The sequence below is a fragment of the Micromys minutus genome (genome assembly GCF_963924665.1).
Source record: "Micromys minutus genome assembly, contig: SUPER_22_unloc_1, whole genome shotgun sequence".
In the NCBI taxonomy this organism is placed as follows: Eukaryota; Metazoa; Chordata; class Mammalia; order Rodentia; family Muridae; genus Micromys; species Micromys minutus.
The window spans coordinates 1,807,050-1,879,138 of NW_027667990.1; the positions used below are offsets into that span (position 1 = coordinate 1,807,050).

General features: G+C 42.1%; 1 protein-coding gene and 1 pseudogene across 2 annotated transcripts; one reads left to right on the top strand and one right to left on the bottom strand.

The window, feature by feature from the left end:
* Window positions 1-3,123: 3,123 nt before the first annotated feature.
* LOC308435380 (putative sperm motility kinase W) lies at window positions 3,124-26,352 on the top strand (the record flags this gene model as incomplete). The annotated part of the gene is made up of 2 exons (XM_080942638.1): window positions 3,124-3,276; window positions 25,009-26,352. The coding sequence occupies 2 exons, from the start codon at window positions 3,124-3,126 to the stop codon at window positions 26,350-26,352; spliced, it is 1,497 nt and encodes a 498-aa protein (XP_080798764.1).
* Window positions 26,353-28,626: 2,274 nt separating this feature from the next.
* Window positions 28,627-32,246, bottom strand: LOC308435382 (cyclin-dependent kinase 4-like; annotated as a pseudogene). Its single transcript has 2 exons — window positions 32,153-32,246; window positions 28,627-29,540 (listed from the first exon to the last, which is right to left on the bottom strand). The product of its transcript is annotated as a cyclin-dependent kinase 4-like (transcript).
* Window positions 32,247-72,089: the final 39,843 nt, after the last annotated feature.

Genomic DNA, 72,089 nt, shown 5'->3' on the forward strand with positions numbered 1-72,089 from the left:
GGGAAAGGGGATAACATTTGAAATGTAAATACAGAGAATATCTAATAAAAAATTTAAAAAATAAAATAGACACAGTAAATTTAAAAAGAGATCAAAGGAAGACCCTTTTATCCGTTGTTTTTTTTTTTTTTTTTTTTTTTTTTTTTTTTTTTTTTGCCTAAAGCCAGGGCACCACTGTGCCATTCATTCCATTCTTCAGATTATATGCTCTGAGACAGGGGCATAGCTTGCGGCAGGTTCTGTGGTAGCATGGATGGATCTCTGAGATCAGTCTCCATACCAACCTTTCACACATACACACATCAGATGAAGAAGGATGTGCTTAACACTGCAAGGCTCCAAGGACAAAGCAGCCTTTGATGGTCTGGAGCTTGTGGTGTAGTGAGGAAGATAAACAAAGGAAAGAGAATAAAATTTAAAAGTGCTGTAAATGAAGAAGCAAAGGGAAGGGAGGTGTCCACTTCCCACAGCATAGTCTTTCCAAGGAGGCTGCACTGAACTGCAAGACACAAAGAATCACTGGGGAAAAACTCTTTTCCTCTCTATGTGCCATACAAAGCCACAGACCATTCTTCAGTGTCTTGTTTTACAGTACTCAATGCTCACCCAACTTCCTCCCTTAGCAGTATCTTCCTGCCTGGAACAACCTTCCAAACAGACTGACTGTTCTCATAACTGGATGAACTAATGAGTGACTCATCAATAACAGCATCTCCTGAAGTGTACCAAGGGACAAGGTGAAACGTATGAGGTCAGTCTAATTTTAGTAGGAACTCAGTTATGTTTGAGAAACACTGACATCACTACAAATTGAGAATAAAAGGCTTTTATTGAATGAAAATTGAGAACAACTTTGCATGTGGTAGGACAAATAGGAGAGGGTGCACATGCCCAGCAAGCAGTCAATTAGAGTCTCCAGTCATCTGGGGTATCAGTAAAGGTGTCTCACAATAATAAACACTCAAGCCAAACCTCTACTAACAGAGGGAGTGAAAGAATTAAAATGCCAAAGATACTTTCTAAGACAGAAGTCCAAGCATCCTCATTTTGTTCCCATAGTCATCCAGTGGTACAGAGAATCAAAGCTGTGGAAAAGCATTCATCATTGTCCAGAGCACACGACCCTCAAGCATGGTATATGCTAATGCCCAGCAGCCAGGAGTATTGACTGCTTGTAGCTCATGTTTGTGTCCTTATTTTAAAACTGTTTGATTGAAGGGTTACTCAATTGAACAGTAAAGCTACTTCTCAAGGATACTCCTAACAGAAATCTCAGAAACAGTTCTGTGTTCATCCCAGCACTCTAATAAACTATCACATAGCAATGTAGGTAACAAAGGGTTTCTTTTAGTTCACAGGTTCAGGCTACAGCCCTTATTTTGGGGTGTATCCAGGTGCCATGTGTTTGTGGGAGCTAGTCACAGCCACAAGTAAGACAGAGAAAGAATATTCCCATGCCTACTGCTCAGCTCACTTCTTCATACATATACACCATCCAGGACTCAATGTCAGAGAAGAGCACTGCTCACTGTGAGCTAGGTTTTCCCATGCATCTACTTGTAAATAAATGCAATGTCTGTCAGATATATTTCCAATCGATTCCTCACTGAGATGTTACTCCTTGGTAATTCTGGGTTGATGAAAATTAACAATTTTAAAGTAACTACATCTCTGAATTTTTAACTGAGGAATCTTGCTTGTAACAGGCAGAATAATTTCCTAATACATACATACATATACACACACACACACACACACACACACACACACACACACACAGAGAGAGAGAGAGAGAGAGAGAGAGAGAGAGAGAGATGACAAGGCTGATAAAGTCTTTATGGCAAACAGATTAAATGACTTTCTGGTCTCACTTCCCATGAGTCTTTGTTATTGCTGCTATACCTGGCTCTATACAGCAACCCCCACCATACTCACTGGGTCCTGGGAGATAGAAAGATAAGACCAGGTAAGGGAGAAGTTCTCACAAGGGAATCAGGCATCAGAAAGCAAGCACAGGTGCTCTATGCCACTCCCCTCGGGCTATCCCTGATAAGATAGAGGTCACAGCTACCAATACAATGACACAAAGTTCAGAAGCAAGCATCACATGGTAGCATCTCCCTGCATGAATTCATGTCCAGAAGCCAGGTTTACAGGGCCCTGACCAGATAGTTTGCCTTAAGTGGCCAGAGTCATTGAAGCTATGTTGCCTGAAAACCAGCTTTTCACAGCTTACCAACTTGTAGTTCCCAACTAGTAGGGTGGCCATGGGACCAACCGGAATTCTTTCCTAGCCCTCTTCATTCTAGAATAAACTCGTGAGGCTGCATGGATCTCTAGACCTGTGCACATTTTGGCTAGCCCCTCCACCTTGCAGTTTATGTCCTACTGAAAGTCCTGGTCATACTTCCTAGTCTGCTGTTTAATTATCAACTGAGATTCTGGCTTCTTTACTTCTTTCATCTGCACTTAAAAAAATCTACCTAAAATTCTTCTGTCACCGATGGCCCTGCCTGCCCAGTTTTCAGGCTGGCAAACTCTCCAGTTTCTGCTGTCTGCATTGAATAGAGACCACCCAGGCTTCCAGGCTGCATCATGAACCACCCACTGCAGTTTGCTCTACACCACACTGCAACCCCTCCTATCCTGTCATCCTTGTTGGGCCCCAGGAACTCCTGAGCTCCTCTTTAAGCCACTAGAGCTGAGCAGTGTCTGGCATCCAGCCCAGGAAGTAAAGAATAAATAACCAGGGCGCTCCATCTGTGTTAGTCCCTGTTCCTTGTCTGGTCCGGGAAACAAACCCTTCAAGGTTTCTTTCTTCACCACTGGATAGCTGGAAATAGAAGACTACACAAGAGATCTGAGCCACAGACCAAGGGCAACAACAGGTCCGGAGGGTCCTGCATGAAGCAGGTGCTAGGATTCAGTGCAGAGCACCAGCACCTGCTGTGGTCTCAGCTTCCCAGAGGATGCTCTTCCCTGGACACTTCTGGATGTTGCATTAAATGACTCAGAAGTCAAAGCTTTGAAAGCCTAGGCGCTCCGGAGCTCTGCAGAAACTAACAGCAGCCTGGGACCAGAGGGTGGCAATCCAGGCCCACAGAGCACCTGCATCCCACAGCCATGCAGCATCAACATTCTGCTAACAAAAGAGAAGGAGCTTATGAGGATGTATCACCGTGGGAGGACGAACCAGCAGCTCGGATTCGGGGTGAGTGCTACCTATGGCCAGAAAACCCACCTAGTTCACTTTGCTGTGGCTTACCGACCATCCAGGTATGGTGGCCCATGTGTAGCTCAGACTGGCACCTCCAATTATGGGATCTGAGGAAGTGCTGCAACCTCAGAGCCCTGTTGCTGCTATGCACAGTGACAGAGCACCTCCTCTGGGCAGCCTGGTTCCCCACGCGGGAAAGCCCATTGGCTGGGGCAAAAAGGGCCCCGCACCTAGACCCGCCCCTCCAGCCCCTCCTACCTCACTGGGTTGGCTTTCCCTCTCCAGCCAGGGAAAGTTGCTATAGCAGGCATGCTTTGCTCTTGCTGCCCTCAAGTGGCCAAAAGAGTGATCTTTCTCCATTCCAGGAGGGTGAGATGTCCCTCAGGGAGTGTCAATAATCAAGCTCAGTATCCTAGAAAGAAATAATCCGAAGAAACTCACCTGACTTCCCTGGTCCTTAGTAGGAGATTCTGAGAGACCAGTGAGCCTGCTGTCAGCAAATGTCACAGGACTACAAGCACAAGAAGCAACAAGGAGCTAAGCTCTTACCCTGGCGTGGGGATGGTGCAGGACTTGATTACATACAAGTACACATACAAAGATAATGTCAGCCTGCTGTAAGCTGAGAGGGCTGTGGAGTAAGACGACAAAAGGGATGCCACGACTATGCCAGGACTCTCTACAGAAGAGATTTGTGAGATGTGAATTAAGACAGCAAGGTTAAAGGACATCCAGATTGGAGAACAAGGCAACCTAGAAGCTTAACCAGAACAGACAGGGGGTACACTTGGCAGGTCCTTGTCTCTTGTTATATTCTATGCCTCAGGGACATTCAGAAGGTCAAAGCAGATCTCCATCAAAGCTCTTCTGTCTTCTACGGTTGTTTGTTTGTTTTTTATGAGAGTGGGTTTCTCTATGTAGCTCTGCCTGGCCTAAATTTTTTATGTAGACCAGGCTGGACTCAAATTCATAGAGATCCTCCTGCTTCTGTCTTTTGAATGCTGATTTAAAAGGCATGTGCCACCATTCCACCTCTAACTTCAACATCTAAACCTATAAATATAGTTACTTTAAAAAACACTACTGGTGTTCAAAATAAATAAAAATGCTCGGGATAAAAGGAAGCAGAATTCTTGCCAGGACAGACAATTCTAAAGAACCTTAAATTAAAAAAAATTATTAGATAGTCTCTGTATTTACTTTTGAAATGTTATCCCCTTTGCCCACCCTGCTCCCCTCCCCCCTCTACATGTCCTCACAAAGGCACACTAGCTCCCAAGCACCCTCTCCTCCTCAGTGCCTTGGCTTTCTTCTACATTTGGAAAATGTGCCCTTCATATGCAACTGGAGCCTTGGGCCTCTCAGCGCATGCTCAGTGGTTGGTGTTCTAGTCTATTTGGAGCTGTGAAGAATTTGGTTGGTCAACAATCTTGTTCTTCCCTTGAGGGCACAGCCCTCTCATTTATCCCCCCCCCAACAACCTCACTGGGGTCCCCGTGCTCAGTTTGATGGTTAGCTGTAAGCATACTCAGCTGCATGACTCTGGCAGAGACCCTGAGAATGCACCCCTATCTGGTTTCTGTCAGCAAGCATTGCCCAACATGAGCTACAGTGATTGGGCCTGGAGGCTGCACATGGGGTGCATCCCCAATTGAGGCAGCCCCTGAAAGATCCTTTTTGCTCTTCCATTTGATCCTGTATCTCTTCCTGTGAGTGTTTTGTTCTCCTTTCTAAGAAGGACTGGGGCTTCCACATTTTGGCCTTCCTTCTTTTTGAGCTTCATAAGGTCTGTAAATTGTTTCTTGGGTACTCAGAGCTTTCTGGGGCTAGTATCCAATTATCAGTCTGCATTTCATGTGTGTACTTTTGTGACTGGGTTAGCTCACTCACATGATAAATCACATTTGCCTAGGAATTTCGTGAAGTAATACCAAATGGCTGAGAAGCATCCAAAGAAATGCTCAACATCCCTAGTTATCAGGGAAACGCAAATTAAAACAATCCCGAGACTCTACCTCACACCAGTAAGAATGGCTAAGATAAAAAATACAGATGAGAGCAGATGCTGGCGAGGATGTACAGAAAGAGGAACACTCCTCCACTGTTGGGGGGTTGTAACCTGGTACAACCACTCTGGAAATCAGTTCGGTGGTTCCTCAGAAACCTGGACATAGTAATTTTTGATGACTCAGCTATACCACCCCTTGGCATATACCCAAAAGTAGCTCTAATATTTAACAAGGACACATGCTGCCCCATGTTTATAGCAGTGATATTTATAAAAGCCAGAACGTGGAAAGAACCCAGATGTCCTTCAACAGAGGAATGGACACAGAAAGTGTGGTACATTTACACAATGGATTACTACTCAGCTATTAAAGACAATGACTTTATGAACCTTACATTTATGACGAAAGAAGGAGTGGGACAGAGGTTTAGATGATAAGCCAAGAAATTACGGCCCAAGTATTCATGTTTTATTGCACGATAAATAAGAAAAGGTAGAGGTTAGATGCAGGAGCTGTAGTGGTTTCCATGGAAACATCAGTGTATGGTGGCCAGTGTTCAGTATACATCATCAAAAAGTTTGCATTCATGATATTCATCTGCCATGCACGGAGCTCAGTGCCACCTAGCACTTTAATTCATCTACTAAATCTGAATAATAAAAGGGTCTGCAACAGTCATCACACCAAGAAAAACCAATCCTTTTTCTCCTACTGTTCTCACCTCAAATGGTGTTTAAATATGGAGAAAATGTGGAAGACTTCATAAATCACCGGCTTTGGTCCTGTAAGTTGTACAAGATCTTGTGAGGTGAACCATGCCAATTTATTGATTCTGAAACTTTGTCAGCAGTCAAATGAGGACCACGTAAAAGATAGCTTTCTAGAAATGTCAATTACTTTTCCTTCCACATATTTTTAAAAAGAGATTTCCTTATTTTTAGTTATGTGTGTGTAGGCTTGTGAACATGAGTTCCTGCAGAGACCAGAGGAAGAGAATTCCCTGGAGTTGGTTTACAGGCTGTTGTGAACCTGCATATTGGGTGCATGGAACTGAACTCAGGCCTCTGTTATAGAAGGACAACACACTCAAGCCCTGGACCATATCTCCAGTCCCTGTACCTCAGCATCTTCATGGGGGTAAAATTTCAAGGAGTAACGTCTTGGCAACTCCACAGGTCAGAACTCTCCATAGTTTCCCCATCTACCATTTACCTCTAGTCTCAGGACAAAATGTTAGCCTAAGTAGCACAAGAAGGATAATTTGGACAGGAGGTTGCTCTGTGTGACAGTGACAGGTGTGGCATTATACAGAGACTGGACTGTGTACTTCCGACTCTTGGTGGTCAGACCCATGGCTCCCACGGTTTTTGCCCTTTTCTCAAGGTTCATCCTTCTGGCTACCCCTGTACCACCCTATCATTTTCCATTGTGAATCCCCATCTCTGCTTGTATCCACTGTCTTGTATTTGTCACCCAACCATTTCTATTACTTTGTACCAAGACCTTGAAAGATTCAGGAGGAAAGATTGCCACATACAACAGCAAGTGAACAGTGCAGAACACGGATCTGTTACACATGATAACAGATATGTGTACACTCCTTCATCACTCCAAAAATATCATAACCAAAGATGGTGGTAGTATTAGCATTTGAAAATTATATTTATATTTGAAAAGAACCCAGATATACTGTTCTTAGCAGGACTAAACAAAAAAAAGTGAGCTAGCTCTTTGTATAACGAACTATTCTAGAGAAAAACCTCTTTACTGTAAAGTTTAGATATTGCAAGTATTTCACATTCGTTATGTATAGTTTGCTACTGATCAAGCTGTGGATGAAGCCTGGTTTCTATCTCCCAACAGGTCAGGAATTCCTGGGATATATCTCAGCTTTGCTTGTCAGCAAGGGTAGAACTGTTATGTTTTCTATACATAGCAAGATTTTTTTAGATGATTGGAAGGCTTAATTTTTCGAAATTTCTTTAATAGCTCTACATGATTGAAGATGCACTATAACATGGCAAAATGGATTAATGGTACCAGGACGAGGTATTATATCTGCATCCTCAGAATTTATGTAAAAGTTCAGGTTTGGTATCACACCTGTAACTCTCGGGCTTGAGAGGCAGGATAAAAGGTAAATTCTGAAGAATATCCAGAAACTAGCCTTTGTGCACCAGAAGAAAACAAAGACCTGGGTCAAACAATGTAGAAGGAGAAGATGAACCAGCATCCGAGTTATCCTGTGAACTCCACATGTCATCTATAACATGCTCATAATAATGTGTGCTCACACAGTTACACATAATTAAAAACAGTCAAATTGCTAAGCATGGAATACAATGCTGTTGAGAACACACATCATCCCCATTCTGAGGGATTAGTACTACTTTAGCAGTTGGAGAGATAAAGAAACAAAGAGCTTTGGAGACTATTCAAAGATGGTCAGCGGGGAAATAATTTTCAGTCCATCTACTCCCATGCCTGTTCCACTTGGACAGGTGGTTGCAATCTATTTCCCCTCTGAACCCTAGTAAGGTGAGTGATAGCAAAGAATCTCATAGTGTATGTTTTGTTTCTTGAATAACAGAGTAAAGGCTCTGCAATACTGTGCTTCAGTCTAGGGCTGAGGGGGATTCTGAGCTAGAGACTTGGGGGAGCTTTTTGCTAGCTTTGTGTATTGTGGAGCATTTCTGCTGACACTGCAAAAAATTCCCATGGCAACCAGTAAAATAAGTTTATGAGTTCTTGCATTCTTCCTCAGAGGAGGCAGATGACAGAGGGCGTTGCTCATCATTATGGTGCATGGAAGCTTCAGATGATCGTGTCACACTCAAGGCCTAATAAATTTTTCTCCAGGTCTCAGCCAGAATCAGCTCCAGCAAGGTAAATAGGGGAAGGCCCCATCCTGTGGGTCAGGAGATGAAAACACTTTGACAGGAACACAATCCCATGCTTGGCTGTACATTCTAAGCACCTTCCCGATTAAAATTCAAGATGCATGGATTCCCCAATTCCTTTCAACCAACTAAATAAGCAGACAGGGGAGTAGCCAGGATGTCAGCAGCTAGATACTGCATCATAGTTAGTCACATTTCTGTTGCTGTGGAGACATCACAACCGATGAAACTTACAGAAGGAAGAGTTATTTGGGATCCAGTGCCATAGGATTATAGTCCAGGGCCCTCATGGTGGGAAGCATGAGATCAGGAAATCAGACAGTGATGGTGCTGGAGCAGGAGCTGAGGGCTTAAACTATTGGGAGGCAGCCAGTGGTCACTGGGAATGGCATGGTCTTTCTGAACCTAAAAAGACAATCCCCGGGAGTAATCCTGTCTCAATCGAGGCCACACCTCCTAATCCTTCCTATATAGTACCACTGACAGTTAATTAAGAATTCAAACATGTGAGGTAACAGAAGCCACTCTCATTCCATCTACCACAACCAGTATTATGGAAACAATGTTGATAATCCCTGAGCAAGAGGGTTTATAGTCATAGCATGAGGGCTCCCTGTGCAGTCTTGGCCTAAAACCCATTATTTCTCCAGGCTTTGTATCTTTCACCTACAAAATAATGTCATCATGGTGAGTAATTAGCCTTGTCAATTGGACACAACCCAGAATCACCTAAAAAGAGCATCATATCAGTAAGGGACTGACTACATTGGTTGTGCCTGTAAGCATGACTAAAGGGGATTATTTTAATTAAATTAATTCTGTAGGAAGATTCATCTCACTGATGGTAGCAACTTTCTATATACACAGGGTAATGAACTGTAAGTGGAGAAGTTGAACTGAGCACAAACAATCAGAGAAGCCATTGAGCCTACATACATTCATTTATCTGTTCATGGTTGTGGATGAGGCCTCACCAAATGTCTCAAGCCTTTGCTACCGAAATTTTGCCACAATGATAGACTTCAAGCTAGAATTGTTAGTTAAAACAAACCCTTTGTCTCCCATGTGTCTTTTGCCAAGAGATCTTACCACAGCAATGGAGAAGTCAGTAGGACAGACATCCAACTTACTGTGAAGTGCCTGTCAGATTCAGGTTCTTTGTATTAGGTGTGTTTTAATTAGAACTAATCTTTAGTCAGGTCCCTAGATGTAATATTTTCTATTGAATCTATTTTAACTTTTCTCTTACACATTTTAGCTTCCCAGGTTCTTTGGCAGAAAGACCCATCAAACAGGTTATCTTGCTCTTATGTCTGCCTTCCATCCTAAAACAAACATATAATTGAGTCTGTGTAGGATGCTCTCCATAGGGTTATCTATTATTTCAACCTAGCTCAGTTGTCAGAGGAACATCTGTCATGAGTGAAAATGGGCATTTCTTCCTCATCTGCACTGAGCCCCAGAGGTGCAATGTTATTGCAGCACTGAAACCATCCCATCTTCATGGCATCTCTGTTCTGCTATTTGACATTTAGGCAACTTGAGCAGCTTAGGCACACCATGGACAACAATAAAATCAAGAAGGGACCTTGTGTTTCCCTGATGATAACTTTCCCTAGCAGCATCTCACACTAGCAACACGGAACCATTGTTCAAATCACATCAAAATTTCTACACACAAGGCACATGTTAACCATCTCTATAGCCATGTGACCTTCACATTGAACTTTGTGGATCCCTGTAAGGATGTTGTCCTGCAGTTCACCTTGTGTGTTCCCTTGGATGTTTCAGTCCTGCATTGAGAGTAATAGGATTATCACAGGAGGTGAAGGGAGAGGAGGACCTTGGAAAGAGAGGAGGCAAAGGAAATGAGGGGTTAGAATGAGGTCCTGGAGGAGATGGGAGAAAGGTGTAGAACATCAGAACATCAAATAATATGTAGCTAGGGAGGGGGAGTGTTGAGGAATTGGAAATAGCCACTGGAGGGCCTCAGACAACAGGAAAATGAGAGGCTCCTAGGACTCAGTGGGAAGGATTTTAGCCGAAATGTGCAGAGATGATGGAGATAGGACCTTTAGAGAACTCCTGCAGTAGATAGGCATGGCCCCCAATCAAGGGATGGGCCACCCATCTCAAATATTTTAACCCAGAAATATTCCTATCCAAAGAAAGAGTAAGGAAAAAAATGGAGCAGAAACTATATAGGAAGGGCCATCCAGGGTCTTTCATACCTGTGAATCCATCCTGTCTGCAGACATTAACGTGATGCTGTTGCCTTTAACTAGAGGTGTTTTCTGAAAGTGACTGGTTGGGCTGTTCATTTGAAGGTCTGGAAAGCAATTTAGATGTAGATGCTTGAAGCTAACCTTCAGACTGAAATCAGGGACACCGGTGGGGGAGCTATCAGTAGGACTAGAGCAGGAAAGGGGATTGCAATGGAAGGAAGAACAACATCAGCTGACCAGATGATCCAGTGCTCCCAGAGACTAATTATACTTAAAAGTATCATGGGAAATGAAGTCCCAAGCTAGCAGAGAAAATGGCCGACATATATTCAATATCTCTAAGCATCTGGTGGCCTTTTTATTCTCCCTGTTCTGTCCTCCAAGATTAAAAAATTGATTTCCTGGACATCAGCTTCAAGTGTATCCCCTCTTATCTTTCCATGCCTCAGTAAACTAGGAAATCTGCCAGTATAAACCTGGCCTGACTTGACTCTGCCTTATAGGGAAACTTTCACAAAAGCAGACAAAATGGCTCCAGACAAGGCAGGTGGGTCTAATCTCAGAAAAGGCACAAAGCTGCCTTTTGGTACAGCCTTTTGAAGCCACACAGAAATTGGAACCCAAGCCGGCATGATTGTGAGAATCATGGGTATGAGTCATCCTCTTACTTCTTGAAAATACATTCCTACCCACTAAACCGTGTTACATCCATCTAGAGGTTTTATGGCACTCTGGATATTGATATTGATGTACTACTTGGTAGAGTTGTTTGAGCTCCGAGATCCAACCATGCTCAAGATCAGGAGAGTAAGCAATAATTTCCTATTTCTCTCTATACAGAGACATATAAAGAGAGATTTTAAATAATCCACCCAAACATTCCATATGGTTACTGACCTTATACCACGCATTAGATGCCAAACCCAGTTTCCCCAGGCCCAGCAGACAAGAGGATAGAAAACCTATAGTCCAGTTCATCATCAGAGAATGTGATCCTTTCACTCATTTTCTGTTCAAACACAGATTAGAGCCAAGACCCCTCTCAGATGTTTTTCTGAACAAGTGAAGCATTATTTGGGATAAACCACATAAAAAGTTCTGAGCCAAAACAGTGAGTCATACAACTGTTCACAAACTGACAGACACAGGTAATCTCAGGTTCTAGCCTCACATCCATTTCATACTTGAAATATCTTATCAGTACCTACTCTACGTGACTTCCTGTCTTGGGAGTTAGAATATCTGTGGTAAAAGTCTGGTATCCCAGTAAAAGAATTCTAATAGCTAGGTTTTAAACCTCAGACGTTTTTGGCAAAGCCTTAATATTAAGCATTATTTGGGAAGCTATAGAGAATCCCCTGGTCAGTGAGCGACATTTGGTAGATAGAGGACCTGTGAGAATTCTTTCCATGCCAAGTCAACAAGGGGAGAAACCATAGCAAAAGCTACCAGGTGCACTGTCCACGTCAATAGTCAGAGGCCCACAGACCTTCTCCTTGACAAACATGTCAGCCTGCCAGTCTTGTGCACATATACCTAGGAGAAGAAGCACTCCATCCTTCCAGGTCTCATGTTGCATGATGTTCAAATAATGGGGCTTGTCTTTTCCACCTGCAGCAGCTAAAGAGATATTCACTAAGAGGTACCATGGCTCCAATACAAGCTGAAAACAAACTGCTATTCCCATCTGGATGAGCTGAGCTACAAGGTCGAGCAGCTAGAACTTAAGTGACATGCCCTGGGGAAGAAGGTAGAATGTATCTTTCCCCCAGAATGCTTCATGGCTAGACAACTTGTCTGCACCCAGTGCAGCATCACAAAGACACTGCCTTATGTCTCCCCATCTAGGTTGAGGGAATTTGATGGCCACAGTTCCTCTGTCCTCTCAAAGAGGCTCTGTCAAGTTAATGTCTGGCAGCAGGCTGGCTAGGCCAAAGTTAACAGTACTGGATATGCTGCTATTCCAAAAAAAGTGCCTGATTATTTGAGCATTATAAATCCATCGCTGTTGCTACAGAGAAAGGCCCACTCAACAAGCAATTACACCCTCTGTAGTGTCAGTGTCATAGGACCAGTCATCCATCTGTCCTATTTCTTGCCTGGTATCTATGGCTTCTCAATCTGAGGTCTATTTTATTATTTCTTTGCTTTTCTCTTTCACACTCATGGTTGTTTTAAACCTTTTGAACAATCTCCAGTTTTCAGGACCTACTTAGATGCTCAAACAGTTTAAACCTTTGAAGATTCATTCCCAAGAGCTGAGGCCAACCTCACAATAAAAGCAACATTTTGAGCCCCCCAAAAATTCTATTTTGATTTGGACAAACATTTTCCGGGGCCTCATAATCCTGGTAAGTATTGGGCATAAAGCCAGGTTAAAGACAAGCCTGGGGAATGGTGAAAATACACTCTTTTTTTGCGGCTTCACTCTCTGGTTTAAAACAAGACAAATACTAAAAAGTCATAGTTGGGAAGCAGAACTCACCATGCAGGAGGGAGGAATGTCAGTGTTACCAAGTGGGGCTAAAACCAGGTACAAGTTTTGTTTTTTCCTGAGCGATATGACTATCCAAAGTTAGTAAGACCCCTGAGAAAAAGGGCAAGTTTTAGTTAGCTGTGTTCTGGGCAAGTATGAGTGGTCTTGCACAAGAAAGCCACACTTCAAAAGAGAAAAACTGGTCAGTATAGCTGGTTTAGCCTAGTCATAAGGTTCAAAATCATCAGTGGGGTATCTGACTGCAAAACAAGGACAATCTGTTTCAAACAAGGTCTGGAGATTTTCCTGCTAAAAAAAATCATCATATGCATGCTGTCCAGGAAAACTCCCCATGGGGTATGTCAGGTACTGCACAAGAGTGCCTCGTGGCATTCTTTATAGCCATCTGCAAGAGCTCCAATGATAAACCATATTCACAGTTGGGGAGAGTGTGTGCCCTCAGTCAGAGAAAGTGTGGGAGAGGTGGCGCTGCCACCTGTTGCCAATCTAGCGCTGTGGAAAAGAAATAGACACCCTGCTCAGTCCTTGTACCTCACCACCTATGGCAAGGACAAGACTTGATTCTGGTGTGACTAGAGCAAGAGAGCTGCCCCTGCCACTCACTTACTACAACACTGGGGAGTTCAGGCCCCGGATCGTGCTCGGGAAGTTCATCAGAGCTAGCCCTGTACATAAAGATTGTGTATGAGCAGCCCCCAAGGGTCTTGCTTCTTGTATACTATGCAATAGTAAAGATGAGGGAGAGACCCCTCTCTGCTCATTCATCCACTGACATCTATGGCAGGCAGGAGAGATGGCCCTGTGGTCACTGTCAAGGAACATCCATGACCTCCTTAACTGCAATACTTGGAACACTGGGACTGGCACCTCACCTAGGCAGTAGGGTAGAGCTCTCCCTCTTTGCAAGGAATACTGCATAGGCACTGCCATTGAAGGGGGCTAGAGCTCACAACATGACAAACTCAGATAATTATCATGCACAGATCCAGGCATTTGGATTGTCCCACACCAATATCTAGATCATTGGTGAACTACTGTAGTACATGAAGTGGCCAGTTCTACACGTCCAGAACTCCAGGATTTATATAATATAGATAATCTCCATGATAACAAGATACCAGAGAAGAGTCCCATTGAAATTCCAGTGTTGATAGAGTAGCTGAAATAGCATGCAATGCCAAACAGGCATCATAATGAAAATGTACAGGCAAAAATGTGTGGAGCAAATGGTGACATACTACAGCTTCCACAGAAAAATACTGAACCTGAGATTGGGGAACGTGGGCGAGGGTGAAGAATGGAATAGGGAGGAATGGAAGATAGGAGGATTGTGGCATATGCAGGGACATTCACTCACTCACACACTCACACACATGCAAACACACACACAAACACACACACACACACACACATAGAGAGAGACATACACAAAAATATTATAATGTCAACCAGGATAAAGCTCAGAGATCTTTGGGATGAGAGCTAAAAAGACTGTAAATGCCACAGTTGTAGTTTACATTAAGGACACCACCAATTTGTTGGAAGTAGAAACACACAGTGATGGTTACAGCATGCATGAGAGCTAAGCAAGCTCACCAGGAAGAATCTCATGAATAGGGAACTGAGGACTTGGACAAGAAATCCAATTACAAGCTGAGAAATGGCTGGCACTTGACAGGGGATAGGGAAGGGAAAGTCTTTTCTTTGATGCAATCCCTGAGAGGGCAATGATCCCCAACCCTGACTTCATGACTTAGGTTCATTGGGTAATAAAATATGGACCTGAGAGAAAGACAAGAAGAAACATGATGAGGAGGTAAGGAATGAGGAAAGGAGCATGAGGAGGAACTAACAGGAAGGTGAGGGAGAGGAAGAATATGAATATGAAGAGGAGAAGTATAGGAAAATGTGCTGAAGAGGAAGACCAAACAACTTGTCAGAGTTGAGTGGTATCAGGTATGTGTCTTCTGTATACTTTGCCTGAGAGATTGAAACATTTTTTTCTGCAGTGAATTAACCTGGAAGGGAAACAGTGCCAAATAGCTTTAGGAAGTTCCTGAAACTGACCAGATTCTTTAGATCTCTCCTTTTCAGATTGTAATCAACCCAAAGCCCTCAGAGTCTCTCTCACACAAAACAAGGAACAAAGACAACTGAAACCAGACCACCTCTTGCCATGCTGCCTGGAAAAAGTTTAAACAAACTGCTACTTGTAACAGGTACTCATCTACCTATTAAGCTACTCTCAGACTGTGAAGTGTGCTCCAAGTTCCCAGCTTTAGTAAGCTTGTAACCCATTCAGGGACTAGCTTTGATGATGATTCTGTCTTTGATTCTCTCTTCCATTGAGTCACCTTCCACTCCATATCCCTGGGAATAATTGTCATTGCATCACAAAGCTAGACTTTGTGGTATCTATACTATGTTCTTTGTTTCCTATATGCAGTGGGTAGATTTATGTTTTGCATATTCACAGGGAATGTTTTGAAGGGAACAACACACAGGAGGAATAGAGAATGCTCACTACAGGAAGAGGATTAAACTGAGACCACAAATGCACACTTAAACACACATGTTTTTCACTGTTGATTTAAAGTGGCTAATTTCTGACTCACTCAGGCACAACAGCAAATAATCAATATCTCAGATTTTCAACAGGAAAAGGTTACAATGGGTAGAATACACTGGATTGTTGTTACTGGGCATGGCAAATAGGTGAGTTAAAAGCGGATTCTGATTGCTGAAGTTCAATTCTATGATAACTGGACCTGGGTAGGAGCCTCAGAAAGAAGACAGAGTGAAATAAGCTAATGGAATTGGTTGCTAAACTAAAGAATGGAATGTAAGGATTTAACAAGAGAGGAGAAATTAGTAAAGGCACAGCCCACCAGAAACATATTTGTCATGCTGGGACTGGAATTCAATAACCCCCTCTGGTTATGTCACAAAACAGAGGATGTTGGGTAGGAATGCCAATGCATTTTTGGTAACACTTGGAAGAAGGGGAGATGAATATGTTTGAGACATGCCCTTTGAACTTTTAAATATTAACCAAATTATTGTTTACTAAGAAAACAGAACAATGAATGCTGGTAATGTGGTAGACAACAGGGCCTTAGACACTGGTAATGCTAATGTGAGCTGGTCAAGTGACTGTGTGAATCAGGATGCAGGTTTCTCAGAACACACAGATTGTCAATATGACCTAGCTGTACTACTCTATGGTATATAATGGATGCCAACATAGCACAGAGGTAGGTATTGCATATCATTGCTCACTACACTACGAAGTATGACACCAAACAATTGAAACCAGACACCCATCTCCAGAGCTGTGGACAAATGAAATATAGTACACATACAAGATGGGATTAGCAGAAGTCATTATCTGGACAATGGAAGCAGTCATGGAAAATCACATTAAGTATATCAAACTAGCCACAGTCCTGAATTCTATATGAACATATTAAGTCATCATACATACATAAAGGTGACGTAATCTTGTGTAATATGGAGACAATGGAACCAATGTGATGGGAAGTGGGTGACAAAGGGAGGTGAGTGAGGTAAAAAAGAAATATACTCCACAATATTCATGTGCAAAACCTTTTCTGAACATTTGTGGGCAAAAAAAATGGTTAAGTTTTTAAGAGCTATCATTGTTCTAATAAAATACCTGAGTTTAGCTCCTAACCAAATGTTGACTAAAGATCCAAGTCATGCATCAGGCCATCCATGAACCCTACATTGTAAGAATTTGAGAGACACCTCAAGAGTGAAAAATACTGTCTGCTCATGCCAACGACCTGGGTTGCAGTATCAGCACACAAGTAGTGACTCACAATCATCAGTGACTCCCGTGTAAAAGAGGAAACTTCCTCAGAACAAGTAAAATGGGACTGCTGGTTGATCCATCAATATGAAGCAGGGATACTCAGTCATACAGGCTCATTGCTGCACTGTTTACTATAGCTCAGAAAAGAAATAAGCTAGGAAGAGCTCCAACACATGAGTGGGAAGAGGAAATCAGAAACTTGCCCTGTACATTTGTCCCTATTAGTATAAAGTACTTTGTTGTGGCTCTAACCAAGCAAGGAAAGATCTGTATGACAAGAACTTCAAGTGTCTGAAGAAAGAAATTGACGAAGATCTCAGAAGATGAAAAGATCTTCCATGCTCATGGACTGAAAGGATCCACATAATAAAAAGTGCATGGTCTTGATACACAAACAGGCAGGAAGACCGTGGAATAGTGTTGAAGGTCCAGAAATGAATCCACATACATATAGTCAGTGGATTTTAGACAAAGGAGTTAAAATCATCCAAAGGAAAGCATTTTCAATAAATGGTGCTGTTTAACTGAAGGTCAGCATGTAGAAGAATGCAACTATCCTCATCCAAATTTCAAGTTCAAGTGGGTAGAAGACTTCCACATAAAGAAGATACACTAAAACTGATAAAAAGAAATTGGGCAAGACCCTGAAACACATGAACATGGGGGAGGATTCCATTAACTGAATACCAATGGCTTATCCTATAAAATCAAGAATTAAGAAATTGGACCTCATAAAATTGCATCACTTCTGTAAGGCAAAGAATGTCAATAAAACAAAACAGCAATCAACAGATTGGGAAAGGGTCTTCACCAATCCTTCACCCAATTGAGGCTAATATCTAATATATACAAAGAACTCAAGAAATTAGATTTCAGGGAACAAAATAATCCTAGTAGAAATGGGATGCAGAGGTAAACAAAAAATTTTCAACTGAGGAATAAAAAATGGCTGAGAAGCACCTAAGGATGATTCAACATTCCTAGTCATCAGGGAAATGCAAATGAAAACAACACTGAGATTCCACTTCACTCCAGTCAGAATAATTAAGATGAAAAAAAAATCAGGTGACAGCAGATGCTAGCAATGATGTGGAGAAAGATGAATACTCCATAATTGCTGGTTAAATTTGAAGCTGCTACAAGCACTCTGGAAATCCCTCTGGTGGTTCCTCAGAAATTTGGCCATAGTACTACATGAGGATCCAACTATACCACTCCTAGAAATATACCCAAAAGATGCAGAAACGTTTAACAAGATTATGATCTCCACTACAATCACAGAAGCCTTATTTATAATAACCAGAAGGTGGAAAGAACCCAGATGTTATTCAACAGGAATAAAGACAGAAAATATGGTACATTTGCACAATGGAATACTACTCAGCTCTTAAAAACTATGACTACATGAAATTCTTAGGAAAATGGATGGAGCTAGAAAGCATCATCCTGAGTGAGGTACCCCATTCACAAATGAACATCCATGGTATGTACTCACCAATTAATAAATATTAGTTCAAAAGCTTGGGATACCCAAGAAACAATTCCCATACCATATGAAGCTCAAGAAGAAGAAAGACCAAAATGTGGATCCATCAGTCCCTTTCAGAAGAGAGAAGAAATACTCACAGGAGGAATGACATTGACCAAAAGGGGAGCAGGGCCTGAAGGAAAGGTCACACTGAGACTGCTACATCTCGAGATCTATCCCATATGCAGCCACCAAAATCAGTCACTATTGTTGAAGTCAAGACATGCTTGATGATAGAAGCCTGATAGGTATGTCTCCAGGGATAAGGATGATTGCAGTTAATCATTGAATTGTACAAGGAGACCCAATGGAGGAATTAGAGAAAGGTTAGAGAAAGGACTGAAGTAGCTGAAGCGATTTACAGCCCCATAAAAAAAAAAAAAAAAAAAAAAAAAAAAAAAAAAAAAACAGTATCAACTAACTAGACCCACCCCCAGAGCTCCCATGTACCAAACAACAAACCAATGAGTACACATGGAGGGATCCATGGATCAAGTGACATATTTAGCATAAGATGGCATTGACTGGCACCAATAGAAGAAGAAGCCCATGGTCCGGTCTGTGAAGGCACCTTTTCGCCAGTGTGGTTGAGGTGGGATTGTGTGATTGGGAGTGGGAGCACTTTTACAGAAGCATGTGAGGGGGTTACAATGAGCCTTCAGGGGACAGGATAAGAGAACAGGGAAAGGGGATAACATTTGTACTGTAAAGACATAAAATATCCAATAAAATTGTCTATGAAGAAAATCGGGACCAATGGTTTGAAAATGTGAAATTCTTATGAAAATGGATGCATCTAGAGAACATCATCCTGAATGAGGTAACCCAGTCACAAAAGAAGTAACATAATATGCAGTCACTGATAATTAGATACTAGCCCCAGAAAGCTCTGAACACCCCAGAAATAACCCACAGACTATATGAAATTAAAGGAAAAAAAGAAGAGGAAAAACCTTTATGCTTATTCTTTACACACCGGAAAAACTTTGACTATTTCCAGGTTACATCTGGTTTTACAGGTACTTTATGCTCATTGTAATTACTAAGATTGTAGTGCATCCTATCAAATCTTTAAAAAAAATCAAGTACAGACAAAAATGTATTCTCATACTTTTATGCATAAATGCTTAAAATCTGTACATTTGTCTTTGATTTGTAAAATAAAGTTGTAAAAGAACAGAAAATATGTTCATAATAAAGAAGAGAGTAAGATACAGAAGGAATAAACTCACCATATATACATGTGCATATATTTTCAAAGAAAAAAAAGAAAGAAAACAGGGTTGGGGAAATGACTATGTGGTTAAGAGCTCTCATTGCTCTTGTGGAAGACCTATGATTGGCTCCTTTGAACATATTGTCTTAGTCAGGGTTTATCACCTGCACAAACATCATGATCAAGGAGCAAGTTGGGGAGGAAGGGGGTTTATTCAGCTTACACTTCCATATCACTGTTCATCACCAAAGGAAGTCAGGACTGGCACTAAAGCAGGTCTTGAGATCAAGAGTTCTACAAGCACTAATTGATCTTTGTTAGATTTTTCTGTAGGTGAGAGGTAATATGGACAAGAAGGGGAGTACCCAGGAAAAAGCCATAGGACTGACATGTCCTCCTCTTAACCTGTTTGCTTTCTAGTAGTCAATGTTTCTTTTATTCCTGCCCATTAAGGCAGGAACTTATGTTTTTTCTTTACTTTTTAATTTTTTTTTTTAAATTTTCACTTGGCATCAATGAGTGTTTTCCTTGCCTACATGACGGCAGGCCATTCCAGCCCTTGGTATGTGAGGACAGTAGAGGAATGTGTTCATCCACTGGACCTGGAGATTAAAGATGTTGTTAGCCACAATGTAGGGCCTGGAACCACCATGTGAGTCCTGTGAAAGAGCATCCTGTCTTTCAACTGCATTGTCTTGCTAGCACACCCATATCATCTTATAGGAATAAATTGAAATTCAAGATTAACTTATCGGTTATCTTTGTCCATTTTGATTAAATATATTCTTCCTGCATGGACAAATGCTTGTTCAGTGGATGAAATGTAGCCCCTATGAAAGACCCCTGCTTAGCAACAATAACGCCATTTCTTCAAGGCTGTGCACACAGGGCGGGCCAGGTCATGGCCCAGGTGGCCAAACAAGATACTGATGGGCAGCCAGCTTGCAACAGACAGAGAACAGAAAGCCCCCAAATAAGCCCTATAAGGCAACTGCTCTCAGAGAAGCCCAAAGCAGCTATTCTCAGAAAAACTGCAGCCCCAGCTGACACCAGGATCAGTGTCTTTGGAACCGTGTCCTTAGACTCACTCCTTGACCACATTTAAACTAACCAATTAGAACCCTGTAACTATGCTTCTGCTTCTGTCCCTCACATCTGCCCCACAAGCACTATGAAAAGAAAACTGTCCCTTTGTCCGGCGTGCCTGTCCTCCAAATAGGCTGTCACCCACGGACACCTGTATGGGAGCAATAAACCCTCTTGTGACTTGCATCCAGTGGTCTCAGCTGGTTCTTGGGTCCTGGGGCCTCCTCAGGTAAAGGTCCTCTAGATGAGGGTCTTTTACCTAGTTTGCTCCATAGAATCTCATGGGACAGTGTGATTTCTCACCATGCCACACAGATTGGCATAAAATTAAAAATATATAAAGTGCTTATTTACAGAACTTTACACTAAATGTCTATTCCTTTGTTTCCAAAACATTATATTTAGTTCTCCCTCTCGTTCACTTTCTGACTCTCTCTGGCTGTGTCTATGACTCTTTTTTAAGCTATTCATGAAAGTGCAGGCAAGAATGACAACCAGTGGAGGGCAGTAGGTCATCCTAAAGCTGGAATGACCAGTGATGATTAATCCTGGGACAGGAGATCTGGAAACCAAAATAAGATCATCTCCACTAACAGAAATGATCTTTCCAGGAGCCCTTTCTCTAGATGGTCCTACCCTGCTTCAAGAGAATCTATTGATGAACAGCACTATACTGTGGAGAGAGTTGTGTCAGGAACTTCTTCACAAAAATAACTATTTAGGCTCTGACTACATACTTCGTACATCTTTAGCATGGGAGGCTGGAGAGAGACATTAACAAAAAAAGAGAAAAAAAGAAAGAAAAAAACACTCCCTGAACATTGATGCCCCAAACCAAAGTATTCCACACTCATAAAAGAAACTTTACTGAAGGTCAAAACACACATTGAATCTCACACAATAATACTGGGAGACTTAAATACCTCACTCTCATTAATGTCCAGGACTTTGATACAGAAATTAAACAGAGATACCATGAAACTAAGAGAGGTCATGAACCGAATAGATTTAACAAGTGTCTACAGAACATTTCAACCTAAAACCAAAAGAAATATCTCCCTCTTATCTGGCCATGGTTTCTGTTTAAAAATTGACCATATGATTGGTCACAAAACAAGCCTCAAACAATACAAGTTTATTGAAACAGTCCAGTGCATCCTATGAGATCACCACTGACAAATACTAGATATCAAGAATAATGAAAATACCAGAAAAACCCACATATCTATGGAAACGGAACAACTCTCTACTCTGTGGTAAATTGGCCAGAGAAAAAATAATGAAAGAAATTATAGACTTACTGAAATTTAATGAAACTGATGACCCAGCATACCTACACTTATGGGACATAATGAAAACAGGGCTAAGAGGAAAATTAATAGAAATATGTACCTTGGTAAAGAAATCAGAGAGATCTTAAGCTAGCAATTTAACAGCACATCTGAAAACTCTTGAACAAAAGGAAGCTAACACACACAAGAGTAGTAGATGCCAGGAAATAGTCAAACACAGGGCCAGAACCAACCAAATAGCAACAAAGAGAATGAAACAAAGAATCAACAAAACCAAAATCTGTTTCTTTGAGAACAACAAGAGAGATAAATCCCTAGCCTAACTTAAGGACCCAAAGAAGGTATCCAAATTAACAAAATCAGAAATGAAAAGAGTAACATGAGAAACCCAGAAAATTCAAATACATCATCAGATCCTACAACAAAAGTCTGTACTAAACAAAATTGGAAAATCTAGATGAAATATATTATTTTCACGACTGCAAGTTCCAAAGTTAAATCAAGAGCAGATAAGCTATATAAACAGTCCCATATCCCCTAAGGAATAGAAGAAGGTATTAAAAACATCCCAACTCAAAAAGCCCAACAGAGATGGCTTTAGAGCAGAATTCTACCAGTCCTACAAGAAAGACCTAACATCAACACTCCATGTGTTCCATAAAAAAGAATTCCAGAAAATAGAATCATTCCTTAAAGTAGAATTAGAAGGAACAATACCTAATTCATTCTATGAAAGCATGATTACTCTGATACCTAAACCACACAAAGACCCAACAAAGGAAGAAAACTTCAGACCAATTCTGATTATGAATGTTGTTCCAATAATACACATTACTATTCTTACAAACTCAATCCAAGAAAACATCTCAAGCACCATTTACCATAATCGATCAATTAGCCCTAATCCTAGGGATGTAAGAGTCATTCAATATATGAAAATATATTAAATTATCCCACTACATACATGAACCAAAGGAAAAAAATTACATGGTTCTCTCCCTAGATGCTGAAAATGCATTTGACAAAATACTGCAGGCATTCATGTTAAAAGTACTAGAAAGACCGAGAATTGAAAGCACAAACTGAAACATAATAAAAGCAACATAGAGCAAAGCAACAGGCAAGATCAAATAACATGGAGAGATACATGAAGCAATCCCAATAAGATGAATGAGAAGTCAACAAGACCCACTCTCCTGTATCTATCCAAAAAGGCCTCAATCTTCTACCTAGAGCAATAAGACAACAAAATGGAATCAAGGGGATACAACTTGTCAGATAAGTAGTCAGGGTATCACTATTTGCCAATGATATGATAGTATAGAAAAGCAACTTACAAAAAAAAAAAAAACTTCTATTCCTGGACCTAGAAGAGAACTAGCAAATCAAATGACCAGAGACTACAGTGACATCAGCAAAAAGCTATCAGTAATTTGTTCTTCGGTTGGAACTACCTAAGGTGGTCATTTTGAAGGAGTGCATAGTGGGGGTGATTTCTGTTCGGAACCCCAGGTTGTGGTAATACTATTTGGATATGGGTTTTGCTAATCAAGTGGACGAAATTTTATGTGTGGCAAATAAGAAAGCTTTTGAAGACAACCCCCAAACACTGCCTTTTCTCTGAAACTTGACCTCATGGGATTTTAATGTTTTGAAGAAATACACAAAATGTGCACACAAACAGCTGGACCTGATAGGGATGAAGACTCAGGAAGCAGCCATAACTGTGGACACCTGGAGATTAAGTGTCACAGGACAGAGAGGGCAGTGGGGATTGGGGATGTGATCTGAGTGCACAGTGGTCATCTATGGCACACACCCATCTTCTCTGATAAAAAGGAGGAGGTCAAGGAGCTGTTGCCTAACACATTCATAAAGCACGATGTCCAGTCTGTACATGGCTACATTACAAAGAAGCCAAAGGAAATCACACTGAAGGGTGTTTCAATGGCAATTTTCGAGTCTTGGTGGCAACCACTGGTACTGCCTAAGGTAGACATGGTGGTTCAGAGCTGTTCATCAGAGAATGAGGAGTCTTGACGAGGACCAGCAGAGACCCAGAGATACAAGCCTGAGGAGAAGGGGTTCCGACTAGCCAGGGGGCAGAGAAATCTCTGCAGAGAGCACACAGAAAGTGCGCCCCTGCCCTGCCTGATCCAAGGACCAGGAACCCATCATTGGAAAGGAACTCTGGAAGAATATCTAGATGGCAGAGGTAAGCAGGATGGCAGCCATGGTGCTTTCAGGGGACAGCATTTTGGATGCAGGAACTATCAGAAACACAGGCAGGAACAGTGAAGAGGAGGAGGAACTTCAGACAAAGTTCAGAGGAAGAATGGGAGGTTGCAACAAAAGAAACAGATCCCAGAACAAAGGCAAGAAGAAGAGTTTTAGTAAAGTAGTAGAGGCAAGAAGAAACTGTTCCCACTGGGGAGCCCAGGGCCCTTCCTGCTCTGAGTCCCAGTGCTTCCTTCCTGTTTGATCATTGCACTTTGATTGGGCCTCCTTATTTGCAGAGGGAGGCTTCTGAACTGTCCAAGCACTCATCATAAACTGTCTTTATTTTGGAAAGTGATAGGAATAAATAAATTAATCAATAAATATCCTGAAGAGGACTAAACAAGGGCTCTCTTATTGGACCTTCAGTGCACCTCCCAGGTGCTGCTCCTCTAACTGGAGGCTCATGAGCCTAAAAAGCTGGAGGGTGCAGAGCTGACCAAAGCTCTCTCTCTGGCTGCAGCTTTAAAACACTTCCCTGGTGCAGCAGATGCCCTCTGCAGCCTGTAACTTCTAAACAAGTAAATATCTGTCTTTTGATCTGCTGAAGAAGATGATAGAGGATAGTCTCATTTTCATGAAAGTGGAAATAACCCTGTGGCTCAGAATGGAAACAGCCACACTGCAGGATAACCCTATCTCCATGGTGAAGTTCATGCTCTGACCTCACAAAGAACCACTGTGATAGAAGAATGAATGTCCTCAGTATAAGACTGTGGACTAGCCTGTGAGTTTTGTCCAGATAGAGCAGGAAGCTGATTTGGGTGACCTGTGGGACTCGTTCAGAGTTGACTAGATTGTTAATTTTCAGGTTGTATTATCTCACAACCTCTGTGCACCAGAGCACAGGGAACAGCCTCATGGACAGCAATTTAAAAACAGAGACTTTGAGAAGTCAGTATAATGTGGGTTTCTTACTTGGCCAGGGTTCATTTGGCACTGTGAAATTGGCCTGGCACCTGAAAACCAAGGCTCTGGTTGCCATCAAAACGGTACAGATTAGCGAGAAGAACATCAGGTGGATCCAGACAGAAAGAGCAATATTGGAGACACTACAACATCCTTACATCATTCGCCTTTTCCAAGTCTTAGAAACAGCAAGTAACATACATTTTATATTGGAATATGTCCCAGGAGGAAACTTATTTGAAATAGTAAGAGACCAAGGCCAACTGTCGGAGGAGGAGGCAAAAAAAACATTTGGACAGATAGTTTCGGGAATAAAATTCTGCCACCAACGAGATATTGTACACGGAGATATCAAGCCGGATAACATAGTAAGAGATGCCAAAGGTAATATCAAAATAATAGACTTTGGCCTAGCCAGGAGATGCAGACCTGGGAAATTAATGAAAGTGCCACGTGGAGCCAGAATATATTTTGCCCCAGAGCTTATATTAAGGGAGCCCTACGAGGGAAAGAAGGCGGATGTGTGGAGTTTGGGCGTGCTGCTCTTTTTTATTACAGCAGGGTTCTTCCCGTTTAGAGGAGAGACCATCAAAGAGATCAGTAAAAATATTTTAACAGGGACCTATGCTGTTCCACGTTTACTCTCTAGACAACTGGAGAACCTGATCCACCAAGTCCTCACGGTTCCCCCAGAGATGAGGCCTTCCATCGAAGAAATTGAAAACCATCCATGGGTGAGGAAGTGCGAAATAACCATCTCGACCAAGATAGACCCAGACTTCAAAATCATTGATATGCTGTGTGACATGGGATACAATGCCATCCAGATTTTGAATTCCCTGCACAAAAAGAAATACGATGCACCAATGGGTGCATATCTAACATTAAAAGCACATGTAGACCTAGGGCATAAGCATGGATCTCCCTCTTCAGCCAAGGCTGTGGATCCCTGTCCTACACCATCCGCATCCCCAACACATACTCTTCCCCTAAAGAGAAGGGCCAGTGAGCCAAACTTTGGCCTCCTCCACATCAGGCCCTCAGGAGAGCAGGGGCCTGTTCCACTGAAACCATCGGGACACAAGTTGGCCAGGAGTGTGTCCCTGCCTCCCATTGCTCTGCATTACCCCTGTAAGCAGAGCAGAGCTTCTAGCAGTGTCCCACATTCAAGAGCAGTGGCTGGCCCATGTGTGTGTAACAACGTATTAGAAATCGAAACACTCCCGACTACTTCACAAGACTCTGAAATTGAAATAAAATCTCCCTGTCAGAAGATTGGGCGACTGAAGAAATTTCGTAGGTGGATACGGAATTGCTTCTCCAACATCTGCTGCTTTCCCTGTGCACGAAGGAAAAAATGACAACATCCATTCTCCAAAAAAATGGCTCCCCTGGAAGAGATAGTGAGAAAAACCCGATGAGAAGGTAAGCAAGTTTGCCAGGTGGGGATGCATCTCAGCTCTGAATTTTATTGTCTCTGTTTTATTCATGTCTTCTTATTAGAAAAAAATCAAAAAGATGTATTTTTTGGAGTCTGTCGGGATGACAAGATTTCTTTCTTTCTCTTTTTTATTTGCAATTGATTTTCAGGTCTTTTAAAAAATAAACAAACTTATTTTAAAAAAAAACAGATAAATATACAGATTTTCAAAGCATTTGTGCATAAAACTATATGAAAATATTTTTTCAGTACTTAATTGATTTTTATAGGTTTGATAGTACTCTAAATTTACTAGTTATGATAAGCATAAAATACATATAAAATAAATGTAATATGGAAATGTCGAAGTTTTCTTGATATGTAAAGATTAAACATAATGATTTTTAAATAACAAGGATTGCCACAAGGCTGCATTCTTAGCTCTTGAATTATTAATGCTTTAGGGTCTAGAGGTTTACCACACTCTTAGGGGGTGCTATAAGCTTATTTTCAGAAATTATTTCTATCCCAGCTGGATTAAACCCTGATACTTAACATCTGAGGAAAAAACCTTTTTGGAGAATGCCTAGGTGGGATCTAAGGCAACTGAACTAGCAGTAACCAAGTGTCTGTGGGTACAGCCAGAGTGAAAGGGGGCATGTATACCTGTCGTCTGTGGGGAAAATATCCAGGTAGAGATTATGCTTGGAGACCTAGTGCTTGAAATAGTGACAATGGTTGAGGTACAAGGTGGCCATATCAATGTCTTTCTATAATTCAATTGGAAGGCACAGTGTACTAAGCCCTGTGAATTCTCACACTGCTGCTATGTTTCTTACATTGGGTATCAGATGTGGGTTCCCAGTTTTTAGGTGTCTTACATTGCTCAGAGATGAAATGGTTTCAATGTCACCATATTCTCCACTGTGGCATTCAGAGCCTAGGCAGACAGCAGCATTCTAATCTTTCAAACCATCTTGAAACCAGGGCTGAGGAGCTGCCAGAGGATCTTCACAGTCAACAGACTCAAGGCAACAGAACTTCAAACTGACTCTCCCAGCACACTCACCTCTCACATTCTACACTGTCCTTTCCTCCCATCATTTGCCCTGATACCAACAAGAAGAAATGTGCTCCCCATGAGCACAACAAATGCCTGCTCCAGAACACAGAAATGTGAAGCCTCCTGACACAGCAGCATTGTTGCTGGCTTACCTAAGCATTCAGTAAATGTGCTGTCTCAGGCAGCTACTGTGCAGGCCACAGGACACTCAAAGTGTCTCTATTCAGATTCCTACACATGTGCTCACCTAGGATGCACCTTCATGGTTTCTCACAATAACCAGTTGCCTTAGGTATCACTCTAAACCTGCAGCAACATTTGAACTAGCCATCCTCCTGAGAGTCAGCCCCAGAAGGATTGGGACATTGTATGTAGCTGACAGCAGTGCCATTGGCGGACATAGAAAGTGGGCTTCAGGTGTGAGAGAAAGTCCAGGCTTCTGTCTGCCTGACAGTGTTAGGAAACTCGTTGCTGGGCTCAAGAACCGTGCACTGAGGTTTAGAGAACACAGAAAGACAGAGTGCTTCCATCATGGAGACCACTCAGCCTGTGTGACCTGCTTTCCTGTGGGTTTGATGGGAGTAGTTACACAGCACATCTTTTGCACTTTGCCCAGAAAAGCTGTAAATCTTTTGAATGATCCAAAAAGGCTTTTATTCCTAAGAATCTTGAAGATTTGCATCCTAACCACTGCTATCTTTCTAACACTAAGTCTTCTTCCAGCAGCAGCTGTGCTCCAGGTTCCTCCATCTCTGGCACCCCTGACTGCCCTAGCTGAGGCTTTCTGGGGACATAGGCTCCTTGAGATTGAGATACCTCTGGAGGCCAGTCATACCTACAAAGGGGCATGATTATACTGATCTGGCTATTTTTTTCTCCTTCACCTGCTATCCCATATCTCTGTAGAACAATTCATCTGGGACTTTGTTTTGTTTTGTTTTGTTTTTTGAAGACCATACTTCATTGTCTGCTTTTATTTTTCTGTATAAAAACTATACCAGTATGATTCAGGAAGAGAAGAAAACAAATACACTTGACATTTAGTGTAGAAAAAAGGGAGGTACGGGGGGGTAAACCTATAAGGAGAAGTGAGGGATTGTCATTTAAGGGTGAAAATGATCTCTGTAAAAAGTTGGAGGATTCTGCACGGCCTCAGGAGTAGGCAGAGCCTGCCACTTCATCCAGGTCCTCCCACCAAGTGTCTGGAAACTGAGGCAGGCAGCCCCTCTTCTCACTCCAGTCGCTTTCCTCCTTGTGCAGGTCTTGGTGCTGCAGGGATGCCTCGGAAGGCACAGACTTGCTTCTGTGGGTTAAAGGTAAAATTTTCCAGCAGCAGCTGTCCTCCAGATTCCTCCATGTCTGGCACCCCTGACTGTTCTGGACAAGGCTCTCTCGGGGCAAAGGCTCCTTGAGGAAGAGATACCTCTGGAGGCCAGTCTTCTTCTTGAGGATATCAAATAAGTTCAAAGACTTTGCCCAACTGGTCAGCTTCAATTTCCACAGAAGAGAGGCTTCTGTTGAAACATCTCTCTGATGATACAGCCAATGATCCACATGCCTACAGGTGTTGCATAAGTAGACGGCAGAACTTCATGAGCACAGCACCAGAGGGTAACATCCACAGACACGAGGGCCAGCTGGAAGCTGAACATTCTGGCTAGGCCAAAGTCAGCCATCTTGACTGTCCCATTACTTATCACTAGAATGTTCTCTGGCTTCGGTTCCCAGTGAACAATGCAGTTTGCATGAATATAATGGAGGCTACTTAGAAACTGGTGCATCAGATCTAAAGGTCTCAAATGGCAAGCATAGTGGCGTTGCTTTGTGCAGGTATGTCCTCATGTCCTGATATATATGTTCAAATGCGAGGATTAACTTGATGTCCCCATCAGTTCAGGAAGTAGCACAGATATCAATCAGCCATGCAACACTGGGATGTTCAAAGATCTTCATCATCTTTAACAAGGCTGCCTCATGAACGGTGCTGAGAGAAAGGACTTTCCCAGCTGCTGTTTCATTAGGAACTCTCAAATACTTGAAGGCCACACAGTGGCCACTGTGGGGATCTCAGGCTTAGTGTACCATCCCATAAGCACCAACACCAGACATGGGTACATATCAAATGGTCACCATTCATGTAGAAGGGGATCTTAAGCTTGGCCAAGAGCAATGAAGGTGTGCTTTTATCTGGGCCTGGGAGCCAGTACCTGAGGCTTTGTACCCAGCTGAGATTTTTTTTTTAATAATGTAGGAAGCTCCCATGAGACTTCTGTGATAAGACTGCCCTCATATGGAGCTACAATTCAAAAGGTGTTTATCAAAGCCTTTCCCTCTACATTGCTGAAAGAAACAGAGAGAACAGTGGGGTGTGTTTGGCTGTGGGGAAAGGTTTTTAACTTAAAACTCATGCATACAACCATCCTGAGCGAAGTCAAGTATAGTAACTGAAGGTAGAAATTTAGTAACAGAAACAACAATAGAGGCCGTGAAGGGTGCTCTCTATTGGCTTCTTTATGATTTCTGTGTCCTGTTTCCTACTCCCAGCTAAGCTCCAATCCATACTTTCCTAAACACTTACATTCAGTAAATAATGAGGACAATGTACATCAGGTGGAGTCGAGAAAATGAATAGGGCATAATTTAAAATAAACAATGTATGACTTAAATTTGACCAAATTGTCAGAAAAGTATCCAACCCAGAGGGACAGAGGCAGTCCCTTACTGGCATGCATGCAAGACACTTCAGGGTGTAAGCTCCTCCTCACTCTTGGAACAATGAAGAACTTGAACTTGTCTCCTTTCACCTTTTAACTCATGCATCTATTAGGAGGCTCAGCCACTTTCCCTCCCCCAGTCAATTCTATTCTCCATTTGTTTCAGTTCTAGGACTTGTTGCTGCTGTCTTTATCTGCACATGGTGGTCATTAGAGTCATCCTGAACCAAATTCAGACAGGGAATAGAGGGTCTGGACTCTCTATATCCCAGAGTCAGCATGAGACAAAGACCATTGGCACAACTGAACTCTCCTCTCTCCATCCTAAAGTCCCGGGTGTTCCTTTAAGTTTCAGACACACAACATGCTGACATCCAGTAGTCAATGGACTTGACAATTTTTAGTAGTCCCTGGCCGTCTCATGTGCAGTTTTTAGTCATTCTGGAAAAGGTAAAGGGTCCATTGCTTCTCTCATCTCTGAACTTGTCCCAGTTCCCTGTTCTCCTGAGCCCTTTGGCAGTTATCCTAGTTGTAATCTTCCAAGGAAAGTCACATTCAGTAGTATATTCTCAACAGGGATGATCCTGCCACTGTCCAATGTGTCCTGTGTTTAAGTCACCTCACATCCAATGCCTCTCTCTCCTTCAGTGTCTCCTCTGCAGATGATGGTGCTGTGCTACAGAAGCTTGTTCATGTGAGTCCAGGATGGTCATGGATTCCTGACTATGAGGGCTGTGGTTCATTGTTGCTAAGGATCACATCTCAAAATAACAACACTGAACTGGAAATACAAACTGAAATTCTGCTACCTGAGCAAGTTATGCAGAAAATAACGAAGGATGTTTTACACAGGGACAAGTGTCCAAATGGAATCTATAGTGTTGATCTGGTGCCTGGAAGAAGAACAATGATCAAGTCTCTAATGGGCCACCTCAAAGTCTCCCTGCAGTTCAGAGGAACACCAAGGGCCCGAACTCTGTGGTTGTGATACCAGTGTGGAACATCTCCCAAGCCTTGACACCAGCATCTATAGATAAACAAAGGACTGGATTTCTACACTTTTGTTCTGCATGCTAAAACAGTAAAACAACAGGTATGTAAGAAATGACATACAAGAACAGGGCCTCTTTGATAGCTGCCCAAACCATCTGATACACAGTCCTTCAATTCCTGTACCCCAAGAACAAGCAACTCTCATTCTCATAGAACACATAAGCTGGCCCTTGTTTCTCTTCCTTCCCCCATTTGTTCTTTCCATCAAGAGGAAGACATTTCCTTCCTGTGCTGACATGGTATTAGGATATGGTTCCCACAGACAACAGAAGCTCCTGAGAAATCTAATGCTTGTATGAGTGAACCTAGAGATGAAAGTGTGGATGGACATGTTCCCCTTCACTTCAAGCTGCAGTGATGTCACCATCTCACGCAGAAGTCCATGTCTTAGTGGAGTACCCGCTGACAAGGTTTTTCTGCCATTGAAACTCAGGTAATGATTGCTTTGTATCCATAGAGGAGACTTGGCCCTACAATTAGCTCCTGGCACTGAGGAGGCAGAAAGGAGGATATACCTGTGACAGTGGAAGGCTGTATGCAAAAATTAATGTGAGGCCAATCTGGAAGCTACATGGTGCATCCCCTGATCTTTTCTTCAGTTTTTCATTGCAAGCTGGTGTTTTCCTAGTGACAGGACTGTTATCTCCCTGACACTCACCCAGCCCTCCTTCTCAGTCTTTAAAATTTGGACAATAGAGAAGGACCTCTACAGATGAGTCAGTGGGTGAAACCCTGACATCTGTCACTGCATTTCCTAGCAATTCTTTCCTAAGTGTGGGATGTCTGCCAGAGCTAGGCTCTCAGTTTTTGCCTTGCAACCTGTTGAGTCACTTCCTGGACTGTGCCTACTCCAATCTTCCTCTAGCACCATGGAAGCCATTTTCATTTCACAGGTCTGACTTCATTCTTACCCACAAGGAGCAAGGGTGAAGACTGGCTCTGAGATGTGTTCCCAGCTTCTAGACTATTTGAAGTGGTGTTATCTCTTCTTTTGTCAGTTGCCATTCAATAACCAGAGTGAGGTGCAAGGATTTCACTACGTGCTAGATCCCAGGATCATCAGTGTGATACACATGCCTTGTCCGAGGGGCTGACAGACTGACAGAGCCCATTGCATTCAGGAAGATGAAGGTGGTGAGGTAAGTCCATATCAAAAGAGGTAAGAACAGTAATGAAAATGGAGTTAGCATCCCAGTCCTGGTGGTTGGGAAACAGTGTCCCTGAGAAGACAGCTCTGATTGGCTGAGCCTGCAGAGAAAGAAGGCATGAAACTGAGGACATTGAGAGCAACCATGTGGCACTCAGCCATCATGAACATGTGGAACTGAGGAGTATTTGTGATACTCTGCACACCCTAAAGGGATTTACTGTATTTCATCTCTTGGTGAAATTGTGTTCTCTACACAGATCACGGGCCCTGGGAGAGTTGACTGTCACAACAAGCCAAAAGCATGAACTGTGCACTCCTCTTGTGCTGGTGATGGGAAAGTCAGAAGACGAGGAGGCCATCCTGACAGAGGGAAAATGTAAGGATGCTGTGTTCCTGCATGTGGTTCCGCCTTTTTCACATATTCATGTTGAGCTTCTAAGCAGGTAAGGGTGTAGATAAAAACTGTCACCAGAGGTAAACCTAGACCTTGGCTGTTCATCAGCCTTTGGTTTATTTATTTCCCATGCAGACTCTCAGTCCCCTTGAGCACAACAACTTACTCTCCCTGACTTTATTAACTATGGAAATAAGCGACTGTGTGGTACAGGTAGGTTGAGCTGCCTAAATCACGTATGCTTAGACCTTCTATCAATGCTGTCTTTTCAGACATCTCCAGATAAGATCCTGACATTCAGTACAGCATTCAAAGGTCAAGAGGATCCATGACCAAAGCAACACAGGCTGGAGCCAAATTGCTGATACTCTGCACCAATGTCCTTCCCTGTTTGTTACTGCCAAAGACAGTCTGAACTGAAAGTCTGTACCTGCTCTCTCAGTGAAGTCACAACCACTTGAAATCTGAATTTGAACTGGCTTTATAGCTAATACTGTTGACCCCAAAATCTAGTTCAATGTCTGAAAATATGAGTTTCCCATTTTCCAACCTGGAACATTCTGTCTCAGGGAAGACAGTGTTTACACGTGAAAGGAGAGACCTGGTGAGGAAGGACAGGTGCCATGTGGCTTTCTCACCATGGCTTCATCTTAGCCTACGTCCCAACATTTCTTCATTCCCGGCCCAAGTAAGTAGTATTTCTAGGATGACTAGAGCTCTGAAGTGCTGATAGGTCCTGAGGGATCACTGGGTGTCATGCCCCATGAGGAGACTCTTCAGGATCTTCTGTGAAGGCCTACTTCTCTTCATTCTTCAAACAGCATGTGGGATGAATGCTTCTCTTGAACACTTGATGCTCACTTGTCAGTTTGCAGATCACTTACAAAAAGTTTTCTCACTATGATTGTCTTCTAGATTCCAGCTTACTTTTCCATAGATGGTGTTTAGTGTGGTCACACATGAAACTGACTAATGCAGTGCATTGACCAGCAAGACTTCTCTAATGCCTAGAGGCAGTGCATGATGGAGCCACAGGATAGAGTCATTTCTATTTCTCTCAGATTTTATTATCACTCATCTGCACAGAAAGAATATTCTGGGCTTCCATCCACAGTTTTCTAAATCTTTTCTGAATGGCATTAACCTAGAATTGACCTACATGTCTAGAAACATGGGAACATCCTATAATGTTCTTCCATATTCACAAACTCACTGCTGTCCTCTCCTTCTGAGAACTGAACCTCTGTGGTTATTGCTAGAGAACTTCCTTTGGTCTGCATATACTTCTTCTCTCCAGAGACTCAGTACAGTGGCAGGATGTCAGGAAGCAATGGGCAGAATCATGACTAAGGTACTGGGAACTCTGTCCTTCTCATCCCATTGTATTCCATCCTCTCGCTTCTCTTTTGCAGATCATGGGGCTTTCCCACAAGAAGTTGCCGAATGTGGCTACCTGGCAGGCCAACCAATAGCCCCTATCTGCCAGACCGGAAGCCACCATCAATGAGTCAAGAAACCTCATCTGCAACATCCCAAACATCTGTAGCATGAAAGTCTGGTAAATGCAGTATGGCCCTCTCCCTTATCTGGTTGCCACCATCAAGTATCAAGTAGCCATTTATTTCAATGTGTAAACCTTGAACTCCTCTACAGATTGGGGTTTGGAAAAGGGTTATGTGCAGATGTTATGGTGGTTCATGTCATTGGTTATTTCTTAAATGTGAGAAATCTGCGTATCCACCAGTTACTGAGTGCTTTCTTTCCTTGTTCTTCACCCATGTTTCACCAATTATGTTGCTCACTAATTTTATGTCAGTGAAATGGTGGCACAATGTTTGCCTCTCAATATGATTGGTATTTCCTGGCAGGTCATTAGTGGATGGGTTTTAAGAGTCTCTGAAATCTACTCTTTGCTGTAATTCGACATACACCACACACAGAAAGACGTTTTTCTGATGCTTGACAGAACTCTTTAAGGGAGAGTCTTAGATTATGAGTGGTAATCAAAAATTGGAGTGAGGCAATATGCACCTGTTCCCACTCCTCATGACTAGGGAGCCACATTTTAATAACTTTGACTGAAATGTGAACCACCAGATGCCTTACACTGTTGTCTGTGGATTGCTTTAGAATCATGGAGACTATCTGAAACAAAACCTTTTAGTGCAATTTCCAGGTGACTTTACATGTCCAGATTTTACTGCATTAACTCAGTGAAACCGAGGCATACATACAAAGGGGCTACCTATGTCATATCCACAGTAAACCGCGGAGAGAGATAAATGCATGCATGTAAACTTGCAGGCTTGTGCTCATCTAAAGCTCTCTGCATTTATGTGTTCTGTACACAAGCCTATGGAAGGCAATGGCAAAGTTGTTGTTTTCTTCCCATATCAATTAAGATAATCAAACAGATCCTCTATAGATATGCTCACAAGAGAATTTCATCTACAGGATTTCTCTGTGAAGATCCCCCCTCCAGGTCACTTCTCCTGCTCTATTGAGAGTTATATGAGCAAAATGTGATCCCAGTGGCAAGTACAGCTCCCAACACTGAGAACTATCAGACTCAACACTAAAGGCATCAGCTTCTGATTTTATCTAGACACAAAGACAACATCTTAAACTGTGAACTCCTTGGCCTGCTCAGTTTCTCCCCACATTACACATATCTCTGTTTTCATTCAGCCAAAAGCTCATCACTGGGATGTCTCTACAATGACCTCGACTAATTCTTTCTATACATAGATTAAGATTTCATATCAAGCTTCTTTGCCTCAAGGTTGATCCTTTTGCTATTTTTTTTCTGCTAGGTCCTTTTCCAATTATGGAGTCCCTCCTTCCACAAAAGGTAACAAAGTGGTCAGCCTTTCATGCCATTTCCTATTAGTCTGTGCCTCTTTGAGTAGAACCAGTTCAGTATTGCTAGGTATGTATGATGCTTACAGAACTTACCCTAATCTGAACAGATTATATGGGCACGGAGAACATCTAACCTTGCTAAGAATTTTAATTGTTTACTTATTTTTCTCACTTAGTTTTCATTGTCTATTCTTTATACTGTGTCTAACTGTCTGTCTGTTTCTCTGTTTCTACATCTATCTGTTATTTCAGTTTGGTTTCTATCTCTACATTTGTTTCTAACTCTCTCTTTTTCTCTTCTGTCTCTTAGCTTTTTTTATTCCTTTTGTCTGTGTGTGTCTTTCTTTCTGTATCACTAACAATCTCCATTTCTATCTGTTTCTATTTCTTTCTGAATCTTTTTCTCTCTGTGTGTTTGTGTTTGGTGTGTGACTCTGTGTTTCTCTATGTCTGTGTGAATTGGGGGATAGCTTATTTATTTCCAGGGTGGCCTGTGAAGACAGACAATAACTCTACTGCGGTATTTCTCAAACCCTTTATAGGTCACAGGGATTGAACCTTATTGTGAATTCTTGGAAAAGTTTTTCTAAGGGAAGAAAATGAAGAATCTGTGACTGTGCCATTACATGCTGGGGAAATAATTGTGGGAGTCTCGGCCTTCACCCACACCTGTGCTGTTCTTCCTTGGAATCCAGTCAGGACAATGGGGTCTATTATTTCCCACATAATTGTCTTGGTTGTTTATTTCGGAATCCCCACACTCTCAGCTTAGTTCTCTAACATTAAGTCTTACTGGATCTTAGCATTCTACTTTATTTTCCCTGTCCTTTCTGCCTATATTTATTTTATCAGAATTTTCTATGGGTAAAACAGTTCATCTGTAACACTTAAAAATGGGAAATCCAACATCAGGGACACAGAGCTCATACACAAGGTGCTCATATTTAACTACTAGAAATCCAAGCCAGTAAACTTAATCTTGACTCAGTGGTGAAAATGAACTTAAAACTTGAACAGCCCTACAATATTGTAGTTCCTGATGTCAGAGTTCCTAGCTTCACAGTTGAAACTTTTCTATTCCTTTCTAGTTAGTGTCAACAAAACTTCTGCAGAAGCTGGGGATCCAGAAACCTAGGGGAGGGCGTTTGTGCAGGATGTTGACCCATCATGGGTCATGGTTATGCCTTCCACCTCCTCCTTCAACATTAAATATACCTTATCTCCCCAAAGGCCACGCCTGCCTAAGTATCCTGAACTAAGTGAGGAAGATGAAGTGAACGTCAAATGAGTGAAGGTCAAGGTCTGGCTGTTATCACAGAATCTACATTATACTGTGGAAGCTCTGAAAAATGGCCCTGTTCTCCATGGGATCTTCATTGGCTGTTAATAAAGAACAACCTCTTAATGGAATAATGTGCCTCTGCCATGATGAAAACCATGTAGACAGTGAGTCTACAGAAGAAAATAGGACTGAAGTCTACCAATTAATAGTTCCAAATCTATCTTCTATGGATCACTAAAAAATAAGCACCATGTTACCTCCCTGAAGATGAGTCAAGATGTTGCAGTTAGCGTGGCTTATGACATGAGGTACTCAGAAGCTCACCACAGATCTCAAATACAAATTTAGATTACCCTTCATATGTGATACCCATGAATACAGAAGGGAAACTTATTACAGCCTTCATCTGGTAGATGCAGGTAAGAGGATTACCATAGATAACCTAGATTTCCATGCTCAGACATTGAGACTGCAAACAACTATGAGAGGTAAGGGCACAAAGTAGAGCTGAGTCCTGCATCTCATACCACACATAGCTGAAGTTCCGGGGTTCTGTTCTCAGAGGGCATCTTTGGAAAATGTCTATTTCTTGTAAAACTCTCAGGTCTCTGAACCTAGAGCAGAAGCTTTGTTCATACCATATCCTAAAGCAAGTGAGGTTGGAAACATAGATGCACATGACAAGTCCTACCACTCTCACCGAAGCTGCTGTAAGGGATGTTTCTCATACATCTCTATCAAATGCCATCCAGGTATGATTTCTTGCTAGAATAACATCCCAATGATACAAAATTGGCAATATATGGAAGGACAGGATATTTATTGTGTCTTTGTATATGTACCCATCTCTGTACATGACTGAGATCATAAAACTATGTCATTGTGAGAAAAAAGAAAGCCAGGTAGAGTAAGGTCTCTCCTGAGGACAACTGCCTTGACAACACAGAATCTCATCAAGGCTCACAGGAAAGACACACATATGAAGACCTGTTTGTCATGAGACAGACTCAAGATCTATCCCCCCCCCCCTGCTTTCTTTGTTAAACAACTCTCACACTCCAACAAACCTGGCTCAGTATTTCTCACAGACATCACCTTGGCACACCATCTGAATGTCATTCAATTGAAATCTCTCCCTTTGTGTGACATGGAAAGGCCTTAGTCATGTCCAGTGTCATAACAATTCTTGAGTAATCCTGTTTTAATGCACATTTAGACCTGTCAGAGCAGGCTTTGCTCTTGTGTAACCTGGGCAGATGTTGGCCATGTCCACTGTTTCTGCAGCTCTATAATGAGGCAACATCACAATGAGGCCTGTCACAGCAGGCTTTAATGTGAGCCATGTGGGCATCTTTATCACCTCATGTCTCACCCCCAAACTACACAGAGAACTTAAACCATCTCTCAATTCTCTATGGTCTATGTGAAGAGCTGACATTTTCAAGAATTTCAGAGGTGAAGATCTTGCCTTGGTCATCTTCATAGAATTTTAGCTATTCAGACCCACATACAGGGAAACCACGACTGGAAGACTTGTGAGCACCATATCCTCTAGAAACATGAAGCAATGGCATTGGGATTCCTCTAAAGTTTCAGTGACCCATACTCTCATAGCAGAGTGTTGTGTTTTTTAAATCTTAGGGAAGAGATGGTCTCTCTTTCCCACAGATATGAGCTGGTTCACTCCTGCTCATACTGGGAGATGAGCATGATCAATCATAAGATATTCTACTTCTTCTTTCCCAACATGGAGCCGTAGATCACCTCTCTGATTCTTTCTGCTCTCTTGAAATCCTAGAATACTCTGAATTTAAGATAGAGAGATCATTGGTTTAGAGGCAGATGCTGTTTATGATGCAGAACTGCATCCACTTACTGCATATTCTTGCCAGACACCAAAAATGCTCTCTAGATTCACAAAATGCTATAGTGTTTCTAAGATTTCACAGTCTCTAGGGGGAAGTAAATCTGGCTTGTTATTAACAGTTCTTGTGGAGGATGTCACCTGAAGAGCCATGTGCTTTTATTATTGTCATTGTATGCTTTTACTATTTGTTTGATTCATGTGAACAGCCATGAAGATCAACTTAAAACCCTACCGAAAACATGAATTTAGGAAAGTGTCATTTTTGTTTCCCCAAGGTATTATGACCCCAAGCCCTGCTCTGCTGAGAAATTACCTTATCCCTAAAACTTGCTCTGATTTTTTTGTACTTGCTCACTTGCATCTTGTTCATCTTTCCTGGAGATGTTTCCTTTTGGTTTCTAACAATTTAACTGGTGCATTTATGTGACAGGCTGTCTAATTTTTCTCAGTTGCTTGTTGTGTAGACCGTTTCCCTTGTCTTGTCTGATATACAGTTAACATCATGAGACAGCTTCAAATGTGTGATGCTGAAGATTTTTCTTGAAGTTTGAAGAACTCACTTGGTACTGGGAAGCCTAGACTTTTCTTAGCAAAAGACTATACTTGTGGCTAGACTTCCAGAGTCCAAAGAATTTCACTTCAGGATTTCAGTTTACAAATGACTAAAAGAAAATTCTAATAGCATCTACATTTCTCACAAATATGATAAAGCAGATGCTACTACAATATGTTATGAATAACAATTTTCTTCTAGCTAACTTATCATCCTTTAGGCATTTAGCTTCCTTTTCTGTCATGCATGTTTGCTGCCTCTTACTCTATACCTTGCTCTGTTCTTTGCAGAACCAGCCTTCCCCAACAATCTGGGACATTTCGATTGTATGATGTTGCGATGAGTGGTCTGCTGGCATATCCCCAAAATAGAAGCTGAGTAAGTTGTGGGGTTTTCCTTAGTTTAAGGTACCTGAGAAGAGTAAGGCAGAACATGTATACACGATTTGTAAAAAGTGGTCATGCTTTATCCATACACTGCTCTACTATGGAAGACAGCAAAGAATAAGAACTTGACACTTAGCTTGCTTGCTCCTCATTGAACACTCACATCTTTTCAACTAGCACCATATTGTTTTTTGCTGGTCAAAGGCATAATCTAGTGAATAAGTTTCTCTCTACTTCTTGGTACATAAGTTAGGAAGCTCAATATATACTGTTTTATCGACCCTGCTGTGTCTCCATTTTAAGCCATGCTTTTGGTATAACCAGGTCATGTGATCTCTCCAGAGTTCATGCCAATATTTATCATCATAAATGAACATTCCTTCAAGCCCTGACCATTCTTGGATTGCAGTGACAACGGTAGGCCCACGTAAGCCAGTTATGGTGGAGGGTAGAGGTCTGTAAGTCTCTGGAGCAATCAGTATCTGCATGTCCATGATGAGTAGATTCCAGAAAACTTTCATCAAGTTGTAGTGAAATGTTCTCCACACTTGCACTATTAAATAAGTGTTCTGAATGGTTCTTAGACATCCCATTTGCATAAAGGAGGTAAGAAATCTACTTGAAATCTTTTGGGGCATTTAGACCCTCCTTGTGTCTTTAACAACATAGCTGTCTGGAGGACATGTCTGGAGGATGGCATATCTGCAATGTCTCACCATTTCTACATGATGCTTCCCTGACACTAGGAAATGGAAAAAAACACAGTCACATTAAAAGTAAGTATCTGTTGTATCAAGTTTTGTCTGTGCTCAGTACAATGGGAACTCATCAGAAGTAAAATTTGTATGTTTTTGCAGCAATGCAGGAAGAATCTTTGGACATCAACTACACCCCAGGATGTGTTATATTTGGGTTCCAGCCTGTTACCTTTTGATTCTCCAAAAAAAAAAAAAAAAAAAAAAAAAAACAGTCTTTTTCTGGGTTTTCTGAAGTATCTACATGTGAGTCTCTTTGCTTGTGTTCAGTACACAGGTGATGTTTTATGTAACTGGGCATATTATCCCTGAAGCTATGCTTGTGTTTGTCTCTCTCCCTTGAAATAGTCAGGATGTTCACATTCTCTATGGTCCCTTACCCCATTCTTGAAGCTCTCCCACACCTGCTTCCCAGTCATTGTCTGACCACATTAGACTTTTGGTGTGTCCATGAGAACACACCCCTGTCTGGATGTTTCCAATCTTAGACCCATGGTATGGAGGAAAACAAAGGCCTGGAGATTTCATGCTCTTTCCCATTACAGGCTGTGAAGAACAAGAGCATGTAGACAACACCAGAACTTCTGTCACTTTCCGCAGGTCATCTGGGTTGCCTCCTGAGTAGCTTTATGGAAGAAGTCAACTTTTCCCAAAAAAATCCTGACTGACATAGGGAAGACATGACCCACAAGCTCCCATCTCAGTCTCCTTCAGTACTTGTGCATCTCCTTGTCTAACACTTCAGAGATATTCTAATTATTCTGAAATTACAACTAGCTCAGACATTAGCTTAGAGGGAGAAGTATAGATGTGAGTGAGGATTTTCTTATGCACTGGTACAGTTATAGAAAGTCTAGTGGTGCACAAACTTGTGGGAAAGAGCTGGAACATATCTTCTGCAAGAAAATCATTTTTTCCTCAATTTACAGGAGCTTCTTCATTTTGTTCAGCATATTCAGCCTCTTCATACTGAACCCAAAGTAATAGCTGATGTGGCCAAGCTTAGAAGATGAACTACAGCCAAGAAACCTGGTGACCATAAGAACAAAGCATATCTTTGGGAAATATTTTAAAAGCATTTATGCACAGGATAAAATTGCAGGGACAATAATCTCATCAGGCATGTAGTATAAAAAGGCTGACAGTTTCAGGTCTGAGGACACATTCAATTCCTATAAGAGGGAGAATTCTCTTCTCCACAGAAGAAGCCTTTTGAGGATTCTGTAGAAACCAGGCCTCCAACTGTGAAACTTGTGTTTTTTGGATACTATGTTCAGGACTCTTGTGTGCAGGTATCCACACTCCTGCTCTTATACCTCATTTGATAGTACTTTTCCTGTTCTGACATTGGAAGTGTCTTGTGCTGATGGTATCAAACTTGACACATGAGACAGAAATTCTTTTACCCCTTTAAGGGCCTGGAAATGGGCTGTACACACAGTTGATATTAAAAATGCATTTTGTTCTTTGAGCTTGTTGACACTTTTCACACTTGTTTGACTGGGAACAAGGCTCAGAGTGTGATATTTTCAAGATTCACCACAATGAATTTCATAATCTCACACCTAAAATAGGGTAGATACCACACTGGAGTGAATCCAAGGACAAGTTGTCTGACAAGGGAATTTTACAGAATTAATTATAGGCCCTGGATTTAGAAATACTAAACTTACAGAGAATTGTTGGGAGATTCCAAATTTATAAATTAGAGGATACCATTAAAAATGAACCATGTCAGACTTATATAGGCACATTAATGCCTCTTTAACCCATAGTGCTGTGATTGTCATGCTCTCTGTCAACCAAATAAAGTCTCCATCTAGAGAATGACAGTGCATGACAGCAGAGCAGTACATTGAGGGTGCTGCAGTGGGTCCAGGAGATACTGCATCACTCCATCCACCACATCTAGGATGAAATCAATAGGAAAATGGGAGGGATTGTGTGAGGGTGAGATCTGTGTGCCAAATGCAGCCTAGGTGTCATATCCCAAGTTTGGAAGAGCACTTCTGCCCCTGTATAGAGGTTCAGGTCCACAGTGTTACCAAGGACAGTATAGTCAATGGCTGCCCCATGAAGGACCTTTACCTGTCTTCTTAAATTATAACAGAACAAAGAATAGATAGCTTGCCGGCACAGGAAGTGGCACAGGGCTGGCACAGGGGGATCTCTGGAAGGGGCAGGACTGGTTAAGTGTACAGGAGAGCTGACAGGACAGGAGAAGTGTAGGGCACACATTGAGATCATGTGCCAGGGAGCATGAGCTATGTAGCCACACAGCTGAATAGATGGGCTTTTGCTCAGACTAAAGAGAAATGTGGCATGGCAGACTGAGCCTCCATTGGTACCTATGGTTCCAGCTGCATCTCTCACTTGCAATTCACAAGCATTAGGCAGCACTGTGATTGGCTGCCAGCATCACGTTCTTCCCTTTGCAGCCAGGGCATGCAAGAATCTATTCTCCTACCTATGAGCTGGACATAGTGTGTCAGGGGAATATCTTAACCTTGGAGTTTCTGCTCTTGGAAGACAAACCTGTCAGTGCAGCAGTCCTATTAAGGATGATACTCTGGGAGTCAACAGCGCCATGCCTCTTACTCAACCATTCCTCCTGGCTATTACATGATTAGTCACTTTTCCTCTGGTGTTGGAGACCAGCAGGTAGCTAAGCAAGGACCTCAAAGTCATACTAAGTCTACATCCTGATTTCATACCCTGAGAGGTACTAAGATTGACCTGAGACCACCTTGAGAACACACACTTTGGAGTGAGCATGGGGACACACATATAGGAATTAGAAAAAAGACTGAAGCAGCCAAAGGGTTTTGCAACCACATAGAAGAACAAAATCAACCAAAGACGCCCTCATAAGCTTTTAGAAACTCAAACACCAAACAATGAGCACATATGCAGGGACTTAAGACTTCAGCCACTTATGCAGCAGACGATGCCCTGTCTGGCAGCCATAGTAGTAGAAGCCTTTGGTCCTGTGTATGCTGATACCCCAGTGTAGGGGAATACTAGGGTGATGAGGTGTGAGTTTGTGGATGGGAATGGGAACATCTTATAGTGGCAGGAGGACTGGAGAAAAAGAAAGGAGAAATGAGGATAACATATGAAATGTAAATATATAAAATATCCAATAAAAAAATGTGGGCCCTAATGAGAAGAATTGGACAGACAGCAAATTCCTCTTGTGAAGGCCTGCTGTGGGCTTATGGTTTATGTGGGAATGTGGCAGCCTAGAGACTCATCTCTGGGGACTTGGCAGCCCTATTGCAGTTCAGGAAAGCTGCAGTAACATCTGCTTTTATCTCATAAAGTAGAGGAAGACTTAGCACAAGTGGAGCAGAAAGCTAGAATTAAATTTGGACACATAGGTGTTCCTTCCACAACAGAAATCATAAATGTCTCTAGCAAAGATGCCATCAAGCTTTTGGATTCTGTGCCTATCACGGCCACTAGCCATTTCAAGCAGTCAGATTAGAAGCTCATTGAGGAGAAGGGAGCTGTGAGGCCCGGGAGCTGCTCAGGCCTACATATGAGGGACCACATCTATCAACCATGCTTCCTAATCAACTCATAAGGGTGCTATGTAACCCTGTTCCTGCAGTGCTCCATTGAGATGCCCCCTGTTAGTGATGCTTGGAAAGAAATTAAGGAGAAGCTAGGGAGAGCATTGATGATAAGGGTGATGCGCCTGAAAATAAACTGAGTACCATTGGATGTCTGCACTGAAGCAGGTGCAGAAATACTGGAGACCTGGCATGATTCTAGATATTGTCAGCTCACTGTTGTGACTCAGCAGTCAGAGCTGGAAGGACACTCTGAAGGAGATCAAGGTGGCAGTGGTCAGGATGGCACCCATGGTGCTTTCATGGGAGAGCAGGCTAGAAGCAGGAACTTCCAGGAACAGGGTCAGGGACAGTGAGGTGGCTGTAAGAACTTTAGGAAACAGCCACCAGGTGGTTGCACGAAAAGAACAAATTCACATACAATGGCCAGAAGCTGAGTTTTAGTAAACCCTTTGGTCAGTGGGTAGAGGAAAAAGGGAAATCTTCCCACAGTGGACTCCATGGCACTTCCTGATGTCAATTCCCACAGGACTTCCCTTCTTTTTGATAGTTTCTCTTCCCTGCTTCCTCACAGAGAGAGGCTTCTGAACTGTCCAACACACAATCATAAACCGTCTTCATTTTGGAAAGAAATAAGAAATCATTGTACCATTTTCCAACATACTTCTATATTTACGAGGAAAACCAACCATAAATCGGCCAAAACAAACAAACAAACAAACAAGCAAACACCAAGTAGAAGGCTATCGTTGCTCATCCACTGTTTTAAAGAACAAGGGCTCTTCTCAGTCTGCTTAGTGAAAAGAAAATGACTCACATTGAGAGAAATCAAGACTAGTAGATGGTTTTTGTCAACTTGTCACAAAAGAAGAAAGGACAGAAAAAAACTCAACAAATAAATTACCTCTACTCTTTGTCCTTTGGTCATGTCTATGGGCTCTTTTCCTGACCGTTGATGAGGTAGGTCCTTATAGAACATTGTGGGTAGCAGCAACGTTAAGCAGTGGTTCTTGGTCATATAAGAAGTCAAGCTAAATGAAACCAGAGAGAAAATGCAGATGAGAAAATTTCTTACATGTTTCTTGCCTTCCTTTCTGCTTGACTTTTTACTCAGTGTAGGGTTTCGTGATGCTTTTAAAACTCAACCAACCATTTCTCCCCTAACATGGTTTTGGCCATGTCATTGATCACAGGCATAGTGTACAAACAAGGAAAACAAACAGCTGAATGGCAGTCCCTCTGTCCATGAATTCTTGCAGGATATTTGATTAGACACTAAAATCAGAGGTTGTAATATTTCCTGGTAAAACATGTTCCTAGTACTGATATGATTAACCTCTAATACATATCTTTAACCCCAAAAGACAAAGGTAATGTTGTAGAAGGTAGCACTAAGCTTGAAAGTTATATATAGCTGAGTAGCAGGAAAAGTGATGATTCAGAGAAGCATTTGACAGAATAGGATATGACACATTCTCATAAGAATAAAGGGAGGACTACTTAATAGAGAGCAGTGAATAGCTAGAAAAGAAAAGGAATCAGTTTTACTGAAAGATTTAGAGAGATCAGAGAGAACCATGAAGGGGTGAGTTTATGACAAAGTAAGTCTCAGAGGTGAAAAATATTCTAGGCCTTGATAAGACCATATGAAGGGTACAACCTTCTCATACAATGTTTATGTTACCACAAGGAGGCAGTAAGCCTGAGAGACTACATTTACACTAAGAGAATAAGCAAGAGATTTGCAAGAGAGAAAAAACTAAACACCCTAGTCCATTGCTTGATAGGTCCTGTCTCTGAAGAAGATTATGACCAGAACCAGGGTTGGGGAACAAGATAGAGTGTTTGTTCTATTTTGGTCCCTCAGTCTCCACCAGGGCTTATGAGCTGGTTTATGTTTGTCTCAAAGACAGAATGATATCTGGTTCAGAATGAGATCTGTCCCACAAATGGAGGAGTGTCTCAGAAAGTAAAAGACAGAAATAACTGGAGAACCCCCAATGCAGGACAGAGGCTCAAGCAGTTCTCTAGGTGGTATCCTCATATTCCCTGAAAAACTGACTTAATGGCAATCATCTCACAAGTTTACACGGGAGTTCTAAAACTCCATTCTCCTATCAGAAAGGGGTCAACTCAGTGGTTTTGCAAAACGCCCTGTGGTGAAGATGCAGCACAGGAGACTGGAGGGGAGTCCAAGGACACCTCAGTGCTTCTCCAAAGATGAGTATGTTCATTCCAAAGATAATCTAGAAGACTCATTTCCTTTCTAGCTTTCAAATCCAATGAGGTCCTTTAATGCACATTAGAAGCAAGACTCTGGACCAGAACAAATAGTTACTGGTTCAGGTTAGAGAGGGCCAAGGTCTCCACATTCCATGGATTTTCTTACTCCAGATCACAGATTCAGAAGCCTGTGAATATAGCTTTGACAAAGCTTATTTGTAGACAGACCCTCCGCATACTCTGTACACACATCACCTGACAATATACAGCTTATGTTCTATTGGCTGAGGCAGGAAATTGAAGGGAGAAACACTAGCAAGTGAGATGAATGAATAAATCCTGGAAAAAAGGCAAGAACACTATTTTGACTCTGAAATCTAAGCAAGTCAAACTCATCAGACTGAGGACAGGTAACCAAAACTGTGTCAGATATTGACTAGAATAAAGAAGTTATATGAGTTATTAACTAGTCTGTGAATAAGCAAGTGATTATAGGATGAACATTTAGGTTATTAAGTCTAAGAGTTGTTATTCTGGAACAATGAGACTGGGTAAAAGCAGTAATCACCAATAGCACTGAATGTGAAGCTAGAATCCAGCCTTAGGGCTTGAGAACTCTTGGATAGAAGTCAGTTTCCTAGAAAAGATGCAGGGAACCAGAGACAGGCAAACAAAAAACAAACAAAAAAACATACTAATAAACTGAAGAGGACAAAATAAGGGTTCTTCTACTGGACCCTCAGTGCACCTCCCAAGAGCTGCTCCTCTAACTGGAGGCTCATGAGCCAAAAGAGCTGGAGGGTGCAGAGCTGACCAAAGCTCTCTCTCTGGCTACAGCTTTAATGCACTTCCCTGGTGCAGCAGAGGAGCTGAGCTGCCCGGGCCTGACAGAAACCAGCACTTGCCTGTGACAAGAGCCTGCCATGGCCCCTAGAAAAAACAACGCAGTGGCATTCTGAGAGCCAGGTCTACCTTCCCAGACTGAGCAGCAGATGCAGGGCAAAGAGAAGCTCTAGCCCAGAAAACTGCAAGGAAAGCCTGCTAGACGAAGCACAAAGTTGGAAGATAAATGCCATAGACATGTGCTGGCCCTGGAAGCCTGCAAAGACAGAAAGGAAAATTGAACACTGTCACTGAGATGTGGTGGCACTGATAAGCCCCAACCTGAAAACAATAAAATAGACGAACCTGCGTATAAAAAAATCTTAGAAATAAATAATATAATCATGTCTCCAAGGGAAAGAGAGTATAATGAAATTATTTTTGCATTAAGAAATGGAGAGATCGAGAAGTGCACAGATTACTATCACTGATGGAAGCAGCCTCACTACAGAAGTGGCCCAGCCACCTTTCTTAGCCTAGAGGCATCAGGGACACCCCTGCCCCAGGAGTCACCTCCTTCTGCTCCATTTAGCATCCCTGCCCTTACCACTGCCTTGTCAGGTTTTCCTGCCTCCTCTTCCCCAGTGACCCTGCCCCTTCCCGAAGGCAACCGCCCCCTTCTTCTACAGCCCAGCGCCCCAAAAAATCCTCCTGACGCAAAGGTGGTTGTAGTGCCTTCTACCTGGTGCCACCCACAGCCTCCGCCTCAGTGCTGGCCCTTCCCAGTGTCCGATGCCATCCAGTATCCATGGCCACAGCCAGCAGACCCTGTGCTGCCAGGAGCCTGTGCAGGGCCCAGGCGCCTGCGCCGCCCTATGAACGCTGGGATTGGGCCCTGCTGCGCCTGCGCTGTAGGCAGTGGCTGTAGGCAGTGTTCTGGAACCCTGTGGCCAGGCTGCCCCAAGACCCTGCACACACCCACGGGGCCCTGCTTGTGAGAAGTGCATTTGTGGTTGTGTGCTACTGTGCACCTGGTGTGGAGGCTACACATCCTGGGGCAGTCCATGTGCCAGGCTGAGGACAACGGAGATACCTGGGCCTCCCTGCACGCTCAGGTATCAACACTTTGAGTGGAGGAGCTACAGGAGCAGCTGCAGTCACTGGCCCAGGCCGCCCATGTGCGTGAGGTCAGATGGAGGCTGGAGAGGGTCGGTCACCACATTCTGCGACTTCATGAGAGGCCCAGGAACAAGCAACTGATCCAGTGTTACTGCTTATAAATGCTTGACCCTACTGAACATTCTTTCTTTCCTTCACACCACTCAGCGCTCTGCGTGCTCACCCTGCTGGCTTTCCAGATACTCAACCACAGCTGGAGAAGGAACTAAAGGCACACTACCCTGGCCACATTTCCAGAGGGCCCAGTGGTAGGAAGTGGTCATGTTTCACTTGGGATTGCAGGGCTGTCCTCTGTGCAGGTCAGATGCATTGGAGGGTAGATGAGGCACGGGTTGACAGTGGCTCTGAGCAGAGTCCAGTCTGTCTTCGATTTTAAGGGGAACAAAGCAAAGGGTGGCTTTATTTCCTTCTCAAAACCTTGGCAATGCTGGTGGACCTTGAAAATGAAAAAATAAAAAGAACGGTCATTTTCCTTCTCAAGCATATATGAATGAGATGTTTCTATCATCCTTTCTGATACATCTCTTCTTGTCTTCAGCCAGCTCCTTACACAGTGCCTTCACCCCAGAATCTCTTGACACTTGACTCCAGAATCACACCCCAGCTATGGCTTTTGCTGTCTCTCTCTCTAACTTCCCGGGGTCCCTAGTGTCCATCCTTGCCTTTTTCAGTTAATAATAATAATATATTAATATATAATATTTAATATTTTTATAGTTCATTCGTTATCCCCCTTGTTCTGTGCTCTGTCAGTTAGTCATCCTAATTTTATTCTCCCATCTCCAAAGTGATAGTCTCACCCCTTCCCACACATAGAACTCACCAAGCCTCTCCACTCCCTGGGGCCTAAAGTCTCTCACTGAGATCAGACAAGACAGTCCTCTGCTGTGTATATGTTACAGGCCTAGATTATGCTGCCTGGTTGGTGGCTCAGTGTCTGAGAGATCTCAGTGATCAGGTTTTGTTGAGAATCCTGGTATTCCTGTGAAGTCGCCCCCTCCTCAACTTCTTCCATCCTTTCCCTAATTCAACCACAGGGGTACCAACTTCAGGCTACTGGTTGTGTGTAAGTATCAGCTTCTGTACTAGTCAGCTGTTAGTTGTGCCTCTCAGAGGGCAGCCATGCTAAGCTCCTGTCTGTAAGCACACCATAGCGTCAGCACAGTGTCAGGCCTTGAAACCTCCCCTTGAGATGGATCTTAATTTGGGTCAGTGTTGGGCCACCTTTCCCTCAGTCTCTTCTCCATTTTTGTCACTGCAGTTTTTTGTTTGTTTGTTTCTTACCTGTGAGCTACTGTGTATTAATAGTGAGTAATGGAATATACTTTCCTGTCCTAGTCTGTAAACATCCAGAACATTGCTCAGCAGGAGAGCATCATGGAGACAAGTGGAGCCCTGCTTGGCCCTGGAAAATGTATGTCAAGGAGTCATTAACAGGCAATGAGGTGGGGTAGCTGGTAGGGAATGGGAGAATCTTCATGGAAGCAAGGAGAGGGGGGAGGGCAATAGGAGAGAGGAAGGGGATAACATTTGAAATGTAAATACATAGAATATCTAAGTAATTGATTTTAAAAAGAAAGAAAAAGAATAATCTCTACCTGATCAAACCCTGATTATGTCTTCTATCCAGAAATTTCTTTTTTTCTTTAAGCAGCAAGACAACCTTGGGGTCTGAACCTCTTTCACTTTATAACTTTCCTTTACATATCTAGTGACCAGCTCTGTTATTTTGCAACTTCCTTTGATCGTCTTTCTCCACTACACATGCACTAGCTTTTTAAAATTCTTTGTGATGTTGTCAGTTAAGTATTCTGACCAATATGGAGCTGAATTTGGAAGACATCAGTCATAATAACTATATTTTTACCACAATTTACCAGTGTGACCTCATTAGCAACAACTTTTTCTTTTCAACTTGTCTCAACATAATGAGGTTATTAATTTAAAAAAGAGGTGTAAGTGTTCTTGCTTTCCCTTATTACCATCTGGAGAGAGGGTCAGTCCCTTTGTCACAGTTCCTGATAAATTGCTCTAGGGTGATACATTTAGATCTTTACAAAATGATATTTTCCTTCACTAAAAACTTGTTCTCTTTTAAATATTTTTAGGACCCAATATTGATAACTTTTATGCTGCTGTGCAAAAACACCACAACCAAAAGTGGCTCATAGAAGAAACAGTTCATTCTGACTCATCATTACAGAGGAATAAAAATCTGTTATGCAAGAAGTCCATGCAAGGGAGACTTGGCATTAGGCAGGCCTGATGGTCAGAGAAAGAAGCTAAAAGCTCAATGTTCCATTGAAAGCACGAATTAGAGAAAACTGGAGATCATGTGAGGCCTTGAACTCACAAAGACCACATGTGTTGACAGACTATGGTTAGCAAGGCCACACCTCCTAAGCCTCCCCAAACATTGCTAACAACTGGGAAACAACTGTTTAATTATTGAGCCGGTGAGCCTCAATCTCATGAAAAGCACTTCAGTTCCCACAATATTCAAGCATTAATGTGGCCTCACACAGCCTCAGAAGAAGCAGTAGAGTGTAAATGGTCAGATGCATAGTCCCTTAGAGCACACTTTCGAGGGTTTAATCCTGAGCTTTGCTACCTGTGTATCAGCCTGCATAGGTTTAACCTCTCTTTCTCTCTCTCTCTCTCTCTCTCTCTCTCTCTCTCTCTCTCTCTCTCTCTCTCTCTCTGTGTGTGTGAGTGTGTGTGTGTGTGTGTGTGTGTGTGTGTTTGTGTGTGTGTGTGTGTGTGTCTCTTTCTCTTCCTTACCTGGACAAGTTTATTTATGCCTATGAAATACTTATACCAAAACCTTGCACATATTGATCACTTACTATATGTGAACATTTATGTTGATTTATTTTATCCAAATAAAATCTTTTGAATGTACCTGTGAATAAGGCACTTAATGATTCAATTTAAAGTAAATGGAGCAGAATCTATCTATTGACAAAGAGAATAATTTCAAGTGAGGATACCTTCTGTTTATCAGGGGTATCAAGTAGATCCCCATAAACAAAACAGACAATTCAGGTACCATTACTCTTGGTCACCCACAGGAACTTGGTGGTAAGAACTCATTGCTGGAAAGACTATATGCTTTAATCACAGAACAGGAGAAATCAAGCTGATAGTAACCTAGAATCTTCCTCCCTACTGAATAGCTTGCACCATGCCCGAAGTACTATACAGGCTGTTGAAGGAAAGAGAAATGTCATCAAAAGCCCTACCTAGCTGTGAACTCCATGAGATTTAATAACTAGCCTAGTAAAATACGCTCATTGATGGCATGAAAGCTATGTGGGTAACCTTCTGTTTGTATTTAATGCCACTACAGAGAAAGGAACTTATACCTGCTATGGAAATTTTGCCAAGAACCCATGGCTGGGAAGCTCATATACCCTAAAGGATACCTTACTTCTGTTCTTCAGGTCAATGCAAATTACATCAAACTGCCTTCTAAATACTTAGCCTTGTATCTATAGGTTAGTGCAGCTTTCACTCCTCAGTAGACATGATTTGTATTACAGAGTACATAGGTTAACACAAAGACTCACAGACAAATTCCAGAGAATAAGTGACTGTTGAGTTTCCGGTTCCAAATTGGACATTTATATTACAGTTCCCTAAGGTGAGCATCATGGAAGTGTGGGTGTAAAGATTTTAAGACCAGTTCTGCTATGCAGATATTTCTGGATGTGAACACACAGGAGCTGTGACTGCCTCCTTGAGACATACACAACATCAAGACAATACCATTACATAATGGGTGGGGGAAGGGAACCATAAGGACCACACCTGGAAGAGAACTGTTGGCACTTGATGATTGCTAAGGGAGTGTGGCCCATGGTTGGTTGTACATGCTCCAGTGACTGCCCCTATATCCATGTGTGTATGGAGAGCTCTAATTAGACACAATGGTTTATAAGTGGTTTTTATAATGAAGAGGATATGAGGTTGAATGGGGCATGTGATGTGTATTGAGGGTCTAATAGAAGTTAAAGGAGGTCAATATGATCAAAACACGTTGTGTACGTGTGGCTTTCTATTTTAAATTTTATTTTCTCATTTTTAATTATTAGCATTTGAGTAACCTATGACACAGATTGCCCTGGAGCTGTAGTTGCAGGTGATTGTAACTCGACTGAAATGGGCATCTATTCACCTCCATGTATGACATTTTTTTGTGTGTGGGGGGTACAGCAGAACATTATTGATGTTATTCAAGAGAGTAGGGAGGGTTCTCTAGGCCCGTCCTATTATTATGAAGGTCTGGGATAGAAGTTGTGAGGGAGATGCTCAGTATTGAGACCAGTCAGAATAGGACTTCTCAGGAACTGAGGGCCTCTCTCTTGCTCTCAGTGTCCTTGCTGGGGGAAGGGTGGTACAGAATTTATTACTCTTTAGAGGCCATGTAGGCCATGAGGTCCACAACCCTATTGCTGTAGTCATATCAGGAAATGATCTTCACAAAGAAGTCATTGAGAGCAATGCCAACTCCAGCATCAAAGGTAGAAGAGTGGGATTTGCTGTTGAAGTCACAGGAAACAGCCTGGTCTTCAGTGTAGCTCAGGATGCACTTTAGTGGACCCTCAGTTGCCTGCTTCACCATCTTCTTGATGTCATCATACTTGGCAGGCTTCTCCAGGCAGCAACAGATACCTTAGGGCAGGAACACGGAAGGCCATGACAGTGAGCTCTCCATTCAGCTCTGAAATGACCTTGCCCACAGATTTGGCAGTCCCAGTGAGTGCAGAGGCATGATGGTGTGGGCTGCCCCATGGCCATCAAACCACAGCTTTCCAGAGGGGCCATCTACAGTTTTCTGTGTGGCAGTTATATCATAAACTGTTGTCATGAACACTTCCACGATGCCAAAATGGTTATGAATGATCTTAGCCTGTAGGGACTAAGCAGATGGTGGTACAAGATGCATTGCTGAGCTGAATATCTTGATGGAGCTGTCATATTTCTCATAGTTCACACCCATCACAAACAAGAGGGCATTGGCTGAAGTGTCAGAGATGATGAAACTTTTGGCCCGACCCTATGTTGGTGAAGACGCCAGTATACTCCACAACATACTCAGCATCAGCATCACCCCATTTGATGTAAGCTGGATGTAGCTCCTGGAAGATGGTGAAGGGCTTCCCATTGATGACAAGCTTCCCATTCTCAGCCTTGACTGTGCCATTGAATTTGCCATGGTATAGTTATACTCGAATGTGTAGATCATGTAGATGAGGTCAATAATACAGTTGTTGGTGGCAACAATCTCCACTTTGCCAGATCCTGAGCAGAAGGCAATACTGGTAACCAGGTGCCCAATACGGCCAAATCCATTCACAACAAAATTCACCATCTTGTCTAAGGGACAAAGCTGGCACTGCACAAGAAGATGCGGTTACCTCTGGAACAGGAAAGAGAAGAGAGCCAATATATGACATTCTTAAAGAATAGACTAACACAGATACACTTTTAAAAAGTCGATTTGAAATCCAACCACAGTACCTCAGAATATAATCTTACTTAGAGAGGGAACCTTCAAGGAGGTCATCAAACAGAAACAAAGCAATCAGAGTGAGAATGTAGCTATATGTTTGATCTCCTCATACAAAAAAGAGCTTTGGATATAGGACAAACATTGAGAAGATGAGAAGAGAGTCAAGCAGAAAAATGGTACTCTTCAAGCCAAGAAAGGGGTCTAGAGTAGGCTCAACCCTTTCTAGTATTCAAAAGAATCCAACCCTCCCATCACTTTGATTTTCTACTTTCAGGCCAGAACTATAAATTAAGCTACTGCTCTTGATGCCGCCCATAAGTGCATCCTGATTACAGCATCCTAGGGATTTGATGTAAGTAGTTGTAAGAACATGTCTATCTTGAAGAGGCATGCAGTGTGACCAGAGATACATGCTATCTCAATCTCTGATGGAAAATGATACAGTGTCACAGTATACTGGCTTAGTGCCTTAAGCCAGTTATAAAACACCAATGTGCACACCTAAGTCCAACGACATCAAGAGTGCTCTCCATCTCTATCTCATTCTCTCCTTCTTCTCTTCTTCTTTCTCCTCTTCATTCTGGTTTTCCATTCTTTCCTAATTCATCTACCAATAAATATTATCAAAGTAGAATCCAGACTTGTGCATTAAAGATATAAACCAGCTACAGGCTGGGGGTGAATCTCAGTGTTAGAGTGCTTGCTTAGCATGCACAAGTCATGGATCCCAGTATTAACACTAAATAAGACTACATTCATTATATACAACCCTATACCAAGAAACAAACCAGAGAACATAAGGGTACAATTCTACAAACAAGCAGCATGTCTATCATTTCAGCACCTGGCAGCAGATGCCTGCTAATCAACTGTGCCCAGAGTGCTGCTTCAGTCTAGCTATATGTGTGGGGAGAGGAAGGATCCATTAATAAAAAAGCATTATTAGGAGATAACTTGGTGACTCTTACCAATGCTATATAAAGAGATGCATGAGGCTGATGAACTGCACAGCGCAAGGCTGACAGCTCTAGGAAAATTAGCCTGTTAACAATTATAACCTTCTAGGAGAGCTATGATCATGACACTGTGTACTTGAATCAGAGACATGCAGTAAATATTAAAAGAATGGCTTAACCTTTTATTGGTCCCCCGAGTTCTTACTCCGCAAACACCAGTCTAGGGTGGATCGGAGAGAGCAGACTCTCCCACTTAGTCCACAAGCCACCCCCTTCAGGCAGTTCCCTTTCCAGAGAGTTCACTCCACCCACCCTGTTGCTTCTGTCCCAGGTGGATCAAACCAGCCCTGTGTGTTTCATTCCTCCACCACCCAGCACAGACATGACTGCAAAGCCTGGTAGCTTGTCAAGCAGGTTTATATATTAAACTCTCAATCCACAAACCCTCTACACAATAAGCTTACATCCAGTGGACAAGATACAAACTGCCCTTCTATATAAGATTAAAAGGCCTATAAAATTATTAAATAATATTTATAACTACTTATTGCCAATTAAGACCTTCTGAATCTAGATTATTCTTCTTTATCTCCATCTTGATTCCTCCTCAAATCCCTGTTCTTCCCTCCTCTTTTATTTTCCTAGCTTATTTTCCTAGCGTATTTACTGCCTATCTCTCCACTGTCTAATTATGTATCACCCACATGAGACTCATAGGTTTCAATAAAATGTGCTCATCGTATGATTCTGAGAATGTCACCCACCTCTCTGTACCTCAGCTTCATTTTGAAAACAGAGATAAATATTCCATTTCTAAGTTTGATATGAGGACTGATTATGCACTGGATAATACAGAAGCATACAGTAAACACAAATGTACTACACTGCTGATGTCTGATACCTTCTGTTTGGTTTTGCTTTCTTCTCCAGGCTGAGTTCTCTGAGCTGAACCTGACACTTATGTTACTGGAGGCTACATGGTGGACATGCAGGTTGTGAAGAATGGCACCAAAACTGTGAGGTAAGAAGACATAAGTTACAAAAGCCATCTTAAAATTGTATGTGAGAAGCCTCAAAGAGATACCTACACATCAGCCAGCTTGGTGCCTGTGGACACTTTCAGGGGGCATGTGTGTATCGCTGTGCCAAATGATTTCCACAGAGCCCTAGGTGCTCCTGTAATAGAAATAATTAATGACATGAGTACACAGGAAGCAACTGTGATGTCCAGAAATGAGGCTTGAGATGAAAGTCGTGGGTTCTCATTATGGAGCTGTGACCCTATTCTGTCTATATTTGGTTCCTTTTGCTCTCTGTCTTTTAGAGGCAAGGTAGATGTAGCAACACTGCAGCCAGGGCCTGCCAAAGTTTCCATAAACTCATGCATGTGAGAGTAGCCTAACCATAGAGTAAAGTAGAGCAGAAAGACCAGATCCCTTCCTAGTGACACACCAGACGAAGCATCAGAAAATCCCCTCGATGGAAGGTGTTGGAGAAGGAAAAATATGACCAAAACATACAATAAATATTTAAATGAACAATGTTAAAAATTAGAACTTCTAGAAATGGAAAACTATAATAGGCCAGTGATCGAATGTGTTGTTTTTAACAGTATATTAGACACAGTTGGAAAAGCACTCAGGAAATTAAACAAATTGTCTTGAAGGAGGCAGAGAGGATGGATAGTGTTCGAAATGCATTAGGAGTGGGTATGTATCAGGACGCACTAGCGTGTTCACTTAATCACAGGTTCTGAAGAAAGCTGGAAGAATAAAAGAATGACCCACAGGCAGGTGTTCAAAGAATGATTCCTCCAGCACAGTATATCAACCAGAAGCTCAATATGGTTTAAACAAGATTAGAAAAAAATAATTCTACACCCAGAGGTGACCATGTAACTATGGAAAGAGAAAGAAAATATGGAGAATAGCCAGTTACAAAGGTAATTTCAATAATGGCTTTCATAGAACCATGGTGAGTACACATTGAGAGAAGTGAAGAACTTAGTTCCCAATTCTTCTGTGTCTGGGGAAATAACTTACATGAATGATGGATAAATAAGAACACTGAGAAGATCCTTGCTAAGGGAAAGTCTCGGATATTCAGGATAAAAATAATAATCCCAGAAAAAGCAAAGCTGCATGGAGGAGTGTAAAGTAAAAAGGAGGTGTATGTGGATAAATGTTGCTCTCTTGCTTGCTTGCTTGCCGGCTGGCTTGATTGCTTGTTTGCACTCAGCTAGATTTGCCAACTCATATAGTTATTTAAGGATCCCCTACCAAAAATGATGCTACTCATGAGATCTATGTTTTCCCACATGAATTAACTTAATTAAGACAGTCCATTATAAGCATAACTGCAGACTAACCGACTCTACCTAATCCATTCTTGAAACTCTCTTTCTAGGGAATGTTAGGGTGTGTCAAGGTGACAAACCTAAAACCACAACAAGCAGCCAGAAGCACTTTTTTTTCCTGTTGTACTGAGTGATTTGAAAAGTGGAGGAGTCTACCAAGTGGGCTACGTGAAGGCAGAAAACAATTTGTGAAAATAAACATCATCAAGTCTCCATCTAGGTCTGCAGTCTTCCTTCAGAATTTACAAAATTGTTTAAAACAGAGAATGTGTGGAAATGTCCTAGGTGTTTATTAATTCTCTTGTCTCTTGGCGTTTATGAATGGCAGGCTTTTAATGCATTTTTACTGAATTGGGTTTCCTCAAAAACACCGTATTAAAGTCCTCACCACTCATACCAGAAAATATGTATTTATTTGGAAGCAAAATACTTCCAGACATGATTACTTATACTGGGTTATACTTTAAATGTGTGGATTCACAATCCAATATTACTGGTACTTTTTAAAAATAATAAAAGAAGTTTTGGGAAAACATGCTATGCCTAGCCTATAATCCCAGTAACTAGAGGCTGAAGCAGGGGGATCCAGTGTTCAATATGCCCCTGGGGTGCATAGCAATTTCTAGGTCAACCTTAATTACATTAGACTCTGTATCCAAAGTGGAGACATAGAGATACAAGGAAAATGTATAATTATAAAGGCCAAAGCTGGAGTGATACATCAACAAGTCAAAAAATGCCAAGATACTCCTGAAATGATGGAGAGCTAAGAGATAGATATTCTTCCCCAGAATGAACCAGAGATGCTGACATTTTTATTTTGTGCATTTGGCCCTTACAACCATGACAGGGTGGATTTCTGTCTTGTAAAGCTACCACATTATGTTAACTTTCCTATAGATTTATCAACCATAGAGCCTCTCAAATTGTAGTCCATGTACCAATCATCCTACCATCTTGTTAACACAAATTCCCAACAACTAGGTCTTGGGGAAGGGCCAAGTTATCTAATCCCCTATGTGTTGCTGGTTCTATAAACTAAAACCGGAAAACAATGATTTGGGTAATCTCGGAGATGATGAGGATGGTGATGGTGAAATAAAAAGAAGAAGAATGGGAGGATGGGAGAGGAGATTGAGCAGAAAGAGAAGGGGGATGAGGAAGACTAACCATAACTTGAAGAACCAAAGCTTTGAAGACATTGTCAATAAAACCAAAGACCTGGGTCCAGGGAACCCAAAAGGCTCTCACTTTGTTTCTATTACTTGATTTTCTTGTTGCTACGACAAAATACCTGATAAAAGTAGCTTGTGAAAGGACAGATTTGTTTTATTTCAAGGTTTAACAGGTACAGGAGCAAGTGTGTAGGAGGTTAGTGGCATCATGTCCACATTTGTAAATAGAAAAGGTAGGAAGTAAAGCTAAAAAATCTCAAGGCTGATACCTAGTGACACACTTTCTTCATTGAGGTCCCACCTCCTAGTAGGCATGGCAAACCTTTTGATATCAGGATACAACTTTGCCATTTACAAAATTCACAGGAAAGAGCCATATCACTGAGCTATAAACAATGAGTAAACAAACCACGCATACAAATATTTCATAATGTTTGTTTTATTTGGGGTTTCTAATGATAGAATAAAATACCATGAACAGAAGCAACCTTGGGATGAAAGGATATTTTTCACCTTATAGCTTGTAGTCAGTCTCTTATCCAGGGAACTCAAGGCAGTAATCTAGAAGTAGAATCTTAGCAGCAGCCATGCAACAATGATGCTTACTGGCTTGCTCCTTATGCCTTCCTCTGTTTCGTTATACTAATTAGGTGTCCGTGTTTATGAATGGCTGTGTGTTTTATGAAATACAATAGTACACTAGGGCGCGTGGGAACATCTGAGTGGGCCCATGCCAAGACATGTTCTCCTGAACAAACAAGCCATATGACAGACCTAATATAAAGAAGATTTATTGGCAGGAAGGGAAGGGGACATGAAGATTGAGGTAGAGAGGCAGAGAAGGACAAAATGAGAGAGGGGAATGGAGGAGAGAAAGAGGGGACAAGGCTGGCTGAGGACACATGGGAAGAGAGGATGTGGGGAGAGAGTAGATGCTGTGTTATGTGTGTAGAGGTAAGGAGAGGTTCCAGTGTCCTCCGTATACATCTGGCTCCTGGCTCATACGTGGTAAGGGTTGTGGGAGATGCAAGCTGCTTCTAAGTAACTGTGGGCAGAGCCTAGAGAAGTTGATAACATATGGCACAACCCACAGTGATATGGGTCCTCCCACATCAATTAGCTATAAGAAAAATGCCTATAAGGCTTGATATGGGGCAATCTTATGTGGGCATCTCCTCAGTAATGGTTCCTAAATGAAAATAGAGAATAAGAAAAGAAAGGACATTTTTGCTCCTATGTATGTTGGGGAAGATTTATTATAAATATGTGGGAGGGCACAGTCAGATACAGGGACATCTGGGAGAGTCCAGAGTGGCCATGACACTGAGACATATGAGGGGGTGGGAGGAGATAGAGAAGAGAGAAGAGAACAGGGTGCATGAGCAAGAAGGCCAAAAGGTACAAAAAGAATGGCTGACCACAATGGTTAGATTATATAGCAAAAATCTAGGCTGTAGTTTAGGGTAAGGGACAAGTATACCAGACAGGAGGGCCCTGGAAGAGGTCGGGACTAAGGAATTTTGGGAAACCTGGCAGACAGGTTTGATATGATAGGTAGGTACATCAGACTTTTGTTCCAGTTTGAAACCTAATAGTTTCAAATTTGCAGATAGCTCTCTAGCTTATATCAAGTTCACAAAATAAAAAAACCCAACAATAACACCCAGCCAGGCCAGTGCTATAAGTAGGTTTATAATTTTATATTGGACCACAACTATAGTTATCCATAGCGACATAAGGCCCACCAGTTGGACAGGATTGTAAGACTCAAAGTTTTCACAACCTTCCAAAAGAGCATTATTATCTGGGAATAGAGCATTCAAACACAAAAACCTGTGCAACAAGAAAGGTCTCAGAGTCTCCTGGAGGCAGCATACTCTAGTAAGCTTGATAAAGTCTTCATATTCAGACTGTCTAGAAAGTATGCAGTCACCAGGAAGCCACAGCTTGATTTACAAAGTGACCTGCAGGTAGAAGGCACTGGTATCTTTATCCATGTGAGACCATGGCAAGCCCTCACTGTGCTCTCCCAAATTGGAAGGTTGAGCTGTTCTCTTGACCTGTGGTATCTCATACTTAGGTGTCATAATGGAAAATGCCAACAGGCATTTTGCACCGGAGCCATAGTTCATTGCACATGTGAGCAGAACCTATAGCCAGATGGGTTAAGCATCATCTCTGGGTGTGTCAGCAGGGATCTTGCCGGTAGACAGAGTATAGAAGATGGGATCTCACAAATATGGGCAGGCACTCTATCATCACAGAGTTCAATCTAAGAGCACATGAGGCATAGGTAAGGGTGTCTTCTGGACCGGAGGCATCCATGTTCTCCTGTATTCTTTCATTAAAGCCTCTCGTTGTCAAGGTTTCACATTCTAGGATTTATACCAATGGTTTCTCAATTCTTAGACTGACATTAAGAACACCATAGGCTCACCTGTTTCTCAGGACTCTACACTCACACTGAATCCCAATACTGGTTCTCCAGCTCAAACTTGGCATATTGTGGGAGTGCTCTGTGGTCATATGCATTAGTCTTTGAAAGACATTTCTGTTGCTTCTGTTTCCATGGAGATCTCATATTCCAAAAGTGGAGGATGGTAGCGAGTAAGCCACTGATGGTCATCATCATTCATCCGTTCTGAGGAACAGTACCTAAATGATTTCCCACCACAGTGACCCCCTCTCAACCTCACTGTCTGGGCAGTGTGTGCAGTTGACAATACATGACCAGCCTTAGTCTATTGGACTATAAGCTTGAGATTAAAGGTCAGAGAACAGGACTTTCTCCAGAGATTTTGGATAACAGACACAGTAACATGATTTCTGCAGGACTCACTGAACTGCAGAAATGTCCAGAGCTGCTGAGCTGGTAGGGTCAATGCCGATGGCTCTCTGTCTCCCTGAATGAATGACCTGCCAAAAATGGAGCCAAAGCACAGAAAATAACAGCCAATAGTGAATGACCTGGCGATGTTACTCAATACTGGGTCCACACTTTTCCCCAGACTTGGGCCAAGAAAATCCCTTATACTTTAAGCCAGCTTGAAAGGCACATAGAAAATTCATGAATTTTTATTTATTTAAAAAACACTTTTAGAGCATTTCCTATGGGCTAGGTGAGGTTCCAAGCATTTAACATATATTACCACATTTTTTCCCTTCAACAACCACAGAAGGTGTGTGCTATTAAATCCCAGTTTTATAGATTAGAAGGTTGAAAAAAACCATTGAGTTGTGTAATGGAATCAAGGTGTCCATCAGCTAGAGATGAAGCTTGGCCAGTCTGACTCCAGAGACTGTGTGGAGCATCTCTGCCCTGATTGCCCCCCTTTAACAAAAAAGAGAGTGCTCCATTATTAAAGAGGTGTTAAGTTCCCCAGTTTAAGTGGAATGTAAGAAGATAGTTCAACAACAATTTGAAACAAAACATAGGAAGAATCCAAGAATCTGACAGGGTACAGGGAAAAGGTCATTGCCACTGACTGCTGGATACCTGGGCCAAGCTCTTTCTATAAAATGTGATCTTATCTATTCCTACAACCCCATAAGATGGTCCAAAGAAATCAAGGGGGCAGTGGAGGTTTGCAGTTAGAACCCAGACTCTAAAACCGCCTGCCTGGGTAGATAGATCTCCCTCTTCAGCCAAAACAAAGGCAAGTGTGACCATGGGCAGCACATTCTCTGGAACACTCTATTCTAACAAATTATCACAGAGTCCAATGAGAAACACATGAGATGGCATGTGCTAATGCCTCAGCCATGTCTAGACCAAAGTAATCTTTAAATTAAATGCTGGTGATTATTGTCATAACCCATTTTACAGAGGGAGAAACTAAGTTGTGGAAACACAGACTCACTTGGTGGCATGGGATTGCCTGCCTCAACATCGGATTTCTAGAGTCTGGCAGTGCTTGAATCTGGCCCTGGGTTCTGAAGCAATGCCAGATGAAGCCCTGGGAATCTTTAACTCCTTACTGAAGGAACAAGGAATCCAAGATCTGGGTTAGTTGTTTCTGTCACTGTGACAAGATGACTGCGTTTAGTGCATTTAAAAGGAGGCAAGACTCATTTTTGGCTGGAGGTTCCAGATGTTTCAGTCTGTGATTGTTTGACCCAGAAGTGTTGGGCATGGTGGTATTAAGCATATCTTTGTGGACGGGTGACACAGAAGATACTGTCACCTCGGGGTGCTTGAGAAACCAAAGAGAGCAAGAGATGAGAAGGAACCAAAATCTTAATGCCCTTTTAGGGCATGCCCCAGTGCCCTAAACTCTTTCCACTAGGTCACAACTTTTATGATTCCATCACCTCCCAATAGCATGAAGCACCCTGAGCAAACTACCAGTGTATGTGACCTTTAGGGTCAACTCAGAGCCAAACTCATGCATCTTTTCTGCAGAGGCTGAACAAGGACAGAGCTCATGTGAGTAGAGAGCTGTTGTCACCCAGAAGTCAGAGCTAACCATCTACCTCTGAGCCTCTGCTTCTTCCCTCACAAGGTACTAATGCAGCTTGTGTGGCTTCTGTAAGTGCCACATGAAATAGGATATGAGCAAAGTTTCTTTATTCCACCAATATTTGTGAAGGACTCAATGCCCTGGGCACTGTTTCTGAAACTAGACATTACATCAGGAATTGTATGAGGCAAGGGACAGAATTCACCCCTTCTTGGCTTATTTAAAATACAAGGGCTGTAATAAAAGCTTCGTTTGCAGAGGAATGTGTGGGACTGAAGGGACAAAGTAGGGAAGTACCATTCCAGCTATAGCTTCCCAATCTGAAAGCCCTAACCCTAAAGTTCAAAACTTTTAGAGTACTTTGATGATGCTACAGTTGAAAAATTCCACACGGTGAATAGGTGTTTAATGTACAAAATTATGAAAAATATAGTACAGTAACCCAAGTCTATATCATGAGTATATAGAATGCAAATGGATTTTGTATTTAAATTTGAGTCCCATTTCTGAGATCTGTAAATATGCAGTACACATAAATATACTGAAATCCAACAACATCTGAACTGTGAAATGGTCCAGAGCACTTGGCATGAAAGACACAAAGGTCTAGTCTAGTAGATGAGTTAAGCAGGAGATACTGTGCTGAGTTCATGGGTGCAGAGCCTCTTCTAAAGTGCACCCTAGTAATGGAGGGCACTATTGTGATTATACAATGCCAGATATAAATAGACATGTTCATCTCTCAATATTATAATTTATTAACTTTCAACAAATGCACAGTAAGCAGTAGATTCATTGGCCACAGTTAGCAAACTAGGGTTGATTATGTTGATAGTCAGCTAAGTTAAACATGGGTCCTTACACTCCAATCTCTTTCTAATTTTTTTTAGTTAATCCTCTATCAAAGTACTTTGCTGAAAGTGTTTATCAGTTGTAGTAGCAACCTGGTGAATCATTTGGGTTCACTTATATATACTATCTTATCATTCGCAAATAATGATACTTTTACTTTTTACTTCCCAATTTGTACCCCCTTGATCTCCCTCAGTCTTCTTGCTCTGACTAAACACTGTCCCCAGTGAACCAAAGAAGATTACTGCAGCTTAAAGTAACATATTTCAGGTAACAGGAGTATCCCTTTCATTTTAATTGGTACATGGACCATTTAAATAATACTTCTAGCTATAATTTATCTTTCTCAGATCTCTGACAATAGACTGACTGTAGCTTTAACAAAAGTCATGTTTTATTTCTTCTTTTTTCTTTTATTCATTCATTTGACAGGACTGAGTAGTATTGTCATAGTAACAAGCTCAAGATTTTAAATTTCCTAAGGTTGTCTTCTAAGTACAAACTTAAACATTTTTTCTCCCTGTGCTGAGAAACATTCATTTAATTGAACATTCACTCCCCTGTAAAAAGAGTTGATGCGTTTAACTCTAAATCAGTTTTGGTTTCCCAAGCTCTTTTCTGTGACTTTAAGTCATAACACCTCTTCTACAATATAGATTTCAGTACAGATTACAAATGGTGGTAATACTAATATATCTAAAACTTTTATCTCTCCCTTAAAGCTTAAAAAAGTAAAATCTAGTTAGCTTCGGAAAACTGACCTGGACCCACTGCTCACAGGACAAACTCCAGCCAATTATTTCTTGGCCCCAGTGCCTATTTAACATGTCAAAGCAAACACTAGTCACCAGGTTCTCCTTACACTCCGCCCTGTTCCTGTTCTTTCACTCCCAATTCTGAACTCTCAGCCCCGGTGACTGTGATACTATTCCTTATATAATCCAACCATTTTGGTTACTCCTCTTTGTTTCTTTGGGCTCCTGACTGCTGCCACTGGCTTTTCTGCTGCCCCCTCCACTCTTCTCTCTCCTCACAGGACACAGCTCAGTTTGGTTATGTCCACTCTGGGCTCTCCCAGACGGCCATGCCTCTGTCTATGCTGTCTCACATGTCTATAATAATAATATAGTCTCACATGTGACTATAGTGGTCCTACACTCCCTTGAGAGTATTGTGTGGCAGCCCCTTGATTGATGGATGACAAACACACACATAACTCATTACCAGAACCTGGTATGAATTGACAGGAAAGTTTTTGCCCCTCCAGCCATCCTAAACCCTGCCACTCTGCTACTGGAGACTGAAGATTCAGACCAGACACATCGATGTGAAGAGATCCTATCAGAAGAAATGGGTAAAAGAAGGGACCTGAAAGACCAGCCATGGCCAGAAGGTCCAAATTGGTACACAGATTCTAGCAGCTTCGTGGTCGAAGGTAAGGGGGTGGCAGGGGCAGCAGTAGTGGAGAGAACTAACATCACATGGGCCAGTCATCTGCTGGAAGGACTTCAGCACAAAAAGCTGATCTGATAGCACTCATCCAAGTACTACAGATGGCCAAGGGAAAAGCTGTAAACATCTCTGTGGACAGCAGGTATGCATTTGCCACAGCACATGTTCATGGGTTATATACAGGCCTGGAAAGGACATTAAAAATAAAGAGGAGATACTCAGTTTGCTAGAAGCTGTCTACCTGCCCAAGAACATGGCTATTGTCCACTGCCCAGGTCACCAAACAGACAAGACAGAATTGGAAAAGGCAATAGGATGGCAGGTTCTGTAGCCAAGGAGGCAGCCCAAGGGGCTATGATTATGGCAGGAATCTCCCTGGACCACTCGGCTGCCCAGAAAGGAGACACTGAATATATGGAAAAAGATCATCAACACATGGACATACTAGTAATCCCTCCCCTCCCCCGTCAAGGGACAAGAGGAGATACAAGCCAGAAGGCAAACTGGCCCTTCTTCAGAAAAACATGTATGACCGTGTGGACCACCTACACTGTCTGACTCTTTTAGGAACTAAGCATCTTGGGAGTCTAATCAAAGCCTCAAATTATTATGTCCCCAAAATTTCAGAGAGTGTTGATAGGGTGGTAAAAGCCTGTGTGCCCTGTGCTATGATTAATACTGGACATTCAAAATTCCCCTCTGGAAAAAGGCTCAGAAGGAGCCGGCCAGGTGACCATTGGGAAGGAGATTTCACTGAAGTCAAGCCTGCAAGATAAGGTTACAAATATCTCTTAGTTTTTGTACAAACCTTTTCAGGATTAGTAGAATCCTATCCCAGAAAAGCAGAGATTGCCACTCTGGTAGCTAAGAAGATTCTCAAAGAAATTTTTCCAAGGTTTGGGAGACCCAAGATAATTTAGTCTGACATTGGACCCTCATTTATTTCCCAGGTATGTCAGGGACTGGCCAAACTGCTGGAGATTGATTGGAAATTACATTGTGCATATAGACCCCAGAGTTCAGGACAGGTAGAGAGGATGAATAGAACTCTAAAAAAGACCTTGTCAAAATTGGACTCAGAGACCTGTGGGAGAGAATAGACTATTCTCCTTCTCTCTGCCCTGTTCCATGTATGGAAAACCCCTGGCACATTTGGCTTAACAGCTTATGCGATTATGTATGGGAGTTCCCCGCCCCTCCTCAAATTATGAGGGGCCCCCAATCTTGGGGTTCTTTTTAAAACCCTATTTGCTCTTTTAATGGCACTAGAAACAGCCAAATGTGAGGTCCGGAGCTGATTGAAGGGTGCCTATTAGACGGGAAGCTCAAAAACACCTCACCAGTCCCAGGAGGGTGATGTAGTCCTGATTCATTGGCACCGGACTGGGAATTTAGAACCTTGCTGGAATGGGCTATCTGGTACTGTTGACCACCCCTACCACTGTCAAGGTAGACAGGATTGCTGCTTGGGTCCATGCCTACCATATATAGAAAGCTGCAGACATTATTAAAAATGAATGGAAGCTGTAAAAGACTGCTAATCCTCGTAAACTTTACCTTTGTTGCAATTACTCTTAATCCGCATGCACACAAGTAGCTGACGTGGCAGGTGATATTATAAACTGGAGATGTCCTGTGGTAAGAAAAAATGGCCCATCCTTGGACTTGGTGGCCTTACCTCACGCCAGATGTATGTCACCTGGTGGCAGGGTTAGATACTTGGGACATTCCTGAATATAGTGCAGAAAATGTACCAGTAATTGGAAAAATGGGGGTCTCTAGGGTGTGCTAAGCCCCTCACCCGTTGTGCAATCAGGTCAGCAGACATATATGTATGCCCGAGAGATGGTAGGACATGCCCTCAAGAAGTTAAGTGTGGAGGGCCAAAATCCTATTTTTGTAAATCATCGGGATGTGAAACTACAGGAGAAGCTTATGGTGTCCCATCTCCTCCTGGGATCTCATCATAGTGAAGAAAAACCGTACTGATAGACCTACCTGTGCCTCCCTAAACTCTAGAGTATAGCAGGTTAGAAGTGGCCCCTGCAGCAAAACCCCCTTTTGCAATCCTTTAAACATTACCTTTACTGAAAAGCACAAACAGGCCAGAAATAAGGTTAAGGGGTTGAGTTAGGGACTTATACTTTATGTGTCTGGAACAGACCCAGGTCTAATCCTGAAGTTGAAACTCAAAATAGAGAACACCGGCAGTTTCTAGGTGGGGCCCAATAAACTTTTACCAGAAACAAACCCTAAACCTATCCCAGCAGCACCCCAGCCTCAGGTCCCATCTAGAAATCCAAGTGCACCACTATAACGGCCCTGAGTGTCAAGACTGCCACCATAGTACTTCCCCCAGAGACAACCAACAGAGACATCTCAATCTTGTACAGGGGGTTTTTCAGGTTTTGAATCAGACAAACCCCAATATTACTAAATCATGTTGATCTGTCTGGGGTCCAGCCCCCCCTATTATGAAAGGATAGCATCCAATAGAATTGTCACCTATAATGAGTCACACCAGTTTTGTTCATTGGGATCAAGCCACATGTTAAACCTCACAGAGCTATCTGGGGCTGGCCTATGTATAGGGAACATTCCTAGCACCTATACTTCCTTTGTAGCTCCACATTGATTGTGAATTCATATGTCAGCACTTATCTGGTCCCTCAAACTGACGCTCAGTGGGCCTGTAGTACTGTACTAACTTGTGTCTCCACCTCAGGATTTGATCCCACCCAAGATTTTTGCTTTCAACTGGTACCCCCAGTTTATTATCACCCAGAGGGGGTTGTAACCAATGCAGAAGACCTGAGACCGACACCAGTTAAAAGAGATCCAGTTACTCTGACTTGAGCAGTACTGCTGAATGTCAGGCTGGCATGAATTGGGACAGGCACTGCAGCAATGGTCACCTCTCAGCGCTACTTATCAGACTTGAGAAATGCAATGACTAAGGACTTAGCAGGCTTAGAGCAATCTTTTAACAAGCAAGAAGAGTCACTTCTTTATCTAAAGTAATCTTACAAAATCACAGGGGACTGGAATATTTATGTCTTAAAGAGGGAGGGTTGTGTGCTGTTCTAAGAGAAGAGTGTTGTTTTTATTTTGATCACTCTGGTGTCATCAAGGACTCCATGTCTAAGCTGTGTGAGAGACTGGCTACCAGGAAGAGAGTTGGTGAAGCTAACCAAGGGTGGTTTGAAAGCTGGTTCTCTCACATATATTGGCTCACCACTTTGATTTCTATGCTACCAGGGCCTATAATTTTTCTATTGCTACTCTTGACATTTGGACCCTGCATCATAAATAAGTTAGTAGCCTTTTTCAGAAAAAGCATTGGTGAGATACAGGTCTGAATACTTCGATAGAAATATGGTGCATTGAAGGATCTTGAGGGAGCCTAGGAGCAGGGTACCAATTTCTAAGATTAGAACCAGCCATTAGAAGATGTGGAGAATGAAAGAGTTAAAATTTTAAGCTAAGCCCCACTGACCCTACCCTTAGAGGAGCCTAAGAGTAACATAACATGTTTCACGAAGGGGCCAGATGACAGATACCACAAAACATCTGGTGTTGAAAAGTCTGACTTTGTAGTCTGGAGAAAAACTAGTAAGAAGGTCAGTGTGCCGGAAAACAGGGTGGTCTGGAGTTGAATCATATCCAAAAGCAGACATAGAATGCCAATTTGAATAAACCAATGAAATTGCTATGTGCTTGTTGTTATCTAACTATGTAATCCTATGTAATTTACCTATAAATATGTCCCCCTAATTTAATTTGGGGTTGACTCCTCTATCTTCTGTGTGAGATAGGAGTCATCCTCAGATCTCTGATTTCCTAAATACACCTCTTGCCTGAGTGAAGGAAGACTGGCTCTCTGTGAGTTCTTGGGTTTGAGTTCTCTCGGTACTTGTGTGAGGGGCTTCCCCAATTCGGAGTTCTGTCAGATATTGGACAGGAAGGGACTACATATTACAGGGGTTGATCCAGAGCATAACTGACAGAGGGCATGATACTTAGGGGTGTAAATAATGTGCTGATGGGTCTGGTCATTTACTCACAAGTTGTGTCACCTTATACAATGTGTAAGTCTCTTTAGGCCTCTTGTTCTACAATCTGAAGCAGGGGAATAAGCACCTCTCAGGGCAGCTGAGAAAATGTGAAGGTCACATGGCTATAGAGATGGTTAACATGTGCCTGGTGTGTAGAAATTCTCCATGTGATTTGAACAACGATTCTGTGTCCCTAGTGTGAGATGCTGCTAGGGAAACTTGATCATCAGGGAAACACAAGGTCCTTTCTTGATTTTATTTGGGTCCATGGTGTGCCTAAGATGCTCAAGGTGCCTAAATGTCAAATAGCAGAACAGAGATGCCATGAGGAAGTGATGGTTCCAGTGCTGCAATGGCATTGCACCTCTGGTTCTCTGTGCAGATGAGGAGGAAATGCCCATTTTCACTCATGACAGATGTTCCTCTGGCAACTGAACTGGGTTGAAATAATAGATAACCCTATGGAGAGCATCCTACACAGACTCAAGTATAAGTGTGTTTTAGGATGGAAGGCAAAGACATATGGGCAAATTAGCCTGTTTGTTGGGTACCTCTAACAAAGAATCAGGGAAGATAAAAAGTGTAAAGGAAAAATTTGAATAGTTTCAACACAAAAAAGTACATCTAGGGATCAAACTCCAGATTAGTTCTAATTAAAGCACACCTAATACAAAGAACCTGGATCTGCCCAGCGCTTCATTTTTAAGAGAACAGTGAATTGGATGTCTGTCCTAGTGCCTTCTTTGTTGCTGTGCTCAGATACCTTGAGAATAGTCACATAAGAGATGAGGGGTTTGTTTTAACTAACAATTCTAGCTTGAAGTGTATCATTGTGGTAAAGTCTCAGTAGCAAGTCCTTGAGACATTTGGTGAGGCCTCATCCACAACCATGAACAGATAAATGAATGTGTGTAGGCTCAGTGGCTTCTCTGATTGTTTGTGCTCAGTTCAACTTCTCCACTTACATAGTTCATTACCCTGAGTGTAGAGAATGATTTTACCCTCAGTGGGATGAATCTTCCTACACAATTGATTTAATTAAAACAATTTCCTTGAGTCAGTCTTACAGGCAAAACCAATGTAGTCAGTCCCTTACTAATATGCTGCTCTTTTCTGGTGATTCTGGGTTGTGTCCAGGTGACAAGGCTAATTACTCACCATGATGACATTATTTTGTAGGTAAATTTGCAAAGCATAGAGAAGTGATGAGTTTTAGGCCAAGACTGCAAGGGAGTCTGCATGCTATGAATCTAAACCCTCCTGATCAGGGATTATCAACATTGTTTCCATAATTCTGGTTGTGGTAGATGGAATGAAACTTGCTTCTGTAACCTCTCATGTTTGAATTCTCAATTACCTACCAATGGGACTATATGGGAAGGATAAGGAAGTATGGCCTAGATTGAGGAAGTATTACTCCTGGACATGTTCTTTTTTGATTCTGAAAGAACATGCCATTCCTAGTTACCTCTGGCTGCCTCCAAATAGTGAATAAGATTTAACCCCTCAGCTACTGCTCCAGCACCATCTCTGCCTGATTTCCTGTTTTCATGCTCCCCACCATGAGGGCCCTGGACTCTAATCCTCTGGCACTCTATCACCAATAACTCTATTTGTATATGTTTCCTTAGTTGTTATGTCTCCACAGCATCAGAAAACGGACTAAGATGCAATATCTACCTGCTGATATCCCAGCCACACACCTATCAGTTTATTTAATTGGATGGAAGAAATTGAAAAATCCATGAATCCTGATTAGAATGTTCAGCCAACAGTAGGATGGTGTCCCTGTTAAAGTGTTTTCATCTTCTGTCCCACAGGCTGGGGCCCTCCCCCATTTGCCTTTTGGAGCTGCTTCTGGCTGAGACCTGGAGTAAAATTTATTAGACCTTGAGTGTGACATGATCTTCTGAAGATTCCATACTCCATAGTGACAGAGCATGAACCACTGTCATCTACCTCCTCTGAGGGAGACTGCAAGAACTAAGAAACTTATTTTCCTGGTTACATGGAAATTTTTTTTGCAGGGTCAGCAGAAATTCTCCACAAAACACATAGGCTAGCAAAAAGGTCCCCCAAGGCTCCATCTCAGAATCTCTCTCAGCCCTAGACTGAAGCAAGGCATTGCCGTGCCTTGACTCTGCTATTTAACAAATGAAACATATGCTCTGAGATTCTTTGCTATCATTCATTTTACGAGGGCTCAGAGGGAAAACAGATTGTAACCACCTGTCCAAGTGAAACAGTCATGGGTGTAGATGGAATTGAAAAGTATTTCCTCACTGTCCATATTTAATAGTCTCCAAAGCTCCGTGTTTCTTTATCTCTACAACTGCTAAAGAAGCACAAATTCCTCAGAATCCGGACCATGTGTGTTCTCAACAACATTGTTTTCCATGCTTAGCAATTTGACTCTTTTTAATTATGTGAAACTGTGTGAGCACACATTACTATGTGCATGTTATGGACGACACATGGAGTTCACAGGATAACTCAAATGCTGGTTCATCTTCTCCTTCTACCTTGTTTGACCCAGGTCTCTTTATTTTCTTCTGGTGTGCAAAGGCCAGTTTCTTGATCGTTTCCTGTGTCTACCTCTCATCATGCCTTTCAAGAGCCAGAGTTACTAGTGTGATGCCAAACTTGATTTTTTACATTAATTCTGAGAATGCTGATCTAAGATCTCATCCTGGTACCATTAATCCATCTCCATATATTATAATTCATCTTTAATCATTTAGTTCTTTTAAAGAAATATCGAAAAATAAAATCTTCCAATCATCTAAAAATCTTGCTATATATAGAAAACAGAACAGTTGTACCCTTGGAGACAAGCAAAGCCAGTAAAATTCTGAGCTGTTGGGAGATAGAAACCTGGCTCCATCCACAGCTTGGTCAGTTGCAAGCTATACATATTAAATGTGAAATACTTGTAAGCTCTAAACCTTACAGTAAAAAGCTTTTTTCTAGAATAATTTG